The following is a 72,089-nucleotide window of genomic DNA, read 5'->3' on the forward strand; positions in this document are numbered from 1 at the left end:
TTCCTACCTTCCTCTTTAGTCAGGTAACGAGGACGTCTCTATGGACTTATACGGTGGATACGCTGCAGGTCAGTCGTTCCGGCGTCTGGATAGTGACTGCTGAGGTTCACTGTCTCCAGATCTCGCGGGATTACGGAAGCAGTGAGTGTCCTGGATAGCCCAAGGCGCTGTTTGATAGATTCTGTACTTGGCGTCCTAGACATCAATATTCTCCGATTTGGATTATGTTTGCATGGCCATGCATAGAGTGCGGAGGTGCGGAGGTGCACAGAAGCACCTCCGCACTCTATGCATGGCCATGCAAACATAATCCAAATCGGAGAATATTGATGTCTAGGACGCCAAGTACAGAATCTATCAAACAGCGCCTTGGGCTATCCAGGACACTCACTGCTTCCGTAATCCCGCGAGATCTGGAGACAGTGAACCTCAGCAGTCACTATCCAGACGCCGGAACGACTGACCTGCAGCGTATCCACCGTATAAGTCCATAGAGACGTCCTCGTTACCTGACTAAAGAGGAAGGTAGGAACATTACCGCTGTAGTTTGTATGCGACCCAGCATACTATTGAATGTGTACGGCTACCACACTGACTCATCGCTATTGAAGGACATCGATATCTGTGTCCATACGCTAGTAGCGAACGCTGGATTGAGCCGCTCCATTGCGCTACTACTATTGGAGCCTCATATAAAAGCCAGCATTACCTACCACTGTGATTGAAGGACATTGCTACTTATGCTCACACATTAGAAGCTATTGTTGGAGCTATATACATCAGATAGCACAGTTTACTACTGTTATTAAAGGACATTGTTACCTTTGCTCATTCATTAGAAGCAACTGTTGGATTCAGCCGCTTCATTACGTGACTAATACTGGAACCGCGGACTTAAGCCAGCACTAGCAATTGACGAATCTATCTACACAAGGGTCATTTGCCCATGTCAGTCTTCAATTGATTAGGCTGACCACTAACAGTTGCCCTATTACAAGTGTTAGATTCCATATAGCATTTGAAAAGTGACCGACACGATTCCTTTATCCCTACATGTGGTTTTTGTCATTACGTATTTTATTTTTATTTTTATTTTTATATTTTATTGAAATGTACACGTGTTTACAAATTGTGATTTAATAAATCTTTTAGCTTCATTCTATTGGTCCAGGTGTTGAGTGCTCGCCCTAATTTTGATTCTTTTCCATAAAAAAAAATAGAAATGTATTAAACATGAGTTTAGAGTGTGCAGAAGTTTCAATTATCAACATTGTGTTGCCAGTTTATGAACTACCAGCACCTCTCTAATAGACAGAGAGACATGATTGTCATGTTTTTAATTTATTTAATAAGTAAAAAATAGTTTAGCTACATAGCACATGGACCGAAATGTAAAGTTCATAAAGAAATAATATTAAAGTGCAATAAAATCTTTATGTGAACACATTGGTATAGACTGGTCTTCAGGATTAATAATCAACCAAAGTGCTAAAAAGGTAAAATGCAAAAATAAATAGAGGAACATAAGTCTTTGAATATGACATCCAAGGAGAGAAAATCTCCATACAAGACCATTCAAACATAACTGTGTAATAACCCGGTGTAGCATGGAGCTCTTATCCATGTGTATCACTAATAAAATGTGGAGCCTTGTCAGGGGATGTCAGCAGTGATAAGTATGGGGAAGCAGGTTACATATATTTATGTATTGGTAGCATACATTTTTTTATTTGCAAAGAAAATAAGGACCTTTTATCTTATAAATATGTTCTTCTTTCTCCAGGTGAGGACGGGATATGAGGCTACTGGACTTATCTTTTCTCTTCCTCTTAAAAAGTAGAAGATAATCAAGTACAACTTGTCAGTAATAGTACTGAACATAGACTGGGTGAAATGTCGACAAGATCTGAATATAGCAAACCTTTTGAAAAGAGAACTAAGAAACTTCATCAAGGTGAAAGGTTGCTTAAATGTCCAGAATGTGATAAATCATTTATTAGAAAAGATAATCTTGTTGAACATCTAAGAATTCACACAGGAGAGAAGCCATTTACATGTACAGAATGTTATAATTGTTTTAGTAAGAAGTCACATCTTGTTCAACATCAGAAAATTCACACTGGAGAGAAGCCATTTTCATGTCCTGAATGTGAGAAGTGTTTTAGTCAAAAATCAAGTCTTGTTAACCCCTTAAGGACATAAGACGTACCGGTACGCCCTATTTCCCGAGTCCTAAAGGACCAAGGACGTACCGGTACGTCCTGACTTAAAATCTGTATTCCGGCGCCCCAGGGGTTAATCGGAACGGGATTTCGGCTGAAATCATTCAGCCGGCATCCCGTAACAATGCAGGGGGGGGTCATTTGACCCCCCGTATCGGCGATCGCAGAAAACCGCAGGTCAATTCAGACCTGCGGTTTGCTGCGCTTTTTGCAGTTTCTGATCCCCGCGGTCCCTGACTGTGGGGATCAGAAACTTTAGAGTGGCTAAAATCAATATGTCGCAGGCGGTGGGGGCGTTGCGGGAGGCGGGCGGTGAGGCAGGCGGGATCGCGATCCCCCGCCCGCCTCCCCATGAACAATCGTTGGCTTGTAGTGGGTATACCAGGGTGCCAGCACATTGCTGGCACCCTGGTATAAACGGCTGACATCTGTGCCGTACGGACCGCTGTATGGAAAAAGTTAACTGTCATCGGTCAGGGAGCTCCCTCCCTCTCCATCGGGGGGCTGCTGTGCCTTTGCAGCCCCCCGATGGAGAGGGAGAGAGCCCCCCGACAGCCCCCCTCAGCCCTGTGCTTACCCTTCCCCGTCTGCGACGTTCTGAGCAGACGGGGAAGGTTCCCATGGCAACAGGACGCCTGCTCAGGCGTCCTGCTCTCCATGGTGCTGAACAGATCTGTGCTAAAAGCATAGATCTGTACAGTGTAAGTAAAATACAGTACAGAACAATATATATTGTACTGTACTGTATTATACAGACATCAGACCCACTGGATCTTCAAGAACCAAGTGGGTCTGGGTCACAAAAATGTAAAAAAAAGTGAAAAAAGTTAAGATAAAAAAAACAAACATTTATCACTGAATAAAAATTAAAAAAATAAAATACACTACACATATTAGGTATCGCCGCGTCCATAACCACCTGATCTATAAAACGGTCATGTTACTTTCCCCGCACGGTGAACGCCATAAAAATAAAAAAATAAAAACTATGAGAAAATTGAAATTTTGCCCACCTTACTTCCCAAAAAAGGTAATAAAAGTGATCAAAAAAGTTACATGTACGCCAAAATAGTACCAATCAAACCATCATCTCATCCCGCAAAAAATGAGACCCTACTCAAGATAATCGCCCAAAAACTGAAAAAACTATGGCTCTTAGACTATGGAAACACTAAAACATAATTTTTTTTGTTTCAAAAATGAAATCATTGTGTAAAACTAACATAAATAAAAAAAAAGTATACATATTGGGTATCGCCGCGTCCGTATCGACCGGCTCTATAAAAATATCACATGACCTAACCCCTCAGGTGACCACCGTAAAAAAATAAAAACAAAAAAGGTGTAAATAAAGCCATTTTTTGCCATCTTACATCACAAAAAGTGTAATAGCGAGCGATCAAAAAGTCATATGCACCCCAAATAGTGCCAATCAAACCGTCATCTCATCCCGCAAAAAATGAGACCCTACTCAAGATAATCGCCCAAAAACTGAAAAAACTATGGCTCTTAGACTATGGAGACACTAAAACATTTTTTTGGTTTTAAAAATGAAGTTATTGTATAAAACTTACATAAATAAAAAAAATAGTATACATATTAGGTATTGCCGCGTCCGTGACAACCTGCTCTATAAAATTACCACATTATAAAACCTGTCAGATGAATGTTGTAAATAACAAAAAAAAAAACGTGTCAAAAAAGCTATTTCTTGTTACCTTGCTGCACAAAAAGTGTAATATCGAGGAACCAAAAATCATATGTACCCTAAACTAGTACCAACAAAACTGCCACCCTATCCCGTAGTTTCTAAAATGGAGTCACTTTTTTGGAGTTTCTACTCTAGGGGTGCATCAGGGGGGCTTCAAATGGGACATGGTGTCAAAAAAACAGTCCAGCAAAATCTGCCTTCCAAAAACCGTATGGCATTCCTTTCCTTCTGCGCCCTGCCGTGTGCCCGTACAGCAGTTTACGACCACATATGGGGTGTTTCTGTAAACTACAGAATCAGGGCCATAAATAATGAGTTTTGTTTGGCTGTTAACCCTTGCTTTGTAACTGGAAAAAAAATATTAAAATGGAAAATCTGCCAAAAATGTGAAATTTTTAAATTGTGTCTCTATTTTCCATTAAATCTTGTGCAATACCTAAAGGGTGAACAAAGTTTGTAAAATCAGTTTTGAATAGCTTGAGGGGTGTATTTTATTAGATGGGGTCACTTTTATGGAATTTCTAATCTAGGGGTGCATCAGGGGGGCTTCAAATGGGACATGGTGTCAAAAAAACAGTCCAGCAAAACCTGCCTTCCAAAAACCAAACCGCGCACCTTTCACTCTACGCCCTACTGTGTGGCCGTACAGTAGTTTACGGCCACATATGGGGTGTTTCTGTAAACAGCAGAGTCAGGGCAATAAAGATACAGTCTTGTTTGGCTGTTAACCCTTGCTTTGTTAATGGAAAAAATGGGTTAAAATTGAAAATTAGGCAAAAAAATGAAATGCTCAAATTTCATCCCCATTTGCCAATAACTCTTGTACAACACCTAAAGGGTTAACGACGTATGTAAAATCAGTTTGAATACCTTGAGGGGTGTAGTTTCTTAGATGGGGTCACTTTTAGGGAGTTTCTCCTCTAGGGGTGCATCAGGGGGCTTCAAATGGGACATGGTGTCAAAAAACCAGTCCATAAAAATCAGCCTTACAAAAACCATACGGCGCACCTTTCACTCTACGCCCCGCTGTGTGGCCGTACAGTAGTTTACGGCCACATATTGGGTGTTTCTGTAAACGGCAGAGTCAGGGTAATAAAGATACAATCTTGTTTGGCTGTTAACCCTTGCTTTGTTAGTAGAAAAAATTGAAATTCTTAAATTTCCTCCCCATTTGCCAATAACTCTTGTGCAACACCTAAAGGGTTAATAATTTTTTGGACTTCATTTTACCAGTGTCATGAAGTACAATATGTGACGAAAAAACAATCTCAGAACGGCCTGGATAAGTCAAAGCGTTTTAAAGTTATGAGCACTTAAAGTGACACTGGTCAGATTTGCAAAAAAATGGCCTGGTCCTTAAGGTGAAAATGAGCCCGGTCCTTAAGGGGTTAAACATCAGAAAATTCACACAGGAGAAAAGCCATATTCTTATACTGAATTTATGAAATGTTTTAGTCAGAAATCAAATCTTGTTCAACATCATAAATCTCCCACAGAAGAGATGCCATATTCATGTACTGAATGTGAGAAGTGTTTTCGTTGGAAATCAAGTCTTGTTCAACATCTGAGAATTCACAGAAGAGAGAAGCCATTTTCTTGTCCTGAATGTGAGAAGTGCTATAGTCAAAATATATGTTTGACTATATATGGTGAAATTAAGACACCTGTAAAAATCTATCATATAGAGTCTGTTGACCAGCCATAAAAATAGTTAAAAGAAACTGATTCTCCAGCGCTTAATAAAATTACTTATTAGTTACATTCATAAAAATAATATAAGGCATTCTTTCCCGATTGCGAGTTTTAAGATCATGCAGAGTTTACATTTCACTTTTGAAACCAACTTAGACCTATCACCATACCAGCCTTACTGCACACATCCCCATCTTGCATCAGAGACATATTCAAAAGTTTGGTGGAATTCGAAGTGAGTGATACTATAATATGATTTAGGTCATAAATTAGATAAATCTGTGTTTCTTACTGATATCTGATGTACGTTCTGAAATTCTAGTTTTTAGTTTCCTGATTCTACATCATACATATAATTTATTGCAATCAGTACAATTAATTTTATAAACTGCTGGATTGTTGACACAACGGATAAATTCTTTAATGTCATACACCTTCTTTATTATAAGAAGCATTAAAGTTCCTCTTGTCTGAGCATAGGTGCTCACATTGCAACTTGAACCTCTATGGTTAGCCAGGTTTTTTGAGTTCTTGGCTACCTGAAAAAATTTGGTTTTAACAAATCGTCCAAAGTCGTCTCTTTTCTATCTACATATTTAACTCCCTTTTCAACAATTTTCAGTAAGATGACACCCTGATATAATATTGATAATATATTTGGAAATATGTTCTTAAGTTCATTTCATTTGCTATAAGCTGTTGACAATATAAGACTGATTGAGTCCTCTCAAGAAACTGAACATAAAGGAAATTATCAAGAGGAAAGAGGAGAAAATAAGATATCCATCCCAGAAGAAGAAGCAGTAGATCTGCAAGAAATGATGGATAGTGTTCTTGTATTAACATCTACAGTTCTAATTGTGGAGCAGATAAGGATCTTGGTAAAAGGGCTATGCTTTGTCCCAAGCTTGGACTTTAGACTGTTCCACACTTGATTGCTTGATTTAAACACAGTCACAAGAATTTTAACCATAAAAAGAGACATTTTGTTTGTTTCAGTGAAAACAGTCCAAAGTCTGCACAGAAATTTATCAAAATTTGGCCCTCTCTCCCTCTCCCTCTCTTTGCCCAAAACAAATAAGAAAGACTTCGGTTTCATCTGAATCAGAACTTTTTTAATTTTTGGAGCTGGCGCTCTAAACTTGAGCATGATATATTAAAAGACATGAGCCCCTTTTTTGCAGTTGTACTGAGCTGGAGGTGCGGCTGACTCCAGTTATTCTTGCACCCCTGACCAGCTTGTCTGCCCCATAGGCTGACTTTAATCAGTGTAATTATAAAGCTATAGCCTGCTCTCATTGCATTCATTGCAACCGGTCTGGCACCAGGAGAGGTATAAAGTGGGCTCAGCATGCATGTTGGTCCCTGCATCCCTGGATTTAATAGAGGCCATTATGGCACCAAAAATGGTAAAAAGCATATTGTAACTTGCACTCCCTGAAATTTATGGAGGCCATAATGGCAATTTGCAATTTTTTGTCACTTCAACTACCCAATCATTTTTTTATTAAAAGTGATCAAACACCTACTATGCATAAGTGACAGGGAATAAAATGTAATATATTATTCAGTAATTATTGTGCACCACATACTTTTATTCAATACTTAAACTTTGAAAATATTTCACACTTTTACGCTTTAATAATTTTTCCCATATTTCAACTCTATAATTTTAAATTTGAAAAAATGTATCCTTCCTTGGATGTAGTCTCTCTTTTTCACTCTCACTCTCTGGCCTGGAACCCTGATTCCCCGCCACCCGTGATCACCATGGTGGGCGCATAAAAGAACATCGAAAGTTGATAGAGCAGATATCAAATTGGATTGTGAACATCACGGGGACATGCGACATGGTGGGGCAGTAAGTGTGCACACGCCTACACGAACTGACTGACAGTGGTCAGCCACTGCAACTTCTGGGTCTTCAAATTGGGCACATGGCCTGAGCTTGCCCTTTACCCCTTGGAGGTGCTGGCCTGCCCTGCAGCCAGTGTATTGTCTGAACGTGTGTTTAGCATGACTGGAGGGGGTTATCACAGGTTATATTTCCCAATGTTTTGGGGTGTACCCTAATTTAAAAAAATTCAAATACATTTAAAATCAAAAAGAAGTGTTGGCTTCCTCCTCCTCCACCGCAACTTCCACCTACACCGCCACATCCAGCGCCTCCTCAACCTCCTACTCCATATGGACCTGGTCCTCCTAGAGCACGATTATTATTTTTTATTTTTACGTATTTTGTTATTTTAAGTCATTTCTCTATCTACATTTGTTTGCAGAACACTTGCCATGCTCTTAACCACATTTTGACGACATTTGCAGCCCTCTAGCCCTTTCCATGACATTTTTACAGCCATTTTAGTGCTCAAAAGTTTGGGTACCCATTGACTTCAATGGGGTTCGGGATCAAGTTTGGGTTCCGAACTCAAAATTTTTCTGAAGTTCAGCCGAACCAGTCGAACCCGAACATCCAGGTGTCCGCTCAACTCTACTAATCAGGACATTTATTGCTCTATTCTTATAAATACCTCACCTCAAATCCTCTGATTCTAAAAAAGAAAATATATTATTAAACAATGGTCTATTTACCATTTGTACCAAAGCAGGATGTCTTCTCCATAACTGTCCAAAGACAGGATACGTGAAAATAACCTTTGAAATATGGGAGTGACAACACCAACCCCAGCCCCCCCCCCCCCGAAAATGATTTATATAACAAAATTAAGGTAATGCTAGCCCTTTTCTGCCTCATATTAGATCGTTCATAAGCTTCTCGATAAGCTACTGGACTGACTTTCAAAATGTCCAAGAAAAGAGGCAAGATAATCAGTTTAATATGTGCTGTCCTGTCTGTTTTAAAAAAGGTAGTTTTGACTAAATGATGACTTTAGGACAAGTCATCATTAAATTTACCTGAATAACCCCTTTGATTTTTGATTTATCAGATTGCTTCTTAGTAAGTAAGTAACAGAAATATCTCTGATGAAGTAATGGTGTAACAAGCAGCATCCAGTTTGGATTTCTATTTTAGATTGTCATGTTTTTTCCTTCTTCTATATTCAATCTCAAAAAAAAACAGAGTTCAAAAAACAGCAATTAACATTCTTCTCTTAGCTGATCATTTGTTATGAAACCTAAACTACAGAGCATATGATGTAGAAATTGTGTCATATATCAAAAACTGATGTATCTGATCATGAAATGTGTGTGGTTGATTAAAGCTGACCCAGTAATGCATAATTAATAACTGAATCGTATCGGCCTGATATCTGAAAATAAAAAAAAATCCTATAACAAGTTGTCATAGAGGGTTTATAATGAAAGACTTATAATCTGTTCTACTGAATATAATATGGAGTATGTCATATATGTGAATTAAAAATGGAGAGTCATGTAGTTGTAGGTCTGGATGAAATGTATCTCATCAGGATGTAAAATGCTCATTGTTTACACTGATTCTCACATGAAAAGGTCTCGGAGTATCCCAGGGATCTCTTACAGATGCTAAATAGGAGTGTGAACAATAGGTCTCTACCCTGCAAATACAATGTGTAAATGAAGAACCATCTCAGGAGGCCAGAAAATGCTAAACTTGTTGATGAGAAGGTGGGGCCATTATTCTTCCATTGTATATTGTAATGAGGGAAGCCAGATCTGATGAACAAAGTTTCATGATTATGAAGGTGGGACTGGGCGCCTCCTGGGGGGAAGAGGAGGAGCAGATAGCTATAGCCACCAAAGAGGTATAAAAGACCCAAGCATGGCTAAGAAAGCTAGAATTCACCAAGGGAATTCACTTGGATCACTGACTTTCTGAGGAGAAGACACTGACTGGAGATCAAGTCCTGAGTGTGTAGAGGGTCCATGTCTAGTAAGTACTGACTGTAAGTGAAAGGAATTAGAAGATATTGTAATCTGTGAAGTGTATAAGGAAATGTGTCTTTGTCTGTAATGCAATTATACACAAAGTGTCCATACATGTCATAGTACATACCTTTTAAATGTGCAGGGAACAAGGACAATCACCGATCCTGACTGCCATCACTGGACCGTACCAATAAGTTTGTGAAAGAGTTTTACTCACAGGACAAATCTGTAATTAACTCACACATCATTTTCTCTATAGATACTGTTATATACTCCTCTAACACATAACACATATTGTAGACAGTACATAGTGTAGAGGATGGTGGATCACAAAACATTGCCTTTTCATGTTATTTTGTGCCGTCATGACTTCCATAAATGTTTTCTTAATGTCATGTCCTACTTGTGTGCAGTCTTCTAATGTGTACTCATATAATATGGAGGTAAAAGTTTGCCTTCTTATAGGGATTATTCAAAACTTTAATGGGATTTGGGGTCCATTTGCCAGTTTTTTTAAAGGATTTTTGCCTTGTCCATATGATGTAAATTCAAAACACACCACAGCATATCACAATAATCTTGAAAGCACATGGTGACTGATTTTGTCTTAGGTACATGTAGGATGCTATAAAGGTCAGGTTTAAGTTATATTTGTTCATACATTATAAGTACTGACTTTACAGGGAGCTTATAGCGAAGAATTTTAAAATTTGCAGACAATACTGTTCTCTATAAGGTAATTAATACAGTGGAGGGTAATTTATTATGACAGGGTGATTTGGACTCTTGGGATTAGAAATTTAAAGTAAAGTTTTTTGCGAATAAATGAAAAAATTAACAATTGGGTCAAGGAAACAAATTCTTCTATTATATATTATATAGCAAATACATTATAAGATTGTCACTGAACTGAACTTGGATATGTTGGTGGACAATAAATTTATCATTAGTGATCAATTCCAGGAGGCGGCTGCCAATGCTGCTCCCACTCTAGTGTACCCATGCTATCCATGTATTTCCTATATGCAGTTAATATCAATAGATAAATCAAGTAGACCACAATTCACTCTCCATGCTTTCCTAAAATCTTACTATCAGGTGACATGAAAAAGGTCTGTTGACTAGTGATGAGCGGACCAGTGGATGTTTGAGTTCAAATGGTTCGACCAAACTTTGATTCAAAGTTTGGTACCGGTTCCAAACTTGACTCCGAACAACAAATTCCATTGAAGTCAATGGGGACTCTATTTTTGGGGCTTAAAAATAGCTGTAAAAAAGTCATCAAAAGGGCAAAAGGGTTGCAATAGGATCCAAAATGGGTGTAAGAGCAGTACAATTGTCCTGCAAACAAATGTGGATAGAGAAATGACCTGAAATAACATAAAAATTTAAATCTTGAACCAGGGGGTGCAGTAGGAACTTGAGGAGCTGTGGATGTGGTGGTATAGGTGGAAGAGGCAGAAGAGGTGGAGGAAGAAGCCACCACTCTTTCTGTTTTCTCTCATCACTACTGTCGACTGAAAATGTTTGCCATCTATAAACTGATTAGCCTTTTAAATCATAAAAAAACAATAGAAATGTATTAAACATGAGTTTAGAGTGTGCAGAAGTTTCAATTATCAACATCGTGTTGCCAGTTTATGAACTACCAGCACCTCTCTAATAGACAGAGAGACATGATTGTCATGTTTTTAATTTATTTAATAAGTAAAAAATAGTTTAGCTACATAGCACATGGACCGAAGTGTAAAGTTCATAAAGAAATAATATTAAAGTGCAATAAAATCTTTATGTGAACACATTGGTATAGACTGGTCTGCAGGATTAATAATCAACCAAAGTGCGAAAAAGGTAAAATGCAAAAATAAATAGAGGAACATAAGTCTTTGTATATGACATCCAAGGAGAGAAAATCTCCATACAAGACCATTCAAACATAAGTGTGTAATAACCCGGTGTAGCAAGGAGCTCTTATCCATGTGTATCACTAATAAAATGTGGAGCCTTGTCAGGGGATGTCAGCAGTGATAAGTATGGGGAAGCAGGTTACATATATTTATGTATTGGTAGCATACATTTTTTTATTTGCAAAGAAAATAAGGACCTTTTATCTTATAAATATGTTCTTCTTTCTCCAGGTAAGGAAGGGATATGAGGCTACTGGATTTATCTTTTCTCTTCCTCTTAAAAAGTAGAAGATAATCAAGTACAACTTGTCAGTAATAGTACTGAACATAGACTGGGTGAAATGTCGACAAGATCTGAATATAGCAAACTTTTTGAAAAGAGAACTAAGAAAATTCATCAAGGTGAAAGGTTGCTTAAATGTCCAGAATGTGAGAAATCATTTATTAGAAAAGATGATCTTGTTGAACATCTAAGAATTCACACAGGAGAGAAGCCATTTACATGTACAGAATGTTATAATTGTTTTAGTAAGAAGTCACATCTTGTTCGACATCAGAAAATTCACACTGGAGAGAAGCCATTTTCATGTCCTGAATGTGAGAAGTGTTTTAGTAAAAAATCAAGTCTTGTTAAACATCTGAAAATTCACACAGGAGAAAAGCCATATTCTTGTACTGAATGTATGAAATGTTTTAGTCAGAAATCAAATCTTGTTCAACATCATAAATCTCACACAGAAGAGAAGCCATATTCATGTACTGAATGTGAGAAGTGTTTTCGTTGGAAATCAAGTCTTGTTCAACACCTGAGAATTCACAGAGGAGAGAAGCCATTTTCTTGTCCTGAATGTGAGAAGTGCTTTAGTAAAAAATCACATCTTGATACACATCAGAGAATTCACACAGGAGAGAAGCCATATTCTTGTACTGAATGTATGAAATGTTTTAGTCAGAAATCAGCTCTTGTTCAACATCATAAAACTCACACAGAAGAGAAGCCATATTCATGTACTGAATGTGAGAAGTGTTTTCGTTGGAAATCAAGTCTTGTTCAACATCTGAGAATTCACAGAGGAGAGAAGCCATTTTCTTGTCCTGAATGTGAGAAGTGCTTTAGTAAAAAATCACATCTTGATACACATCAGAGAATTCACACAGGAGAGAAGCCATATTCTTGTACTGAATGTATGAAATGTTTTAGTCAGAAATCAAATCTTGTTCAACATCATAAAACTCACACAGAAGAGAAGCCATATTCATGTACTGAATGTGAGAAGTGTTTTAGTCTGAAGTCAATTCTTGCTGAACATCAGAGAATCCACACAGGAGAGAAGCCATTTACATGTACAGATTGTGGGAAAGGATTAAGAAGAAAATCAAGCATTTTAAAACATTTAAAAATTCACAAGAAGAAGTAACCATGTATAGTATGAGGAAACAGTAGTATAAAATCAGGTCTTGTGGCAAATGATAAAGCTGACAAGTTAGAAGCCACTGTAATTTTTAGACTGTATGAAATGTGGAAGTTGTGGAGCTCCACTTCAGTACTTGCTACCGTATGATGTGTTCTTTTTTTTTTCTGCCAACTTGTTTTATGATAAATTTTACAATGAGTGAATACTGACCGAGTAATGTCTCTTTAAACTCAGAGAGTCTCCCCTTGGCTGTGATCTCCACAGAGAGCAATATAAAGCAACGACCGAATTTCTAAAGAGCTCTGTGGGAAACTCCATTTAACTGATTTACTTATAGTAAAACAATAGTAAGGCGTTTACAAGACAATGTAATATGAGATTATTCTCATCATTTTCATTGTAAGTTTAACTCTTTTAGTACTGGGTAATTTTCCATTTTTATATTTTTAGTTTTTTGCTTGTACTTTCTAATAGCACCATTTAATATTTCACACAAAGAGGGAAGCTGGAAAAAATATATGTTTGACTATATATGGTGAAATTAACCTGTTCTCCTTATTCTATAGGTGAGCATGGTTACAGAGTTACCAAATTTGTATACTTCCACTTCATTTTAAGACACCTGTAAAAATCTATCATATAGAGTCTGTTGACCAGCCATAAAAATAGTTAAAAGAAACAGATTCTCCAGCGCTTAATAAAATTACTTATTAGTAGAGTTGAGCGAACACCTGGATGTTCGGGTTCGAGAAGTTCGGCCGAACTTCCCGGAAATGTTCGGGTTCGGGAGCCGAACCCGACCCGAACCCTATTGAAGTCAATGGGGACCCGAACTTTTGGGCACTAAAAAGGCTGTAAAACAGCCCAGGAAAGAGCTAGAGGGCTGCAAAAGTCAGCAACATGTAGGTAAATCCCCTGCAAACAAATGTGGATAGGGAAATGAATTAAAATAAAAATAAAAAAAATAAAAATGAACCAATATCAATTGGACAGAGGTCCCATAGCAGAGAATCTGGCTTCACGTCAGCAGAGAATCAGTCTCTTTATGCCATAGCAAAGAATCTGGCTTCATGTCAGCAGAGAATCAGTCTCTTCATGCCATAGCAGAGAATCTGGCTTCATGTCAGCGCAGAATCAGTCTTCATGTCATAGCAGAGAATCAGGCTTCACGTCACCGACCACTGGAACAGGCCACTGTCACATATTTAGGCCCAGGCACCCAGGCAGAGGAGAGAGGTCCCGTAACAGAGAATCTGGCCTTATGTAAGCACAGAATCTGTCTTCATGTCATAGCAGAGAATCAGGCTTCACGTCACCCACCACTGGAACAGGCCACTGTCACATATTTAGGCCCAGGCACCCAGGCAGAGGAGAGAGGTCCCGTAACAGATAATCTGGCCTTATGTCAGCAGAGAATCAGTCTTCATGTCATAGCAGAGAATCAGGCTTCACGTCACCCACCACTGGAACAGGCCACTGTCACACATTTAGGCCCCGGCACCCAGGCAGAGGAGAGAGGTCCCGTAACAGAGAATCTGGCCTTATGTCAGCACAGAATATGTCTTCATGTCATAGCAGAGAATCAGGCTTCACGTCACCCACCACTGGAACAGGCCACTGTCACATATTTAGGCCCAGGCACCCAGGCAGAGGAGAGAGGTCCCGTAACAGAGAATCTGGCCTTATGTCAGCACAGAATCTGTCTTCATGTCATAGCAGAGAATCAGGCTTCACGTCACCCACCACTGGAACAGGCCACTGTCACATATTTAGGCCCAGGACCCAGGCAGAGGAGAGAGGTCCCGTAACAGAGAATCTGGCCTTATGTCAGCACAGAATCTGTCTTCATGTCATAGCAGAGAATCAGGCTTCACGTCACCCACCACTGGAACAGGCCACTGTCACACATTTAGGCCCCGGCACCCAGACAGAGGAGAGGTTCATTCAACTTTGGGTTGCCCCGCAATATAATGGTAAAATGAAATTAAAAATAGTATTGAATGAGGAAGTGCCCTGGAGTAGAATAATATATTGTTAAGGGGAGGTAGTTAATATCTAATCTGCACAAGGGATGGACAGGTCCTGTGGGATCCATGCCTGGTTCATTTTTATGAACGTCAGCTTGTCCACATTGGCTGTAGACAGGCGGCTGCGTTTGTCTGTAATGACGCCCCCTGCCGTGCTGAATACACGTTCAGACAAAACGCTGGCCGCCGGGCAGGCCAGCACCTCCAAGGCATAAAAGGCTAGCTCTGGCCACGTGGACAATTTGGAGACCCAGAAGTTGAATGGGGCCGAACCATCAGTCAGTACGTGGAGGGGTGTGCACAGGTACTGTTCCACCATGTTAGTTAAATGTTGCCTCCTGCTAACACGTTCCGTATCAGGTGGTGGTGCAGTTAGCTGTGGCATGGTGACAAAACTTTTCCACATCTCTGCCATGCTAACCCTGCCCTCAGAGGAGCTGGCCGTGACACAGCTGCGTTGGCGACCTCTTGCTCCTCCTCTGCCTTCGCCTTGGGCTTCCACTGGTTCCCCTGTGACATTTGGGAATGCTCTCAGTAGCGCGTCTACCAACGTGCGATTGTACTCGCGCATCTTCCTATCACGCTCCAGTGTAGGAAGTAAGGTGGGCACATTGTCTTTGTACCGGGGATCCAGCAGGGTGGCAACCCAGTAGTCCGCACACGTTAAAATGTGGGCAACTCTGCTGTCGTTGCGCAGGCACTGCAGCATGTAGTCGCTCATGTGTGCCAGGCTGCCCAGAGGTAAGGACAAGCTGTCCTCTGTGGGAGGCGTATCGTCATCGTCCTGTGTTTCCCCCCAGCCATGCACCAGTGATGGGCCTGAGCTGCTTTGGGTGCCACCCCGCTGTGAACATGCTTCATCCTCATCCTCCTCCTCCTCATCCTCGTCCTCCTCGTCCTCCAGTAGTGGGCCCTGTCTGGCCACATTTGTACCTGGCCTCTGGTGTTGCAAAAAACCTCCCTCTGAGTCACTTCGAAGAGACTGGCCTGAAAGTGCTAAAAATGACCCCTCTTCCTCCTCTTCCTCCTGTGCCACCTCCTCTTCCATCATCGCCCTAAGTGTTTTCTCAAGGAGACATAGAAGTGGTATTGTAACGCTGATAACGGCGTCATCGCCACTGGCCATGTTGGTGGAGTACTCAAAACAACGCAACAGGGCACACAGGTCTCGCATGGAGGCCCAGTCATTGGTGGTGAAGTGTGTCTGATCCGCAGTGCGACTGACCCGTGCGTGCTGCAGCTGAAACTCCACTATGGCCTGCTGCTGCTCGCACAGTCTGTCCAGCATAGCATATGCAAGGTGGAGTTCCACCTGGTGGGTACGTCGCATATGAGGCGGTGAGCGGGAAGGCCGAAGTTACGCTGTAGCGCAGACAGGCGAGCAGCGGCAGGGTGTGAACGCCGGAAGCGCGAACAGACGGTCCGCACTTTATGCAGCAGCTCTGACATGTCGGGGTAGTTGCGAATGAACTTTTGCACCACCAAATTCAGCACATGCGCCGAGTTTCAGAATGGCCTGCTGACGTTTACCCCGGGCTGTGCTGAAGTTGGTGGTGAAGGTGTGTGGCTGACTGGATGAGCAGGTGGAAGAAGAGGAGGAGGAAGCTGAGTAGGAGGAGGAGGAGACAGAAGGCAAAGAATGTTGCCCTGCGATCCTTGGCGGCGGAAGGACGTGCGCCAAACAGCTCTCCGCCTGGGGCCCAGCCGCCACTACATTTACCCAGTGTGCAGTTAGGGAGATATAGCGTCCCTGGCCGTGTTTATTGGTCCACGTATCTGTGGTTAGGTGGACCTTGCCACAGATGGCGTTGCGCAGTGCACTCTTTATTTTATCGGACACTTGTTTGTGCAGGGAAGGCACGGCTCTCTTGGAGAAGTAGTGGCGGCTGGGAACAACATACTGTGGGACAGCAAGTGACATGAGCTGTTTGAAGCTGTGTGTGTCCACCAGCCTACATGACAGCATTTCATAGGCCAGTAGTTTAGAAATGCTGGCATTCAGGGCCAGGGATCGAGGGTGGCTAGGTGGGAATTTACGCTTTCTCTCAAATGTTTGTCAGATGAAGAGCTGAACGCTGCCGTGTGACATGGTTGAGATGCTTGGTGACGCAGGAGGTGGTGTTGGTGTTACATCCCATGTTTACTGGGCGGCAGGTGCCAACGTTCCTCCAGAGGCAGAGGAAGAGGCCGAGGCGGCGGCAGCAGCAGCAGAAGAGGCCGAGGCGGCAGCAGCAGAAGAGTTAGCAGGGGGAGCCTGAGTGACTTCCTTATTTTTAAGGTGTTTACTCCACTGCAGTTCATGGTTTGCATGCAGGTGCCTGGTCATGCAGGTTGTGCTAAGGTTCAGAACGTTAATGCCTCGCTTCAGGCTCTGATGGCACAGCGTGCAAACCACTCGGGTCTTGTCGTCAGCACATTGTTTGAAGAAGTGCCATGCCAGGGAACTCCTTGAAGCTGCCTTTGGGGTGCTCGGTCCCAGATGGCGGCGGTCAGTAGCAGGCGGAGTCTCTTGGCGGCGGGTGTTCTGATTTTGCCCACTGCTCCCTCTTTTGCAACGCTGTTGGCTCGGTCTCACCACTGACTCTTCCTCCGAACTGTGAAAGTCAGTGGCACGACCTTCATTCCATGTGGGGACCTGCATCGTCTTCCACCCAGTCTTGATCCCTGACCTCCTGTTCAGTCTGCACACTGCAGAAAGACGCAGCAGTTGGCACCTGTGTTTCGTCATCATCAGAGACGTGCTGAGGTGGTATTCCCATGTCCTCATCATCAGGAAAAATAAGTGGTTGTGTGTTAGTGCATTCTATCTCTTCCACCCCTGGGGAAGGGCTAGGTGGATGCCCTTGGGAAACCCTGGCAGCAGAGTCTTCAAACAGCATAAGAGACTGCTGCATAACTTGAGGCTCAGACAGTTTCCCTGATATGCATGGGGGTGATGTGACAGACCGATGGGCTTGGTTTTCATGCGCCATCTGTGCGCTTTCTGCAGAAGACTGGGTGGGAGATAATGTGAACGTGCTGGATCCACTGTCGGCCACCCAATTGACTAATGCCTGTACCTGCTCAGGCCTTACCATCCTTAGAACGGCATTGGGCCCCACAAAATATCGCTGTAAATTCTGCTGGCTACTGGGACCTGAGGTAGTTGGTTCACTAGGACGTGTGGCTGTGGCAGTACGGCCACGTCCTCTCCCAGCACCAGAGGGTTTACTAACACCACCACGACCATGTCCACGTCCGCGTCCCTTATTAGATGTTTTCCTCATTGTTCCCGTTCACCACAATTTTGAGAATGGCAAATTTGGGAATAGTTTTTTACCCAGAACAAAAAGTGTGCTTTTACGGTCACTACAATTAACTTGACCAGCTAAAACAGTACAGATTTGGTTGAATTGAAATGTGAGGCCTGTTTTTTTTTGCGCTGTGTGACAGGTATAGGTTTAATCACAGAATTAGACTTCTATCTGCACGGTGGCGTGTGTCTTAGGTTTTTCTGAATGACACTATCAGCACCTTCAATGTAAGATATCCTTTTTGGGATAGATTTCAAGTAGGCCTCATATAGCAGAAACTAGTTATTTTGAGAATGGCAAATTTGGGAATAGTTTTTCAACCCAGAACAAAAACTGTCCTTTTACGGTCACTACAAATAACTTGACCAGCTAAAACAGTACAGATTTGGTTGAATAGAAATGTGAGGCCTGTTTTTTTTGCGCTGTGTGACAGGTATAGGTTTAATCACAGAATTAGACTTCTATCTACACGGTAGCGTGTGTCTTAGATTTTTCTGAATGACACTATCAGCACCTTCAATGTAAGATATCCTTTTTGGGATAGATTTCAAGTAGGCCTTATATAGCAGAAACTAGTTATTTTGAGAATGGCAAATTTGGGAATAGTTTTTCAACCCAGAACAAAAACTGTGCTTTTACGGTCACTACAAATAACTTGACCAGCTAAAACAGTACAGATTTGGTTGAATAGAAATGTGAGGCCTGTTTTTTTTTGCGCTTGTGACAGGTATAGGTTTAATCACAGAATTAGACTTCCATCTGCACGGTAGCGTGTGTCTTAGGTTTTTCTGAATGACACTATCAGTACCTTCAATGTAAGATATCCTTTTTGGGATAGATTTTAAGTAGGCCTCATATAGCAGAAACTAGTTATTTTGAGAATGGCAAATTTGGGAATAGTTTTTCAACCCAGAACAAAAAGTGTGCTTTTACGGTCACTACAAATAACTTGACCAGCTAAAACAGTACAGATTTGGTTGAATAGAAATGTGAGGCCTGTTTTTTTTTGCGCTGTGTGACAGGTATAGGTTTAATCACAGAATTAGACTTCTATCTGCACGGTAGCGTGTGTCTTAGGTTTTTCTGAATGACACTATCAGTACCTTCAATGTAAGATATCCTTTTTGGGATAGATTTCAAGTAGGCCTCATATAGCAGAAACTAGTTATTTTGAGAATGGCAAATTTGGGAATATTTTTTCAACCCAGAACAAAAAGTGTGCTTTTACGGTCACTACAAATAACTTGACCAGCTAAAACAGTACAGATTTGGTTGAATAGAAATGTGAGGCCTGTTTTTTTTTGCGCTGTGTGACAGGTATAGGTTTAATCACAGAATTAGACTTCTATCTGCACGGTAGCGTGTGTCTTAGGTTTTTCTGAATGACACTATCAGCACCTTCAATGTAAGATATCCTTTTTGGGATAGATTTCAAGTAGGCCTCATATAGCAGAAACTAGTTATTTTGAGAATGGCAAATTTGGGAATGGTTTTTAACCCAGAACAAAAAGTGTGCTTTTACGGTCACTACAAATAACTTGACCAGCTAAAACAGTACAAATTTGGTTGAATAGAAATGCCAGGTCTATTTTTTAGGCGCTGGGTGACAGGCTCAACTTGCCCCTGATGTAGTATATGGCCAAAAAATAACCACACTATTGATGGTTAAAAGCACTTGGGTGACACAGGTTCAGCCTGCACCAGATGTAGTATATGGCCAAAAAATAACCAGACTGTTGATGGTTAAATGCACTTCGGTGACACAGGCTCAGCCTGCAGCTGATGTAGTATATGGCCAAAAAATAACCAGACTGTTGATGGTTAAATGCACTTCAGTGACACAGGCTCAGTCTGCAGCTGATGTAGGATATAGCACAAAATAACCACACTATTGATGGTTAAATACACTTGGTGATAGCTTGTGCTGGCGCACCACAAGTCACAAAATGGCCGCCGATCACCCCAGAAAAAAGTGATCTAAAAACGCTCTGGGCAGCCTCAAAAAAGTGAGCAAGTCGATATTAGCACTTCAATGATCCACAGCTGCAGATCGATCACAGAATGAAGTCTTTTGGAGGAGTTAATCTGCCTAATCTCGCCCTAACGTCGCAGCTGCAACCTCTCCCTATGCTTGAATCAGCAGAGTGACGTGCAGCGCTACGTGACCCAAGCTTATATAGAGGCTGGGTCACATGCTGCACTGGCCAATCACAGCCATGCCAATAGTAGGCAAGGCTGTGATGGCCTTTTGGGGCAAGTAGTATGACGCTTGTTGATTGGCTGCTTTGCAGCCTTTCAAAAAGCGCCAAGAAAGCGCCGAACACCGAACCCGAACCCAGACTTTTACGAAAATGTTCGGGTTCGGGTCCGTGTCACGGACACCCCAAAATTCGGTACGAACCCGAACTATACAGTTCGGGTTCGCTCATTCCTACTTATTAGTTACATTACATTCAAAAAAAATATAATGTTTTTTTCCTCAAAGGTTTTAATTTTTTTTTCTGTATTAAAACGGAAGAAAAATTATATAAGTGTGGTATATTTGTAACCGTACTGACCTGGAGAATGAAGGTAACAGGTAAATTTTACCGCATTGTGTACAGTGTAAAAAATTCTTTAAAAAAAACTCTTTAACAGAATTGTTTATTTTCCAAATTCTACACTATTTGGAAGAAAATTTCCGCTTCCAACTACATGTTGGATCCTCGTTACAAGGACAACATACTGTCCTTAATTCCCTCACTGGAGTGTGATCGTAAGATACGCGAGTATAAGCGCACATTTGTAGACGCGCTGCTGGTGGCATTCCCACCTGACAGCGGGGGCACAGTGGAAGCACAAGGCGAAGGCAGAGGACGAGGAAGAGGTCAGCAACGCAGCTGTTGCACCACCAGCACCTCAGAAGGCAGGGTTAGCATGGCCGAAATGTGGAAAAGCTTTGTCAGCACGCCACAACAACCAACACCACCAGCTTATATGGAACGTGTTAGCATGAGGCAGCATTTCACCAACATGGTGGGGCAGTATGTGTGCACACGCCTACACGTACTGAATGACGGGTCTGCCCCCTTCAACTTCTGGGTCTCCAAATTGGGCACATGGCCTGAGCTTGCCCTTTACGCCTTGAAGGTGCTGGCCTGCCCTGCAGCCAGTGTATTATCTGAACGTGTGTTTAGCATGGCAGGGGGCGTCATCACAGACAAGCGCAGCCGCCTGTCCACATCCAATGTGGACAAGCTCACGTTTATTAAAATGAACCAGGCATGGATCCCTCAGGACTTTTCCGTACCTTGTCCATAATAGACATGTATACCGGCACTAACCACCCATTGTTATACTGCAATTGCTCATGTTTGTATTTTGGATATTTCACACTCTTTTGGAGTGTACCCTAATTTTAAATTTTTTTATTAAAACCAAAAACCTGTGTTTGCTACCATTTCCGCCTCCACCGCCGCTTCCACCTACACAGCTACGTCCACCGCCTCCTAAAACTCCTACTCCATATGGAACTCCACCTCATAAATCTATTTATTTATTTTTTTGTACATGTTTTATTTTATATAATTTCAGTACTTTGTCATTAACATTTTCGGGTGAAATTCACCAATTTTTGGGTGTATAGAACCACTGCTATACCTAGTAGGCCGGTTAAAAAACAAAAAAATTGTCATTAACATTTTCGGGTGAATTCACCAATTTTTCAGTGTATAGTACCACTGCTATACCTAGTAGGCCGGTTAAAAAAATAAATAAATTGTCATTAACATTTTCGGGTGAAATTAACCACCTCCCGTCTCGCTAACGCCGAAAGCCGTGATTGCGGCGGCTCTACCAGGTCACACTAATGCCGATCGGCGTCATCTCGCATGAGCCGAGATTTCCTGTGAACGCGCGCTCACAGGAGCGCGCGTTTACAGGATCGCGCAGTTCACAAGTTCATCTGCAGCCTGCCTCGGATTCAGAGATCATCTGGCCTGTCTCGGATTCATACGCCTGGCCGACTCCAAGTACGCCAGATTCTTATGGTCGGTAAAAACGGTGATAGGGTGCCTAGCCCCCTCCAACCAATGGCGCCATTCCTCGAAAGCCAACTTGATGGCCAACAACTCCCTATCTCCCACATCATAGTTTTTCTCTGCCGGGGAGAGTTTTTTTGAGAAAAAGGCACAGGGTCGCCATTTGGCAGGAGAAGGGCCCTGGGACAAAACCGCACCCACACCCACCTCGGAAGCATCCACCTCAACAATAAAAGGTAAGGAAACATCGGGATGCACCAAGACGGGAGCAGAGGCAAAACTCTCTTTAATCTTAGAAAAAGCTGCAAGCGCCTCCTCCGACCAAGAGGAAAAATCCGCCCCCTTTTTTGTCATGTCAGTGAGGGATTTGACAACAGAGGAATAATTCAAAATGAACTTTCTGTAATAGTTCGCAAAACCCAGAAAGCGCATCAATGCCTTCTGATTCTCAGGAAGCTCCCACTCCAGCACAGCACGGACCTTCTCCGGATCCATGCGAAAACCAGAAGCAGAGAGGAGAAAACCCAGAAATTGAATCTCCGATACCATAAAAACACATTTCTCCAGCTTGGCGTACAATTTATTTTCCCGCAGAATCCGCAGAACCTGAAAAAGATGATCCTGATGGGTCTGAACATCCGGGGGAAAAATCTAAATATCATCAAGATACACCAATACAGATTTCCCCATTAAATGGTAGAAAATACTGTTAACAAAATGCTGAAAGACGGCCGGAGCATTCATCAGTAGTGTTGAGCGCGAATATTCGAAAAGCGAATTTTTTTAACGAATATCGCAATTTCGAGATTTCGCGAATATTTCGAATATAGTGCTATATATTCGTAAAAACGAATATTCGTTTTTTTTTTTTAACAAAATTACAGTACACATATAATTGATTGTTTCCCAAAGGTCCAAAAGCTCAGAACTTAGTCACATTGCCGAGAAAGTGATAAAGTTGCGAATCTTCGTAAGGCGATTATATTAGCGCATAGGCGAATATCTGCACTTGTCCCCAGAACAGAAAGGCAAAGGCCTGTGCATTCATATAGTATAGCACCATATTCGCGAATATTTCGAACTTCGAAAATTTCGACTTACGAATATTCGTATTTTTTATTTTAGTTTCCACAGTACAGATTACATTCATCTGTACTCTGTCAACTACTTTCATCACCCCCCAGTGTATCTCGATTGTTTCCCAAAGGTCCAAAAGCTCAGAACTTAGTCACATTGCCGAGAAAGTGATAAAGTTGCGAATCTTCGTAAGGCGATTATATTAGCGCATAGGCGAATATCTGCACTTGTCCCAGAACAGAGGCAAAGGGCTTTGCATTCATATAGTATAGCACCATATTCGCGAATATTTAGAACTTCGAAAATTTCGACTTACGAATATTCGTATTTTTTATTTTAGTTTCCACAGTACAGATTACATTCATCTGTACTCTGTCAACTACTTTCATCACCCCCCAGTGTATCTCGATTGTTTCCCAAAGGTCCAAAAGCTCAGAACTTAGTCACATTGCCGAGAAAGTGATAAAGTTGCGAATCTTCGTAAGGCGATTATATTAGCGCATAGGCGAATATCTGCACTTGTCCCAGAACAGAGGCAAAGGGCTTTGCATTCATATAGTATAGCACCATATTCGCGAATATTTAGAACTTCGAAAATTTCGACTTACGAATATTCGTATTTTTTATTTTAGTTTCCACAGTACAGATTACATTCATCTGTACTCTGTCAACTACTTTCATCACCCCCCAGTGTATCTCGATTGTTTCCCAAAGGTCCAAAAGCTCAGAACTTAGTCACATTGCCGAGAAAGTGATAAAGTTGCGAATCTTCGTAAGGCGATTATATTAGCGCATAGGCGAATATCTGCACTTGTCCCAGAACAGAGGCAAAGGGCTTTGCATTCATATAGTATAGCACCATATTCGCGAATATTTAGAACTTCGAAATTTTCGACTTACGAATATTCGTATTTTTTATTTTAGTTTCCACAGTACAGATTACATTCATCTGTACTCTGTCAACTACTTTCATCACCCCCCACTGTATCTCGATTGTTTCCCAAAGGTCCAAAAGCTCAGATCTTAGTCACATTGCCGAGAAAGTGATTGAGGCGCGAATATTCGTAATGCGTAATTTTATTAGCGCACATGCGAATATCGGCTCTTCGTGAGGACATTAATCCCTCCCTCATTTTAGATTGTGGGCCAATGAGAAGGAGTCCAACAGGTTAGCAACATCCCTAGCAACCAATCATAAAGTTGCCCACCCCATTACTATATAAGATTTTGTCACGGCATCCATTTTGTGCAGTTTCATGTGGTGGTGATTGAGAGAGGAGCTTGGAACTGTGCAGTGCTTTGCTTTTTTAAAAGCAAATTACAAATCGAATTGTTTAATCTGATAGTGTTAGATAGGGTAGGTTAGTGTAGCTGATAGGTTAAAGATTAGGGTATAGAGTTAGGAGAAAAATAATAATTTATTTAGGTTAGTGAATAGATTAGTGTAGCTGATAGTTTCTAGTGCAGGCTGCAGTGTAGGGCCTAGTTAGGAGAAATATAATAATTTAGGTTAGTGAATAGTTAGCTGATAGTTTCTAGTGCAGAGTGCAGTGTAGGGCCTAGTTAGGAGAAATATAATAATTTAGGTTAGTGAATAGTTAGCTGATAGTTTCTAGTGCAGGGTGCAGTGTAGGGCCTAGTTAGGAGAAATATAATAATTTAGGTTAGTGAATATATTAGTTAGGTGATAGTTTCTAGTGAAGGGTGTAGGTTAGTTATAGTGTAGGCTTTAGTTTTCCTTTATTACTGTTTAGTTTGTGTCGTGTCAGTGTCTACGTCCTTTAGTGTAGTTTATTAGTTTTCCTTTATTACTGTTTAGTTTGTGTCGTGTCAGTGTCTACGTCCTTTAGTGTAGTTTATTAGTTTTCCTTTATTACTGTTTAGTTTGTGTCGTGTCAGTGTCTACGTCCTTTGTTAGTTAAAAAAAAAAAAAGACCAAAAAAAATTTATTCGTTTTAGTGTTTTTCTTTTACTTGTTATTCGGTGTATTGTCCGCGTTGTTTTCTTTATTGTACGACAGTCCCCATCCCAATAAACTTATTCCCAAAATCAAATTATATTATTTAATTTTTCTATAAATTAAAAAAATAAAAATAATGAGGTCTTCACGAACAAGCAGCAGGGGTAGGAGAGTAGTTGGTCCCAGTGCTGGACAGCTGCCAGCACGGGGCCGCTCCTCTACCCACCGAGGTGCGGACGCAGGTGTCAGGGGCGTCCGCCTTATTCGTGAATATTTTGGGACTGGCAGCAGGAGAATTACCTCACAGGATGCCGAGGAAGTTATGTCTCTCGTGGCACAAGGCAGTGCCACAGAGTCCTCTGCCCCGGCTCCGAGCAGCAGCTGCACTTCGTCTCCTGCAGGACCAACCCCCAGCCCCCAAGAATCGTCTCTGCTCCTGTTTGACAGCGACAGTGAAAGGGACATCTTGGGGGAGGTAATGCAGGAGGCTGATTTGCAGTTCAGTCCTGAGGGTCAGGACCTTATGGAAGGGATGGAGGAGGAGATGGAGGGGGTACCACCTGTATGTACCCCAGTGACATCCCTTCCAACAGGTGCGGGCGGTTTCAGCCAGCAAAACCCCACACCTAATCAGACCCAGGTGTCAGCGAGGGGACAGAGGAGCCAGATCAGGGGCCCCACGTCTGCTGTTCGCCTCAGTCCACCACTGGTTGGCCCGGTGTCTGACATATCGGGGGACGAAGAGGAGGGTGATCGAGAATGGGTGCCACCTCCCTTGTCAGGCATCAGCAGCAATGATGAGGAGGAAGGTAGGCACCAGAGGCAAATGGTGCGACAGGTTGCCAGTGAGCCCAGAGTCAGGGGCTCCACTGGTAATGGCAGTAGGAGGAGGCAGCAGCAGCCACCTCCACCTGTCCGCACCGAGCCCGAGCAGGCGCAAGTCAGCACCGCCCCATCTGACAGGAGGGTGGTGCGTAAGTCGCCTGTTTGGGCTTATTTCACCCTGGCACCAGATGATGCCACAATTGGCATTTGTAATCTGTGCCATGCCAGGGTGAGGAGAGGGAGGTCTGCAGCTCGGCTGGGTACCACTGCCCTAACCCAGCACCTGAGAGTCAACCACTGGCGGGAGTGGGAACAGATGCGGGGTGGTCACAGCAGTGGCGCCACCAGCAGTGCGCAGGGGACAGCAGCTCCTGCCACTGTTCTGCAGCCACCCCAACCACTTCCAACAAGGCGTTCCCACTCCCCCGCTCCCTCTCCTAGAGGTACTGGCATCCAGACCTCTGCCTCCACCGCACCCTCCTCTATGCCCTCCACTGCCGTCCAGCGCCAGCCCACGGTTGCTGACCTTTTTGAACGCACCGCGCCCTATGCCCCCGGGGACCGACGCGTGCGTTCACTCAATGGGCTCCTGGCAAGGGTTATCGCCCAACATCTGCTGCCCTTCAATCTTGTGGACAGCAATCCATTCCGGCAGATGTTGGAGCAGGCACAACCCAGATGGCGTGTCCCCAGCCGCCATTTCTTTGCCAGGACTGGCGTCCCTGCCCTACACCAGCACATTGTGCAGAATGTATCCCTGTCGCTGGATCATGCTGTCAGTGACAGGGTGCATCTGACAATGGATGCTTGGACCAGCAGGCATGGGCAGGGACGCTATATCAGTTTTACTGCCCATTGGGTTTCCCTCCGAGGCGCCGGGGAGGGAACGGCGGCATCAGACTTTGTGGTGCCGCCCCGGGGTGTCCAGGGGAGAACTGCTGCTCTCCCCTCACAAGCCACTGTCTCCACTGCTGCTGAGCCCCCCAGCAAGCGTCCCCGAAGCTACGCAAGTGTGGTGCACGTCCGCTGCCAGGCCGTGCTCCAGCTTGTGAGCTTAGGGGAACGGAGACACACTGGACCTGATGTTCTGGCCGCACTACAGGCTCAGGTCCAGAAGTGGCTGACACCCCGAAGGCTCCAGGCAGGTATGGTTGTCTGTGACAACGGCAGCAACCTCCTCGCCGCCCTCCATGCTGGCAGTCTTACCCACGTACCCTGCATGGCACATGTCCTCAACCTAGTTGTGCAGAAGTTCCTCAGAACATACGAAGGGTTGAGTGACATTGTGCTAAGGGTACGGAGGATTGCCAGCCACTTTAGACGCTCCCCAACTGCTGCCGCGTCCCTGTCCAGACTGCAGCGGGACAACAGCCTGCCACCTCACAGGCTGATTGTCGACAGCGTGACGCGGTGGAACTCCACCCTCCACATGCTGGAGAGGTTGTGGGAGCAGCGAAGGGCGGTGAGGGAATACCTGCTGGACCAAGGCACTCCAGGGCCAACCAACCCACTCCCCTACATCACCAATGCGGAGTGGGGGCAGATACAGCAGGTCTGCCACGTGTTGGCCCCATTTGAGCAGGCGACCAAGATGGTCAGCGGGGAGCATGTCGGCCTCAATGACGTGCTCCCCATAGTGTTCCTGCTGGACAGGACACTAGATCGCCTGCTCGAGGCTGGGGAGAGTGCCTTGGTGGAGCAAGAGGAGGCAATGCTTCACCAGGACGAGGAGGAGGAGGAGGACAATGATGATGTGGAAGTCCAGGAGTCTGGGCCTGGTCAGGAGGGAGAGACGGTGTTGGGGGCACCGTTAGTCCGGGGGTGGGGCAGCTCCGACCGGGAGCATCAGCAACAGCAGCAGGAGGACCAAGAGGTCATGGTCCTGGGCATCCATGAAGAGTCACAGCGGGCTGTCCTCTTCCCTATGGCTGCCCACATGCTGCGATGCCTCCGGAGGGACCCCCGGATCAAGAGAATCAAGGAGAGGGAAGATTATTGGTTGGCCACCCTTTTAGACCCTCGCTGCAAGGGGAAACTGGAGCAGTTCATTCCAGCCTGCCGTAGACAGGCCCGGATGGATCAACTGCGGGCCTGTCTGATCAAGCGGCTGGAGCAGGCCAACCCTCGGCCTCACGCTCCAGTTCTCCCCGCCCATCTCACCCAGCAGGTGGCTGGCCCCAGCAGCACCAGCCGAGCAGGTGACCTTATGGGTGAGATGCGGTCGTTCTACCAGTCTGCGCGACCCAGTAGCAGCAGCAGCAGCAGCAGTCACCACCAGCGGCTGGCCCGCATGGTGGCAGACTACATGGGGTCCGTTGGTGCTTCCGACAGCATGAGCACCGACGACCCCATGGAGTACTGGGTTGCCAGGCTGGACACCTGCCGCGAGCTCGCTCAGTATGCGCTGGAGTTACTATCTTGCCCCCCCTCCAGCGTACTGTCTGAGCGGACATTTAGCGCGGCAGGTGGGGTGGTCACGGACAAGCGGACCCGTCTGTCCACAGAGTCAGTGGACAGACTTACATTCATTAAAATGAACGAGTCCTGGATCGGCAGTGACTTCTTGTCCCCCGCTGTCGGTTCAGGCCGTTGAAGGGTCCCTTGTCCATCCCTCTCCTTGTCTCTCCCTCCAAAACTTTGTTTTTTTTAAATGATATATTGATATATTATTAGATTAATTAATTTTCATTATGTAATTTGACTTAAATTGATTGTTACCAATCCAAAAACTAAATTAAATAGACACGCCGCATGCATCGGTAGTCAACAATTTATTCTTTAAAGCATATTGAGTCAGTATCAGAACACTGCGGCTACACAGCCAGCCTAACCGTGTGATGATTCCTACACGCCAGATGTCTTATTTCATTTATGGGCTTACCATGGCCTGTTGATTTCCCATTAAGCAGTACACATTGCTGCTGCCAACTTTGAACCTGCTGCTGACTGACATGTCATATTTCATTTATGGGCTTACCACATGGCCTGTTGATTTCACATTCCGCAGTACACATTGCTGCTGCCAACTTTGAACCTGCTGCTGACTGACATGTCATATTTCATTTATGGGCTTACCATGGCCTGTTGATTTCCCATTCCGCAGTACACATTGCTGCTGCCAACTTTGAACGTGATGCTGTCTAAAATGTCTTATTTCATTTATGGGCTTACCATGGCCTGTTGATTCCACATTCCGCAGTACACATTGCTGCTGCCAACTTTGAACCTGCTGCTGACTGACATGTCATATTTCATTTATGGGCTTACCACATGGCCTGTTGATTTCCTATTCCGCAGTACACATTGCTGCTGACAACTTTGAACCTGCTGCTGACTGACATGTCATATTTCATTTATGGGCTTACCATGGCCTGTTCATTTCCCATTCCGCAGTACACATTGCTGCTGCCAACTTTGAACGTGATGCTGACTGACATGTCATATTTCATTTATGGGCTTACCACATGGCCTGTTGATTTCACATTCCGCAGTACACATTGCTGCTGCCAACTTTGAACCTGCTGCTGACTGACATGTCATATTTCATTTATGGGCTTACCATGGCCTGTTCATTTCCCATTCCGCAGTACACATTGCTGCTGCCAACTTTGAACGTGATGCTGTCTAAAATGTCTTATTTCATTTATGGGCTTACCATGGCCTGTTGATTTCCCATTAAGCAGTACACATTGCTGCTGCCAACTTTGAACCTGCTGCTGACTGACATGTCATATTTCATTTATGGGCTTACCATGGCCTGTTGATTTCCTATTCCGCAGTACACATTGCTGCTGACAACTTTGAACGTGATGCTGTCTAAAATGTCTTATTTCATTTATGGTCTTACCATGGCCTGTTGATTTCCCATTAAGCAGTACACATTGCTGCTGCCAACTTTGAACCTGCTGCTGACTGACATGTCATATTTCATTTATGGGCTTACCATGGCCTGTTCATTTCCCATTCCGCAGTACACATTGCTGCTGCCAACTTTGAACGTGATGCTGTCTAAAATGTCTTATTTCATTTATGGGCTTACCATGGCCTGTTGATTCCACATTCCGCAGTACACATTGCTGCTGCCAACTTTGAACCTGCTGCTGACTGACATGTCATATTTCATTTATGGGCTTACCATGGCCTGTTCATTTCCCATTCCGCAGTACACATTGCTGCTGCCAACTTTGAACGTGATGCTGTCTAAAATGTCTTATTTCATTTATGGGCTTACCATGGCCTGTTGATTTCCCATTAAGCAGTACACATTGCTGCTGCCAACTTTGAACCTGCTGCTGACTGACATGTCATATTTCATTTATGGGCTTACCATGGCCTGTTGATTTCCTATTCCGCAGTACACATTGCTGCTGCCAACTTTGAACGTGATGCTGTCTAAAATGTCTTATTTCATTTATGGGCTTACCATGGCCTGTTGATTCCACATTCCGCAGTACACATTGCTGCTGCCAACTTTGAACCTGCTGCTGACTGACATGTCATATTTCATTTATGGGCTTACCATTGCCTGTTCATTTCCCATTCCGCAGTACACATTGCTGCTGCCAACTTTGAACGTGATGCTGTCTAAAATGTCTTATTTCATTTATGGGCTTACCATGGCCTGTTGATTTCCCATTAAGCAGTACACATTGCTGCTGCCAACTTTGAACCTGCTGCTGACTGACATGTCATATTTCATTTATGGGCTTACCATGGCCTGTTGATTTCCTATTCCGCAGTACACATTGCTGCTGACAACTTTGAACGTGATGCTGTGTAAAATGTCTTATTTCATTTATGGTCTTACCATGGCCTGTTGATTTCCCATTAAGCAGTACACATTGCTGCTGCCAACTTTGAACCTGCTGCTGACTGACATGTCATATTTCATTTATGGGCTTACCATGGCCTGTTCATTTCCCATTCCGCAGTACACATTGCTGCTGCCAACTTTGAACGTGATGCTGTCTAAAATGTCTTATTTCATTTATGGGCTTACCATGGCCTGTTGATTCCCCATTCCGCAGTACACATTGCTGCTGCCAACTTTGAACCTGCTGCTGACTGACATGTCATATTTCATTTATGGGCTTACCATGGCCTGTTCATTTCCCATTCCGCAGTACACATTGCTGCTGCCAACTTTGAACGTGATGCTGTCTAAAATGTCTTATTTCATTTATGGGCTTACCATGGCCTGTTGATTCCACATTCCGCAGTACACATTGCTGCTGCCAACTTTGAACCTGCTGCTGACTGACATGTCATATTTCATTTATGGGCTTACCATGGCCTGTTCATTTCCCATTCCGCAGTACACATTGCTGCTGCCAACTTTGAACGTGATGCTGTCTAAAATGTCTTATTTCATTTATGGGCTTACCATGGCCTGTTGATTTCACATTCCGCAGTACACATTGCTGCTGCCAACTTTGAACCTGCTGCTGACTGACATGTCATATTTCATTTATGGGCTTACCATGGCCTGTTCATTTCCCATTCCGCAGTACACATTGCTGCTGCCAACTTTGAACGTGATGCTGACTGACATGTCATATTTCATTTATGGGCTTACCACATGGCCTGTTGATTTCACATTCCGCAGTACACATTGCTGCTGCCAACTTTGAACCTGCTGCTGACTGACATGTCATATTTCATTTATGGGCTTACCATGGCCTGTTCATTTCCCATTCCGCAGTACACATTGCTGCTGCCAACTTTGAACGTGATGCTGACTGACATGTCATATTTCATTTATGGTCTTACCATGGCCTGTTGATTTCCCATTAAGCAGTACACATTGCTGCTGCCAACTTTGAACCTGCTGCTGACTGACATGTCATATTTCATTTATGGGCTTACCATGGCCTGTTCATTTCCCATTCCGCAGTACACATTGCTGCTGCCAACTTTGAACGTGATGCTGTCTAAAATGTCTTATTTCATTTATGGGCTTACCATGGCCTGTTGATTCCACATTCCGCAGTACACATTGCTGCTGCCAACTTTGAACCTGCTGCTGACTGACATGTCATATTTCATTTATGGGCTTACCATGGCCTGTTCATTTCCCATTCCGCAGTACACATTGCTGCTGCCAACTTTGAACGTGATGCTGTCTAAAATGTCTTATTTCATTTATGGGCTTACCATGGCCTGTTGATTCCACATTCCGCAGTACACATTGCTGCTGCCAACTTTGAACCTGCTGCTGACTGACATGTCATATTTCATTTATGGGCTTACCATGGCCTGTTCATTTCCCATTCCGCAGTACACATTGCTGCTGCCAACTTTGAACGTGATGCTGTCTAAAATGTCTTATTTCATTTATGGGCTTACCATGGCCTGTTGATTCCACATTCCGCAGTACACATTGCTGCTGCCAACTTGGAACCTGCTGCTGACTGACATGTCATATTTCATTTATGGGCTTACCATGGCCTGTTCATTTCCCATTCCGCAGTACACATTGCTGCTGCCAACTTTGAACGTGATGCTGACTGACATGTCATATTTCATTTATGGGCTTACCACATGGCCTGTTGATTTCACATTCCGCAGTACACATTGCTGCTGCCAACTTTGAACCTGCTGCTGACTGACATGTCATATTTCATTTATGGGCTTACCATGGCCTGTTCATTTCCCATTCCGCAGTACACATTGCTGCTGCCAACTTTGAACGTGATGCTGACTGACATGTCATATTTCATTTATGGTCTTACCATGGCCTGTTGATTTCCCATTAAGCAGTACACATTGCTGCTGCCAACTTTGAACCTGCTGCTGACTGACATGTCATATTTCATTTATGGGCTTACCATGGCCTGTTCATTTCCCATTCCGCAGTACACATTGCTGCTGCCAACTTTGAACGTGATGCTGTCTAAAATGTCTTATTTCATTTATGGGCTTACCATGGCCTGTTGATTCCACATTCCGCAGTACACATTGCTGCTGCCAACTTTGAACCTGCTGCTGACTGACATGTCATATTTCATTTATGGGCTTACCATGGCCTGTTCATTTCCCATTCCGCAGTACACATTGCTGCTGCCAACTTTGAACGTGATGCTGACTGACATGTCATATTTCATTTATGGGCTTACCACATGGCCTGTTGATTTCACATTCCGCAGTACACATTGCTGCTGCCAACTTTGAACCTGCTGCTGACTGACATGTCATATTTCATTTATGGGCTTACCATGGCCTGTTCATTTCCCATTCCGCAGTACACATTGCTGCTGCCAACTTTGAACGTGATGCTGACTGACATGTCATATTTCATTTATGGTCTTACCATGGCCTGTTGATTTCCCATTAAGCAGTACACATTGCTGCTGCCAACTTTGAACCTGCTGCTGACTGACATGTCATATTTCATTTATGGGCTTACCATGGCCTGTTGATTTCCCATTCCTCAGTACACATTGCTGCTGCCAACTTTGAACGTGATGCTGTCTGTCCTGATAAGTTATTCAGAGCTATGTTTAGGCCTTTTACTAGACATTTTCCATCTTCCATCCTGTTGATGCTGCTATTGAATTTGCTGATCAGGCTGATTTTGGTTTAGTCATTACACTACATCATTATATTTAAATGTTGATTATGCATTTCCTACTGAGTTGTGCCAAGTTATGTTTAGACCTTATGCTCAACCATTTCAAACTTCCATCTTGTTGATGCTGCATCTGTCTATCCTGAACATGTAGTTATAATTACTCTTTATTCTTCAATTTTATCATTAAATTATGATGCTGCCTATCCTGCAGGATTAGGCGAAAATAATGTAGACCTTTTACTAGCCTACTACCAATTAAGCATATTAGGTGATGTGCATCTCTGTAATGAGAAGGGGTGTGGTCTAATGACATCAACACCCTATATCAGGTGTGCATAATTATTAGGCAATATCCTTTCGTTTGGCAAAATTGGTCAAAAGAAGGACTTGACAGGCTCAGAAAAGTCAAAAATTGTGAGATATCTTGCAGAGGGATGCAGCACTCTTAAAATTGCAAAGCTTCTGAAGCGTGATCATCGAACAATCAAGCGTTTCATTCAAAATAGTCAACAGGGTTGCAAGAAGCGTGTGGAAAAACCAAGGCGAAAAATAACTGCCCATGAACTGAGAAAAGTCAAGCGTGCAGCTGCCAAGATGCCACTTGCCACCAGTTTGGCCATATTTCAGAGCTGCAACATCATTGGAGTGCCCAAAAGCACAAGGTGTGCAATACTCAGAGACATGGCCAAGGTAAGAAAGGCTGAAAGACGACCACCACTGAACAAGACACACAAGCTGCAACGTCAAGAGTGGGCCAAGAAATATCTCAAGACTGATTTTTTGAAGGTTTTATGGACTGATGAAATGAGAGTGAGTCTTGATGGGCCAGATGGATGGGCCCGTGGCTGGATTGGTAAAGGGCAGAGAGCTCCAGTCCGACTCAGACGCCAGCAAGGTGGAGGTAGAGTACTGGTTTGGGCTGGTATCATCAAAGATGAGCTTGTGGGGCCTTTTCGGGTTGAGGATGGAGTCAAGCTCAACTCCCAGTCCTACTGCCAGTTTCTGGAAGACACCTTCTTCAAGCAGTGGTACAGGAAGAAGTCTGCATCCTTCAAGAAAAACATGATTTTCATGCAGGACAATGCTCCATCACACGCGTCCAAGTACTCCACAGTGTGGCTGGCAAGAAAGGGTATAAAAGAAGAAAATCTAATGACATGGCCTCCTTGTTCCCCTGATCTGAACCCTATTGAGAACCTGTGGTCCATCATCAAATGTGAGATTTACAAGGAGGGAAAACAGTACACCTCTCTGAACAGTGCCTGGGAGGCTGTGGTTGCTGCTGCACGCAATGTTGATGGTGAACAGATCAAAACACTGACAGAATCCATGGATGGCAGGCTTTTGAGTGTCCTTTCAAAGAAAGGTGGCTATATTGGTCACTGATTTGTTTTTGTTTTGTTTTTGAATGTCAGAAATGTATATTTGTGAATGTTGAGATGTTATATTGGTTTCACTGGTAAAACTAAATAATTGAAATGGGTATATATTTGTTTTTTGGTAAGTTGCCTAATAATTATGCACAGTAATAGTCACCTGCACACACAGATATCCCCCTAAAATAGCTAAAACTAAAAACAAACTAAAAACTACTTCCAAAAATATTCAGCTTTTGATATTAATGAGTTTTTGGGTTCATTGAGAACATGGTTGTTGTTCAATAATAAAATTAATCCTCCAAAATACAACTTGCCTAATAATTCTGCACTCCCTGTACAGTCATGATACATAGTGCGTCAGGTAATTATCGGGGACATTACCACAACTTGGCATCTGAGGTACTATATATTTACGTTCTAGTATTCAAACACCCAACGCAGTGGGGTCCTCCGACACAGAATGCAAATGCCTAGATTGTAAGGAATGAAGTGAAGAGCTCCACTCTCCCCACACTTTCTGAAATTTACTTGGGCACTTTCTATGAATATATACCACTTCCTCCATACTCATTGCATGATTCATCAAGGTCTTCCATTGGCCTACCGTGGGAAGTCTTTCCGCCATCCACCTCAGCGCCACCGCCTTCCTAGCTAAGAAAAGAGCCTCCCCCAAGAATATTCTCTGATGATGTGTCCACTGTTCCTCCTCTAATATCCCCAGGATACATATTTTAGGGCTGAATTCTATCGAAACAGGCAACATTGTGGAGAGAATTTCTACAATTTTACCCCAAAAAGCTTGTAGGTATCTGCATGCCAAAAATCAAATACCAGAAATCAGCACTCTCCTCTTGACATCTATGACACCTGCTGCTGTGCATTATCCCCATTTTATACAATCTAAGAGGTGACTAATAGCTCCTATGCAATATGAACAATTGTGTCAGTTTATTATTTACCGATGGGGAGACCTTAGTAGGTACCAACATAGCCTCCTCCCAGTCTTCAGCCTCAAGATTTGGAATATTAGCCTTCAATTTCGCTTCTACCTCCAATGGTTGAAGAATCATGCGATCGCCCAGTAAATGTGTATACAGTATTGAAATAATGCCCTTAGGTCCCTGTCATCTCAGCACCCCTATCAAAGGATATTTAGAAATACTTCGATTCGTCCACCTGAATTGAGCATTCAGGGCGTGCCGTAATTGAAGGTATCTATAAAAGAAAGAATGGGGAAGCTTTTTATCAATTTTATCAGAACCTATACAATCTTCCTCAACCCAGTCAATGTAGTCAGATCTTGAATTCTGCCATGAGCTCCTATTTGGATAAGTCAGGTTTACCGAAATAACCGAGTGAGGCCATTGAGAGTTTGAACAGTCCGTTTACAGCTGATGAGATTGGGGAGGCCCTGAAATCAATGCAACCTAGTAAGGCCCCAGGCCCAGATGGCCTACCAGCCTCATATTATAAGAGATTCCTTCACCTCCTGCATTCTCCCCTTACCAATGCCTTTAATAAATTAAGCTCAGGAGTGCCTCTCCCTAAAGACATGTCTCATGCACACATTACTGTTATCCATAAGGAGGGCAAGGACCCGACTGCTTGCGCCAGTTACCGGCCTATTTCTCTACTTAATGTGGACATTAAGCTCTTCTCAAAAGTTTTAGCCACCCGCCTGACCCCATACCTGACGGACCTTATTCACCTAGATCAGGTGGCTTTCATTCCCTCAAGGGAGGCGAGAGACAACACCACAAAGGTCTTGAACCTGGTACATCTAGCCAAAATTCAACGGTCCAATCTATGTCTCCTGTCCACAGATGCCGAAAAGGCTTTTGACAGGGTAGGTTGGCCTTGGCTATTTGCAGTATTAAACCATGTGGGTGTGGAGGGTTCCTTATTGACGTGGATCCGCTCCTTATACTCCTCTCCCTCGGCAGCCGCAAAGGTTAATGGTGTCCTCTCGCCTCCCTTTGAGATCAGGAATGGTACACGCCAGGCTTGCCCTTTATCTCCTTTAATTTTTATCCTTACCCTAGAACCACTCCTGAGGACTATAAGGAATAACCCGGACATTTCTGGTCTCATGGTAAAGGAAAAGGAGTTTAAGATAGCAGCCTATGCAGACGACTTGTTGTTCATGATAACCAATCCTCAAGTTGCCCTCCCTAACCTAATTGAGGAATTCAAAGTATTCCATAACTTGTCCAATCTTAAAATTAACTTCCAGAAATCGGAAGTGCTTAATGTCTCCATTCCACCGGCTCTAGAAGCCGAACTGGCGGGTTCCTTGCCTTTCCGTTGGGCGACAGGTGCCATTAAATATTCAGGCACAATGATTCCCAGGGATTTGCGTGAGCTTTTCTCCAGGAATTTTACTCCACTCTTGAATAGGATCAGAGATGACCTCAAGAGATGGTCCAAAGGCCTATATACGTGGTTTGGCAGGTGCGCCATTTTCAAAATGAACGTCCTCCCACGCTTAATGTATCTGTTTCAGACCCTTCCTATCCACATTCCGGCCAGTTTCATCTCTGTTGTACATCGGGATCTCTTTAGATTTCTGTGGGCAGGGAAAAATTCGAGACTATCTAGATCCTTATTACATGTGCCGAAGGAAAGGGGGGACCTGGGGATCCCTGATCTAAGAAAGTATTATGCAGCCTCTGTTTCAACGTGTGGTAGATTGGTCCCGACACACTCAGTTCAAGCAATGGATCTCAATTGAGCAATTCACATTACGAACTCCTTTGGCCCTCCTTCCATGGACGGATAGGAAGGTCCCTAGTGACCTTTCCTCTCACCCTCTCATAGGTCCTACCTTAGCTCAATTACGTAAGTACCAACAGATATCTACAATCTCCCCTGCACCATCTCCAATGTTCCCTATCCTAGGACATCCGGACTTCCCAGCGGGTTGCTCAGGGGTCCGTTCGCACAGTGGAGGTTGAGTGGTAGGTGTAGGGCACCATTCTTCAGAACTTCTGGCAGATGGCTCACTTACTCTGAACTATTAGGTCTGACAGACCCCTGTCCTCTAGGTCCATGGAGATCAAGGCAGCTACATCATTTCCTTTCTTCTATTCCATCCACTCATGGATATGATAGGGCACTCACTTCTTTTGAAAAAATATGTATAGGTTCCGGCCTATATCGGCACTCTCTCTCAGAATTATACAAGGCATTGGTAACGCCGGGTTCGGACTATCTCCCACCTTACTCAGCAACATGGGCTCAGGACTTGCACAGGGATATTTCCTCCGACCAGTGGCTTAGAATTTTCCAGTTTACTCATAAATCATCCATTGCAAGTAAATATCAGGAGGACAGTTACAAATTACTATCGAGGTGGTATTATGTTCCTACCCGTCTCCGTTGGCTTCTCCTCTATGTTGGAGATGTGACGCCGGCGTCGCCTACCAAGGTTCCCTCCTGCATATTTTCTGGCAATGTGACAAAGTTAAACCCTTCTGGGAGGCTGTCCAGAAGGCCCTGGCCTCCATTTTTCCCTTTTCAATCCCTAACACACCAGAGTTTTTCTTACTCTTTCTTTCGGACTTGCCGTTGATATTACTTCAACGATCTTGTCTACGATATCTGGTTATAGCAGCTAGAGCTTGTGTCCCTGCGAGGTGGAAGTCTAGTTCGCCTCCCTCCGTGGGAATGTGGATTCAGAAGGTTAAAGAGATTCGGAGAATGGAGGAACTCACAGCATCTCTGAAAGGTGGTAACAGAGCTTTTGTTGCTATGTGGTCTCCTTGGTTCACCTTTCAGGACTCCGCGGAGTATCGGAATTTGCTGTCTTGAGAGTCTAGACCGGACACTATTGTACACTTCATTTCTCCCCCCCCCCCTGCTCCCTTAAATCCTTTCCCCCTCAATTCCTCCTTTTGAATCATTTTCTTGTGGCCCCCCTCCTCATACATGTCATTGTCTGTCGAATTTTCTTTTATTTTCATGCCATGGCTACATCTTCCATGGTCTTTTTTTTTTACTTTTGCATGGTTTTTGTTGATGAATCGAGGTGCCTTATTGTCACCATAGGCTGAATATCAAACACAGACTTATGTGTTGTAATTGTATGTGAATTGTTGGATTATGCTTCATGATATCAGTCGGCATGGAACCGACTATTATTTTCTAAAGTATGTGATTCAACATGCAATAATGCTGTTATTTTTGCAAAATAAGAAATAAAGAATTAAAAAAAAAAAAAGAAAGAATGGGGAATCTGGAATTTCTCCTGTAGTTGCTGCAAAGTCCGCAATACACCCTCATCATATAACTCAGCCAGTGTCAGCACCCCGTATCTTTCCCATGATTCGGCACCCTCCAAGGCCATCAGATGCGGCAACATGAGATTATCCCAAAGCGGAGTTGCATCTGGTAAGTCTACATACGAATTGAATTTGGCTGCTTTCCATACTTGGTTAGCCAATCTATGAGCAGGAAGTAACCTCCTGGGGACTAAACTCGGAGACTCCAGCACAGGCCATAGAGTAGAAAGATTAAGATATTCCCTGAACCAATATTCCGATCCTGGTAGTTCTCCCGGTCTAACCCATGCAGCCACATACTTCAACAGACCTGCCAGATAATATACAAAAAAATCAGGTAAAGCCATTCCCCCCCCTTGTCTTAAACCTCTGTAGTACTTTCTGTGAAAGCTTACTCCTAGCTTTGCCCCACACAAAAGCCGTAACCAGGGAATGCAGCCTATCAAAAAAGGCCTTTGGTACCGGGGCGCATGCGTGCAACCGGAGATACAGACCCTTGGGAAGCAAAATCATTTTTACTAAATTCAGTCTCCCCATCACTGAAATCGGCAATGCCTTCCATGTTTTAAATTTATCAATGAATACGGATTCCATCGGTTCTATATTTCTCGCCACAGAGACGCAAGGGTCCTTTATGATCACAATACCAAGATATTTAAACTAGTCTACTACCGCTAAATTATGTATACACTTCGGCCATCCATGATCCCAAAGAGGCATAATATCTGATTTCGTCCAGTTTATGAGCAAGCCCGAGTATGTGCCAAATTTCTCTATTACCTCAATTGCACTGGGGAGGGTCTGCTCAGGCTCGTCCATAAACAGAAGGAGATCATCTGCGTACAGACCTATTTTCTCCTCTCTATCTCCCTTAGAAATCCCCTTGAAGGACCCATCCTGTCTGATCCGCAACGCTAAATGCTCAATTACCACCGCAAACAAGAGGGGGGAAAGGGGGCAGCCCTGTCTGGTGCCTCTATGCAAAGTAAATGAATCCAATAGGGTACCATTCACTAGTATATTTGCCTTAGGTCTATGTTACAGAATCTCTACCCACCGTATGAACCCCGGCCCAAACCCAAATTCCCTCAGGATCCGCAACAGGAAAGGCCACTCCACAGAGTCAAAGGCCTTGGCCGTGTCAAGTGACGCCAAAGCCCATTCACGACCCTCCGCTACTCCTACCTGAGCAATGACCTGGGCTCTCCTGATATTGTCAGAGGTGGTCCTCCCCGGCATGAACCCTGCCTGATCCTGATGAACTATGGACGTAATTACTTTATTTAAACGGGAAGCTAACAGCCTAGTCAGAATTTTGTAGTCTAAATTAAGCAATGAAATCGGCCTGTAAGAGCCACACGCCGTTGGATCCTTATCCGGCTTTAATATAACAACAATAGTTGCATCATACAAGGTCTCAGGTAGCTGATAGCCCCGATATGACGCAGAGTACAGCCTAAGGAGTTGGGGACTAAGAATTTCACTGTACCTGGAATAAACCTCAATCGGAATCCCATCCCGGCCCGGTGCCTTCCCAGTTGGTATATCATGAATGGCTAACTGGATTTCTTCCAGGCAGATTTTTCTATTTTAATGGTAGTTTCAGTAGTTATCCTTAATTGTTTGGCCCTTTGATTTGTAAGCCTTATACTGTTGCGTTACTATTTCACTGCTACTGTTTAGCCTAATGCAGCCAAGTAATGTGTCTGAAATATAGTAAATTATTCAAATTGAACTGTGGAATTTTTTTTTTCAAGATCATGCAAAGGAGAACCAGCATGGAGCACTTATTAGCCCTTGTAATATGACAAGTATTGAGTATTATTATTTTCATAAAATGGTGTTCATGTTTAATATTTGCGAATGTGCACTATTCATCGTATATTGTCAAGAATTTGATTGGAATATAGATAGAATAAAAACGTTTTTGTTTAATACATTCATGTGGTTTTACGCTTCATTCACCAAAATAATTTATTTTATTTTATTATAAAAATTTTAATTTTGCTTTAATTGGGTTGTTGGCGTCCATGTTGTGGTTCTTTCTTTAGCAAGGTGGGAACCGCATGTGGGCTTCCATTTTCAAAAGGTTTTGTGCACTTAACATTGTACAAGACTGATTGATAAACCTAATAAAAGTTTTTTGTTTTATTTATTATTTTAATACGGACTTAGGTTCTAACATGGTGTTGTCGGTTGTCCTGGAAAGGATGCCTGGCTTCCGTGTTGACCTCTCTACATGGTTGGGTGTTACTGGCGTTATACTCATCCGTGTGGTAATCCGGTTTTGTTAATGGAGCGTTATTGCCACATGTATATAGAGATATATACATTTATATGTAATCTTACTTCTTGACAATTATATAATGATTATTTTCACATGCAAGTGTAATATAATTCCAGAATGTAAACTTTCAAAATTAACTGCTGACAGTATAATAATCTTGAAGCCATGTCACCATTTTGTGAGTGATTCTACTCATTGCATCACATGTTGATGTCTTTATTGACGAAGCTATGCTCCGACATGTCCAGTTAAACAAACAGACACTATATCAGATTCATGATAGTTATTTCTTTGTTGACTCGTCAATTGTTTATTTTTATTTTTTTTCAGACACATTTGATCTTTACAATTATAAAAAATAATGGAACTAATATAACTTAAGACAATTTTACTATGCAATATTGTATTATTGAGGTTGATATTTGGATCACAGTATGGATAGTTGGATAATTTATTTTATAATAAGATACTTTTTTAAAAGTATCAATTTATTTTCTGTTAAAATTTGGTTGATACTCTATATATAATACATTTTGAATGTAGATTTGTATTTTGTAATCTAAAGCTTTGTTCAATAATACATTTGAAAGGTAATAGTGTGTTCACACAAAGGTTAATTAATGTGCGTTAAACAATAATTTTCTATTATAAATTACGTTGTTTTTTTAGATAAATGATTTATTGTACAATGTTATATTGGCCTTTTCAAGAACATTTAATAATAATGAACTGTTATAATTTTTTTGTTTTAAATATTTTATTTTTGTTGGACAACAGTGTATATATAAGCGATGAATACACATGCTATAGTTGGGTGTTCAATCTTTTTTTTTAATACTTTTATAATCGGTCTTCCACAGCCCCATCTGTTACAAAATTTTGTCTGCTGCAATATTATAACCTGACACTCTCTATTACTGCTTAGTTATGCCAAACTTTGTGTAGTAATTAGAATGCTACTTTAACTTACCAACTGCATGCTGATCTTGGCCTGATACTTCAGAGTACTATGTAGTCATTATACTCCACCGTTAGCAATGACTGCTTCTATTGTCCTGATCATTGAGAGTTATGTGTAGGCTGTATAATCCACTGTTAATATTTGCCTACTGCGGATTCTGATGCTGTCTGTTCTGATCACGGCGAGTTAGCATTCAGCCTTTTGAAAATCCACATTACCTGCTGCTGCCTGTCCTCCTGAGTTAGGATGAGATATGTTTATGTTTTATACTCGACTTTTAATATCTACCAGCTGCAGATGCTGTCTGTCATGATCATACAGAGTTATGTCAAGATAGTTGTTTGTCCTTTGGTAGCTATGTGAAGTCCTTATACAACACCGTCAGCTGTCCTGATAAAGTTGATTTTTCAATTTACTAATTAACCTAAAATGTTAACTTTACCTACTGCTGCTGTCCAGATGAAGCTGACTTGTATGCCTCAGAATATAACGTTAGCTCTACCTGTTGCTGCTGTCCTGATCAAGTTGATTTGTTATGTATATACCTCATGATACAACACTATAAATACCTGCTGCTGCTGTACATTTAAAGGTGACTTGTAGCCCTCCGAATACGTTAGCTCTACCTGCTGCTGCTGTCTTGATCAAGTTGATTTGTTATGTATATGCCTCATTATACAACACTACCTGTTGCTGCTGTCATGAAAATAATTATTTATGTGTAGGCCTTATACTACACTGTTAAGATGTACCTACTGCTGTTGTCTGTCCGAACCCTGCTGACTTTGAACGTGGACTAAAGGCTCCTTTACTGATAAGACTGCAGTTAAAATTATACAAAAACATAACCTTATAGAAAAATAAGTATGGAATCAATTATGTAGTGTACGGGGACTGTAATGCCCGTCACTACAAAAGTGTCACTTGGTGTGCTGTCGTCCCTCCTTATTTATGCAAAGTTGGTATATGTCAGTTTTATAAAATGTAATGTAATGCTATATATTTCCCTGTTACTGTGAAACTGCATGTACAGGCCTGCTAGGGGTGTCATTCCAGCTTCTAGTCATTAGAGGGAGCTAGAGAGCCCTAGTTTATATAAGGCCCAGTCAGGGAAGGGAAAGAGAGTCTAGAGTTGGAGTTGGAGTCTGTAGTCTAGTCTAACCAGAGATTAGACTATGTCAGAGACAAGTCCAGGCCTGAAGCCTGCAGACCAGGAGAGGGTATTGCAGTCCCTGTAACCGGGTTCCAAATCCAAGGAGAAGGTTCCCCTCCTGAATATATAGATATGCAGAAGCAGGAAGACCACTGTGCAGAAGTTTCTAGAACCTAAGGAAGCTGAGAGGGACAGAGGCAAAGTGCAGAGAAGTAAGAGGTATTCAAAATAACAGAGGAGGTACTCTCTAAAGCTACAACCAAGGATATAAAGCCAGAACTAGGTTATTGGGCCTTGGAGAAGATTTGCTATATTCCCGGATCAGTCAGAGATAGAGTGCAAGCTCCTGTACTGCAAGTCCTGTGTTTAACACTCTGTAATCACCTTGCTTAATCTGTATTGCCTTCATCAACCGTATTGAAAAATCGACTGTATGCTAAGGAACTGCGATTCCGTAAATGTCTCCATGAAACCTACCAAAGTTGGAGTTCTGTTTTAACCTCACGGTGTTCCTCATTTATTCCTGCTATCCGCAAACGGCGTGCCACCGTTTACTTGGCACTGGCGTCACGAACAATTTCTACCATCACCTGCCTATGCAGAGAGTCAGCCGTCTCAGGTTAGTGTTTATTGCAGTACTACACCCAGGAACACTATTACACACAACTTGAGTACGCTGCAATATAACTGAAGAAAACTTTTTTAATAAAAAAAAAAAAAAATTATAATAAGTTTAAGGGAAGTTTTGCAGTTCTTCCTGCAGGCCTGTAAGTTCCTTCAGGTCCTCTCCATATTGGTCATGGAATTCCTGAAGCATTTTCTGGGATTTCCGGATGTGGGCTCTGAATTCCATGACCGTTTTCTGATGCCTCTCTTTCATTTTTGCAATTTTTGTTGCAATTTTTTTGATTACTGTTATGAAACACAAAAAATAAATATATCAATTAACAATAAGAGTCATTTATTGAATTTTGTGTAGTATGTAGTTAAAGAGGACCTTTCACCGATTCTTACCCTATGAACTAACTATACAGACATGTAGAGCGGCACCCGGGGATCTCACTGCACTTACTATTATCCCCGGGCGCCGCTCCGTTATCTTGCTATGTCCTCCGGTATCTCCGTTCCCTAAGTTATGGTAGGCGGAGTCTGCCCTTGTTCTTCTGTAGCGCTGGCCAATCGTATTGCAGAGCTCACAGCCTGGGAGAAAATAACCTCCCAGGCTGTGAGCTCTGCGCTGCGATTGGCCAGCGCTAGAGCAGAACAAGGGCAGACTCCGCCTACCATAACTTAGGGACTGGTATCTCCGCCTACTATAACTTAGTGAGCAGAGATACCGGAGGACATAGCAGGAGAACGGAGCGGCGCCCGGGGATAATAGTAAGTGCAGTGAGATCCCCGGGCGCCGCTCTCCATGTCTGTATAGTTAGTTCATATTGTAATAATCGGTGAAAGGTCCTCTTTAAGTGCACATAATTTGAGTGTCATTTTTAAAGTATACCATAATAAATGTAGTTATATATTAGATTATTTAGTGACATTTTAGTATGTTTTAAATTAAATTTGTTGTGTTATATAATATTAGTTTATGTAGATTTTCTGTGGTGATTGGCGGCCATTTTGTGGCTTGCTTGTAAGCCAGCACAAGCTGCCACCAAGTACATTTAACCATCAATAGTGTGGTTATTTTTTGCTATATCCTACATCAGGGTAAAGCTGTCACCAAGTGCATTTAACCATCAATAGTGTGGTTATTTTTTGGCCATATACTACATCAGGGGCAAGTTGAGCCTGTCACCCAGCGCTTTAAAAAATAGGCCTCACATTTATATTAATCAAAATCTGTACTACTTTAGCTGGTAAAGTTATTTTTATTGACCGTAAAAGCACAGTTTTTGTTCTGGGTTGAAAAACAATTCCCAAATTTGCAATTATCAAAATTAGTGGTTTCTGCTGTATCAGGCCTACTTTAAATATATCCCTAAAAGGGTATATTAGATTCAAGGTGCTGATAGGGTCATTCTGAAAAACTTAAGGGTATACCTGTCACACAGCGCCTAAAAACTATATTCTGCTAAATATGTCATTACTGCTGTGCCTGTATTAGTGTAATACGGTACCTAAATAGATAGCCAGATAGTGTTAGGTGTCTGTAAAAAAAGGCCTGAATTTGAATTCAATACATTGGCCCGAATAATATTTTTCTTATTGTGGTGAACGGTAACAATGAGGAAAACATCTAGTAAGGGACGCGGACGTGGACATGGTCGTGGTGGTGTTAGTGGACCCTCTGGTGCTGGGAGAGGACGTGGCCGTTCTGCCACAGCCACACGTCCTAGTGTACCAACTACCTCAGGTCCCAGTAGCCAGCAGAATTTACAGGGATATTTGGTGGGGCCCAATGCCGTTCTAAGGATGGTAAGGCCTGAGCAGGTACAGGCATTAGTCAATTGGGTGGCCGACAGTGCATCCAGCACGTTCACATTATCTCCCACCCAGTCTTCTGCAGAAAGCGCACAGATGGCGCATGAAAACCAAGCCCATCAGTCTGTCACATCACCCCATGCATATCAGCCTGCTGTGCGACCAAAGTTAAGGGTTTTGTGCACAACTGTTTGTAAATATACATATTCTGTGTAATAGGTTTAAGATTTTTTTAAGATTTAAACACTACAATGTTTTCAAATAAAATAGTTTGTAATTTATAATTTGTTCAAATTATTTTGATTTTTTTAACATTTTAATAGATTAGCGTTGGACCATTAAATCGTTAACAGACTTTATAGAATAAATTTTGATTAAATAGAGGGTGTGTGGTTTCTGAAATGGGGTTATTTATTTGTCGCTGACACTATGTAGGCGACAAAAAGTGACTGCATAACCAAACTGTTATTGAATTATATTTCAGTTAATAAATTATCTAAACATGATATATGCATATGGCGATTGTAAACTTATACATTTATTTAATCTCTATTAATCTATATTGTAGCATCAAGTGATATTTTTATTTTGATTATATAATTTTATTTCTAATATTTTTTTAGATTAGTTACTTTTTGAACAAAGATGCCATTAAAATTTGGACTAAATTTTACCACTGTCATGAAGTAAAATGTGTAATGATAAGATAGAACTATGCCCGTGAAAAGTAAACTCTTTTTAAAGTTATTAGCACAAAAATAGATACCTTTTAATATTTAAGAAAATTTTTTAATTAGCGTTAAAGTAAAAATGGGCATGGGGTACTGAGGGTTAATGTTTCTAAATATGTGATGTATACATAATTACAATGATGTGTGCACATATTTACCCTCCTGGTGCGGGGTGGTGACCAACGCCTGGTCGTCTTCCTCAGGAGCTGGGGTGGGTTCGGCAGATGCCACCTCCACAACATTCCCCACATCAGGTGGGTTGGTGGCACCACCTCTAAAACTGTGGGAGGGGCCAGCCTGCTCATCCTCCTCCTCCTCCTCCCCTGCGGAGACCTCCACCAGATGTAAATCCGCCGTGGTTACACGGCGGCGGGCCTTTGGAACTGGAAGACCTGTAATCACACAACATTTGGATTTAGGCTCAATTTAAACGTCCGTAATGTGTTTTTCTTATCCACCCACACAAAAAAAAAAAAAAGAAAACCGGCAATGTGCGTGACGCATTTTGAAGACCGCACGTCAATGGCAATAATATAATATGACTATTCTTGGCCTCAATTTAGGACAATAATACAAGGATTATTAATATATATCATCCAAAATACAGGAAAAAGTATTTGTTAAAAGGTGTAAATATTATATTTAATGTTCACGTTATAAGATCGGATTGTATTGCGATTGTGGGTGGGGTCTGATCAATCGCACATTGGCCAGTTGAGCTGATATGTACCTGTCTAGTGAAGTGACGGTACGGTATGGGGTGTACAGCTGGTTCGCCTCCCCGTGGTGCACCCTGGGTAACGCTAAATGAACCAGCAAATAATGGCAGGAAGAACTTTTTAGTTTTTCTCCAGACCAATAAGACATAAACTCGAATAAATAGACTATGTGTTTGTATGTGGTATACAGTGTGTGGTAGGAAAATGTATATGCAATGTGCATGTGCTTGATATTTCTTTGCTGCCCATACATACATACATACTTGCTAAATAAAAAGTGCTGTGATGGCAAAACATTACTTATTACAACAATGATGAATATCTAATCAGACATCATAAAAGATGAAGTTATATTTAGTGCAAAAATATATTCGTTCATTTTTTTTAAAGAACTGAAATGTGGACCCAGAAGTGCGGGTCCGCTTTTCTGGAGACGGGACGCACATCGTGCGGCACCCTTAGAGATGAATGGGTCCTCAAGTCAGTTCAGAAAAATAAATTATGAAATTGAGCACTTGTGAATGGGCCCTTAGAGAAACAACTCAGAACTAATAAGAAATGCTAAGTAAGGCTATTTTCACAATAGCAGCAGAGAGCTCTGGAACCTCGGATCCGTCCTGCCGCTAGTTTACGTGTGGCTCAGGAATACCGCTCCGGACCCATTGACTGTAGTGGGAACGGGGCGTCATACCAAGGATACAACGATAAACCATGCTGAGAGGTGCACAGAATAAAACTAGAACATGTCGGCATGGTTTGCAGATGTTCATGCCCAGGAATAACGCCACAATCCCTTGAAAGTCAATGGTGATGGAGCTGTAGTATGGGGCCACACGTACACTAGCGGCAGGACGGATCCGACAAGCTGTTCACATGAGGGAACAGCCTGGCGACGTCCATGCCGCTATTGTGAAACTAACCTAAGTGGGGGATGTATGTAATGTAATGATGGATGGGGACTTTTATTGTAAGGCTCCTTTCACATGAGCAAGTTTTCCGCGCGGGTGCAATGCGTTACGTGAAAGAATAGCACCCACACTGTATCCTGACCCATTCATTTCAATGGATCTGTGTACATGAGCGTTGTTTTTGACGTATCAGTTCTGCGTTGCATGAAAATCCCAGCATTTTCTATATTCTGCGTTTTTCAAGCAGCCCTGGCCCCATAGAAGTGAATGGGGCTGCGTGAAAAACGCATTGCATCCGCAAGCAAGTGGGGGTGTGATCCGTTTTTCAGTGATGGTTGCTAAGAGATGTTGTGTCTAAACCTGCAGTTTTTTATCACGCGCATGAAAAACGCATCAAAACACATTGCACCCGCGTGTAAAAAAACTGAATGCAATCGCAGATTAAACTGAGTCAACTTTATTGCAAAATAGTGCGAGTTTCACTGAACACACCCTGGACGTATCTGGACCTAATCCGTCCGTGTGAAAGGGGCCTAAGGGCTGTTTCACACGAGCGGATGACGTGCGTGACATCCGCTGCGTGAATGACAGCCAAGACCCGATGCGGACAGCAGAAGCACGGAGCAGTAACATGACTGATAATGCTCCGTGCCTCTCTGTGACCTCTTTACTACGAAATCACAGTGAGATAAAGTTGTCACTGTGATTTTGTAGTATAGAGATCACAGAGAGGCACGGAGCATTATCAATCATGTTAATGCTTCATGCCTCTGCAGTCTGCATCGGGTCTTGGCTGTCATTCACGGAGCGGATGTCACGCACGGAATCTGCTCGTGTGAAACAGCCCTAATACAGATTGATGATTGCTGTTTATCTAGATATACACACACACATATATTTATTATTATGTGTGTGTGCAAAGTACAAAATCAGCCGGTTACATCATACATCACTACCGCGCTGTGTGGATAAATATATATATACACTCACAGCGAGGGAGAGATGTATGAGGTAAAGGGATGATTTGCTATGTTTCACAACAGGTAAAAAGAAGTAATAATTTGTAACGGGTGATTAAAAAATAAGTACCAGGGCAGACTCTCTCACTGAGCTCTTTGACCCAGTCCGGGTGCCTCCTCTTCAGATCCGACCACTTTTTAACAATTTGCAACTCGTCGTGGGTCCGTCCAAATTTTTTTTTCAAATCCTTGACGACCCCCTCGACGATTGCCCTCTTCTCCGCCTGCTTCCGGGTCCTGTCATATCCCTTCTTCAACATGCGCTGCAGGATAAAGATGCAAACATGTATTACAAAATTTATGAAATACAAGGATTATTAATAAATATCATCCAAAACACAGCAAAAAGTATTTGTTAGAAGGTGGAAATATTATATTTAATGTTAACGTTATAAGATCTGATTGTATTGCGATTGTATGTGGGTGGGGTCTGAGCAATCGGATATTGGCCGGCTGAGCTGATATGTACCTGTCTAATAAGTGACGGTACGATATGGGGTGTACAGCTGGTTCGCCTCCCCGTGGTGCACCCTGGGTAACGCTAAATGAACCAGCAAATAATGGCAGGAAGAAATTTTCAATTCTTCTCCAGACCAATAAGACATGGGGCCAGATTTATCATTAGCTCAAGTCAGAATAATGGAGTGAAAAAGTTGCAAGAAAATGCGCAAACGCTAAAACTGCGCAGTGGGCATGTTTTCTTATGTAGATAAATCTCTAGACAGATTTACTATTGGGACTATTAAAAAAGTTGCTAAAAAAATGCGCTAGTTCACTTCAGTGAGGACCATGCTTATCTTATGAGAGTCTTTAACCACTTTCCGTCCGCCCATAGGATATAAACGTCCTATAGGTGGACCTCTATTTCTGAAACCACGTTTTAAAACGTCCGTTCAGAAAGTGCAGCTGCTGATCGGGTTGCCCGCTGTCAGTGACAGCAGGGCAACCCAGAGATAAGGCAGGGACAGTGCCCAGGTGTCCTTGCCTTCCAGATCGCTGCAGACACAGCGCTCACTAAGCGCTGTGTCTGCAGAGAAGGAAGCGCTGTGCGCTTCCTGTTCCGGCCCAGCGGTCATGTGACCGCCGTGACCGGAGAGTGCAGGAGCTGTGTGAGGTCAGCCCTGCTGTGAGGCTGTACAGCGCAGGATTGCTGCTGTACAGCCTCTATAGGGGTGCATTTCCACTGTAACTGGGGCTACTATGTCAGCCCCAGTTACAGGAGAAATCAACAGTGAAAAAAAAGTTAAGTAAATGTCCCCCAGAGCTCTTGTATGACCTTATGGGGGACGAAAAGTGTAAAATTAAAAATAAATAAATAAAGGGTTGAAAAAATAAAATAAAAAAAAGTTTCACATGTAAAAAAAAAAAAAAAAAGGCCCCAAATAAGGAATACATTTTTTTCTCTAAAAATAGAAAAAATAAAATAAAATAGACATATTTGGTATTGCCGCGTCCGTAAAAACCAGCTCTATAAAAATATCACATGACCTAACCCCTCGGGTGAACACAGTGAAAAAATAAAAAAAAACTGTGTCAAAAATAAATATATTTGTCAACTTGCATCACAAAAGGTGCAACACCAAGTGATCAAAAACGCGTATGTCCCACAAAATGGTACCAATAAAACAGTCACCTTATACCGCAAAAAATGAGCCCCTACATAAGAAAATCTCTCAAAAAATAAAAAAACTATAGCTCTTAGAACATGGAGACACTAAAACATAATTTTTAGGGTTTCAAAAATGCTATTATTGTGTTAAAGTGAAACAAATAAAAAAAAAGTATACATATTAGGTATTGCCGCGTCCGTAAAAACCAGCTCTATAAAAATATCACATGAGCTAACCCCTCAGATGAACACCGTAAAAAAAAAAAAAAAATGTGTCAAAAAAAAATAATTTGCATCACAAAAGGTGCAACACCAAGTGATCAAAAACGCGTATGTCCCAAAAAATGGTACCAATAAAACCGTCACCTCATCCCGCAAAAAATGAGCCCCTACATAAGAAAATCTCTCTCAAAAAAAAAAATATATAGCTCTTAGAACATGGAAACAATAAAACATCATTTTTGCTGTCCATACATACATACATACATACATACATACATCTTACAAAGTGCTGTGATGTCAAAACAATACTTATTACAACAATGATGATTATCTAATCAGACATGATTAAAAATAAAGTTAGATTTAGTGCGCATATATAGCCGCATGTTTAATACTATATTCGCGCATGCGCATTTATGCGGATATAATAAACGGATATAATAAACATACTATTGCTTATTACTTAATAATTACAATACTATACAAATATGGTGCGAACATGCGTTCAAAATGTTATGACATGAAGTTTTGTACTTACGGTTAGCAGGAGTTCATCCTCTTCGTCATGAAATTTTGTGCCCACCATTATCTCTTCTCAGGAAGAATCACTCTTAAAATGGAGCTGACGTACTTGCGATAAACCACGCCTATAATGAGCGCGCGCGCGCACGTGCGCATGTGCGCACGCACGTGCGCATGTGCGCAAGCACAATCACAACACACTAACAGGTGGTGTATGTAGCGAATAAGCGACTATATCGAATAGGCAAATTATCTAACAGGCAGCGGTTAGGCGAATATTAGAATATTTGAAAAATGCTATTGACCCTGACGTACTTACGATAAACCACGCCTATAATGCGCGCACGTGCGCGCGAACAATAGCATCACATTATTTTAAGTGGTTAGGTAGCGAATAAAAGAATATAGCGAATAAGCGAATTATCCAGCGAGCTAATAGGCGAATTTTTGAAAAATGCTATTAACCTTGCCGCATTAGTTAAAATATACCATCGGAACTGAGTTTTCACGAACGTATGGAAAAATTTGATCCGATGGTATATTCTAACAACACAGTGAAGTGACGCCTGTAGGATTAGTTAAATGTATCGCATAATATGTATTATCGAATTATCGCATATGCGAAATAATAACGAATTCGAATATTCGCGAATATTTTTCGAATATTATTTCGAATATTCGCGAAATATCGCGAATTCGAATATGGGACATGCCGCTCAACACTATTCATCAGGCCGAAAGGCATAACGAGATTCTCGAAATGCCCGTTAGGGGTAATAAAGGCCGTTTTCCATTCATCCCCCTCTCTGACCCTGACCAGGTTGTACGCGCCTCTCAAATCCAATTTGGAAAAAACCTTGGCCCCAACAATTTGGTTGAAGAGGTCCGGGATCAGAGGAAGGGGATAGGGATCGCGAATCGTGATACGGTTCAGCTCCCTAAAATCTAGGCAAGGTCTCAGAGAGCCATCTTTTTTTTTAACAAAAAAAAAAACAGCGGCAACAGGTGATTTTAAAGGGACGAATATGCCCCTTATCGAGACTCTCAGAGATATAGGTTCGCATTGCGATTCTTTCCGGTTGTGAGAGATTGTAGAGGCGTGCTTTTGGCAGCTTGGCGCCGGGAATGAGGTTAATGGGACAGTCAAACTCCCGGTGAGGAGGTAGCTCCTGAACACCGCTCTCGGAAAACACGTCCGAGAAATCAGAGAGAAATGATGGCACAGTTTTAGTAGACACCTCTGCAAAAGTCCTGTGAGACAATTCTCTCTACAAAACTCACTCCACTCATTTATTTGCCTTCCTTGCCAATCAATAGTGGGGTTATGTCTAGTGAGCCAGGGTAACCCCAAAACTAGAGGAGAAGGCAATCCATTAAGGACAAAACAAGATATATCCTCCACATGAGTGTCACCTACCGCTAACCGGATATTGTGAACAATGCCCTTCAGGGATCTCTGTGAGAGTTGAGCAGAGTCAATAGCAAAAACAGGTATATCCTTTTCTAATGTGAAAACCTGAAAACCATGCATGGCTACAAATTGAGTGTCAATAAGATTGACGGCCGCTCCACTATCGACAAAAATCTCACAAGAAATGACTTTGCTCTCTTGCGCCACCCTGGCAGAAAGGAGAAAACGGGAACTGCAGGTCAGAGGAAAAGCATCAATTCCTACATCAACTTTGCCCAAAGTAGCAGATGAAGCAGAGTTTGATGATTTACCTTTTGAGGTTTTTCTCTTATTATCACTCTTAGTACAGTTCATGAATCTCCTAGACGGACAAACATTTGCCAAATGACCTATGCCCCCACAACAAAAACACACCATTCTTTGAGGACTAAATCCTCTTTTATCAGGGGCAAGTCGACCTATCTGCATGGGCTCCTCCTCAGAGGGAACCGAGACAGGATGAGGCCCCTGCACACTGAATGAGTCCGCTCCACTGCCCCAAGACTGACAATGGCTGGACAGAGAGGTCTCGTTTCTTTCTCTTAGACGCCTGTCAAGGCGTACAGCCAATGACATGGCAGACTCTAAGGACGTTGGTCTCTCATGGAAAGCAAACGCATCTTTCAATCTCTCTGAGAGACCATGAGAGAACTGACTCCGGAGTGCAGCATTATTCCAACCTGAATCAGCTGCCCATCTCCGAAATTCAGAACAATAAAGCTCCGCAGACAGTTTGTTCTGGCATAAAAAACGTAAGTTAGCTTCGGCCAGAGCAACACGATCTGGGTCATCATATATCTGCCCCAGGGCCACAAAAAATCTTTCCACGGATTGAAGGGAGGGATCCCCCGATGGCAGCGAAAAAGCCCAAGTCTGAGCATTACCCCTGAGCAGGGAGATGACAATCCTCACCCTCTGCTCCTCATTACCAGAGGAATGGGGACACAAGCAAAAATGGAGTTTGCATGCCTCTCTGAAGCGAACAAAATTCTCACTGCCCCCGGAGAACGTTTCCGGAAGTGAGACCTTTGGCTCGCAACAGACTCCATGGGCCGGAGCAGAGCCCAATGCTTGAAGCTGAGTCATAGATTGACGGAGATCCGCTACCTCCAAAGAAAGACCCTGCATGCGGTCAACCAGGTCAGAAAGCGGATCCATGTCAAAATGGACGGTTTTGGTGGATTATAATGTCACGGCTGTATGTGAGCAACAAGAGCATACACAGTGAAATAGCTACTGACAGGACCCAAACTAGGGAGGATAAAGGGTGACCCCTGTTGGACCCTAGACACTCTCCCTATGCTGCTAAGCACATGTCCAGATCCAAATGGTGGATCGAGACATGCCCGCGTACCTAAGGCTGATGACCCCTGTAACCCCTACAATAGTGGAAGGGGCACGGCCACCGGTGCCCTGCTCAGTATATGAGCGGAACCAGGGCCGCCTCGGATCCAGTCAGAAAACAAACAGAAACACACAATGTCTGCACACATAACTGAAGGAGCTGCAGCAGCAGTGAAAACAGATCCAAAGTCAGCAGACAATATCCGAAGTACTTGCTTCAGCAGAACACAGGTCCAGTGCAAAGATATCACACAAGTGAAGATACTCAAGCGAGAGATACAGCTCAAATGAAAACTATAATCCACACCCTACAAAGGAGGAGGGGTGATTTAAAGGCAGGGAAATAAAACACAGGAGGGACAGCTGGGAGGAAGGAAACAGAAAGTAAAGACCTCATCACAGGGGCGGAGAAAGAGAGCAGAGAGGAATCCTCCAAGCTCTAGTAGTGACATCATCACAGGGGTGGAGAAACAGAACTGTGAGAACGTCTCAAAGCTCTGGTAGTGACACCCGCTGAATCCAGTGGTTCAGAATATGAACCTGTAGACAGCAGTGGCACTCTAACCGCTAGCGTAGATGATGAGGTTGAGGTCCCTGCTACAGTCAGGCGTACCCGTTCCCATGTCAGGGTTCTGCATACCCCGCATGATGAGCCTCATTTGCATCAGAGTGGTGCTAGCGCTGATCTTGTTTATGGTGCGGCATACACCAGCAGCGCAGTACATCCTGAACCTTCTACCAGCACTGCCGTATTCCCTGGTGAAGTGGCGAGCACCAGAAGGGCAGTTCAAGCTGGTACGGTGGCACGTGCAGTAACTCCCCTGTCGCAGCCACCACGTTCACAGGCCCGTAGAACCCTTTGTCTCCCAGAGGTGCTGGCAAATCCTAATTGGCCCTCCCCTGCTTCCACCGCACCCGTATTGCCCCCTTTCACCGCCCAGTCTGGAGTTCGCGTGGAGACAGCTCATTTAGGCTCGGCCCTTCAGTTTTTTGAGCTGTTCTTCACTGCGGATCTCTATGACCTAGTTGTGGCAGAAACCAACCGCTACGCCACACAGTTTATTACAGCCAATCTGGAAAGCTTCTATGCCCAGCCTTACCGGTGGAAACCAGTCACAGTTTCTGAGTTAAAAAAATTTTTGGGCCTTATCCTCAGCATGGGTCTAACTAAAAAGAATGTATTGCGGTCATATTGGTCTAAAGACCCAATACATTACATGCCCATGTTCTCTGCTGCAATGTCCAGGGCACATTTTGAGGTCATCATGTGCTTTATGCATTTCGCTGACAATAACACCTGTCATCCAAGAGGCCACCCTGCTTATGACCGGCTCCACAAAATTCGGCCCCTCATAGACCATTTGTCATCCAGATTTGCAGATGCGTATACCCCTGATCAAAACATCTGCATAGAAGAGTCCCTAGTACATTTTACCGGGCGCCGTGGCATCAAACAGTACATCCTCAACAAGTGCGCCCGGTATGGGGTGAAACTGTATAAGCCTGTGGCCCACAGGCTATACATATAGTTTTAGGGTCTATGAGGGAAAAGACTCAAAACTGGAGACGGTCGGATGTCCTAATTACCTGGGGAAAAAAAAAACGAACCAGCACCTCCATAATAAGTGAATATGAGAACGCAGGTGCACGCTACCTTGGCCTACTGAGGAAGGGGTGTGAGACCCCGAAACGCGTCTGGCGGTTGTTAGAGTGAGCGTTGATCCACCTAAAGCCAAAGAAAAGAAACAAAGCCGGCAAGGAAGTAAAGTGAAGCAGATAAAGCAGCGCTGTTTTGAAAGCGGTCACACAATACCTACGTCACAAGAGCAAGCATCCGGTCCCCTTGGTTACTAGGTCACGTGGGACGCCACGTACAGGCAGAAGCACACCACGTGGGACGCTGCGGGTGAGCGGCCTCCTAGACCAACGCTGCAGGACAAGCAGTGAAGACGAGTAAGACCGCGCTCAGTTTGGAGCGTGAATATCACTGGTACGGTACTGTGTGTGTCAGCGGTATTGAGCCCACAACTTCAGGCTATACCTTACAAGTGTACTGGACTGAATTGGGCCCCGTATTTCATGACTGTTATCAACAGTTTGGTGGGCCATTGAATAAGAACTGTATAGTACTACTATATCCACTATATCTGCTTAACATAATCGATCTCAGCATTACAATATCTGGACACTTGCTGAAAAACATAGATTGTGGACAGCCTCATTGATTGTGGACAACATTATAGGATTGGAACCATTAGCCATCACGCGGTTCCACTGCGGTTTATTGTTACTGAGTGTGCATTATATTGATTTGTACATGAATCATATTTTATTTACGTTTTAGGGGTGTGTTCTTAAATATTTTAACACATTAAAGTGTATAATCACTATACTGCCTGGTGTTTCCTCTTGAAGTGTGCCCCCCCATACCTGTTGTTTATACGTATTTTCTCACTTGGTCCTGAGGGTGGGACCTGGGGGAGAGCACCTTTTCCATATAGAGAGGGGGTGAGCCGCTGTATCTTTTCTACACTTGGATTAGTAGAACTACAGGTAACAGCACTCTGCTAGTCAATTGCACAAAGATATAAGCAAACACTGAAAAAATAAATGCTTGGAGGTCATACTTACTGCAAATGCAGCTAGAAGCTCTTTGCGAATATAATTGATCAAAAATATTTCGGGCCCATCTACCAGTCGACAAGGTAGCTTCTAATCAGATGGGTCCTACTCTAACATGCCTCTCCTGGGCTTACAGCCTACAATCTGGGCAAAGTAGTACCAAGCTGTATCCTATGCATGCCTCTCCCAGGCTGTGAGCCTGCAGTATGGGCTGAGTAGAATACAGCTGTACAAGCTATCTAATTAAAAGCACATGGTAAATGGGCTGGTGGTGCACGGTTCAATCTCACCACCAGGGGGAGATTACCTCAGGAGCAGTGGCAAGATTGTCTGGGACTTTGTGTTACCCTTACTCTACAAGGGGTACCACTTATACGTGGACAATTTTTACTCAGGCCTCTTTTGGCACTTACATCTAGTCGGAATTCAATGCTGTGGCACCGCGCGACCTAGTCGCCGGGGCTTCCCCCAACGGCTCGTTAGTACCCGACTTGCACAGGGGGAGAGGGCTGCCTTGAGTGACCAAGAACTGCTCGCAGTGAAATGAGGGACAAGAGGGATGTTTCCTTCTGTCCACCATTCACGCAGACACGACTGTCCAAATTCAAAGGGCAACTGGAGTCATTGTGAAACCCCTCTCTGTTCACGACTATAACCTTCACATGGGAGGGGTGGACTTCAATGACCAGATGTTGGCTTCCTATTTAGTTTCCTGCTGCACCAGATGCTGGTATAAGAAGGTGTCTGTATATTTAATTCAATTGGCTGTATATAATAGTTTTGTTCTCTACAGTAAGGCTGGGAGAACAGGATCCTTCCTAAAATTCCAGGAAGAGATAATTTCGGAAATCCTGTATCCAGGAGGGTCCGTGCCCCAAGTCCCTGATGTAGTGAGCCGGCTACATGGCAGACACTTCCCCAGTGTCTATCCTGGTACCCCAACTCAACGTTCCCCAAGAAAAAGATGTTGTGTCTGTAGCAGGGGTGGAATAAGGCGTGACACCACCTTTTTTTGTCCTGACTGTCCTGACCAGCCTGCCCTATGCATAGGGGAGTGTTTCTGCAAGTTCCACACACAGGTACACTATTAGTGTAGGGATCGCGTGACACAGGACAGGCACACAGGGGTCTTAGGGCCCTTTCACACAGAGCTGCCACAAACCTCTCCTTTCACCTGGGACAAAGTGCATAATGTACAGTCGTGGCCAAAAGTTTTGAGAATTACATAAATATTGGAAATTGGAAAAGTTGCTGCTTAAGTTTTTATAACAGCAATTTGCATATACTCCAGAATGTTATGAAAAGTGATCATATGAATTGCATAGTCCTTCTTTGCCATGAAAATTAACTTAATCCTCAAAAAAACTTTCCACTGCATTTCATTGCTGTCATTAAAGGACCTGCTGAGATTATTTCAGTAATCGTCTTGTTAACTCAGGTGAGAATGTTGACGAGCACAAGACTGGAGATCATTATGTCAGGCTGATTGGGTTAAAATGGCAGACTTGACATGTTAAAAGGAGGGTGATGCTTGAAATCATTGTTCTTCCATTGTTAACCATGGTGACCTGCAAAGAAACGCGTGCAGCCATCACTGCGTTGCATAAAAATGGCTTCACAGGCAAGGATATTGTGGCTACTAAGATTGCACCTCAATCAACAATTTATAGGATCATCAAGAACTTCAAGGAAAGAGGTTGAATTCTTGTTAAGAAGGCTTCAGGGCGTCCAAGAAAGTCCAGCAAGCGCCAGGATCGTCTCCTAAAGAGGATTCAGCTGCGGGATCGGAGTGCCACCAGTGCAGAGCTTGCTCAGGAATGGCAGCAGGCAGGTGTGAGCGCATCTGCACGCACAGTGGGGCAAAGTCATATTCTCCGATGAAGCCTCTTTCCGATTGTTTAGGGCATCTGGAAAAAGGCTTGTCCGGAGAAGAAAAGGTGAGCGCTACCATCAGTCCTGTGTCATGCCAACAGTAAAGCATCCTGAGACCATTCATGTTTGGGGTTGCTTCTCATCCAAAAGAGTGGGCTCACTTACAATTTTGCCCAAAAACAGAGCCATGAATAAAGAATGGTACCAAAACACCCTCCAACAGCAACTTCTTCCAACAATCCAACAACAGTTTGGTGAAGAACAATGCATTTTCCAGCACGATGGAGCACCGTGCCATAAGGCAAAAGTGATAACTAAGTGGCTCGGGGACCAAAACGTTGACATTTTGGGTCCATGGCCTGGAAACTCCCCAGATCTTAATCCCATTGAGAACTTATGGTCAATCCTCAAGAGGCAGGTGGATAAACAAAAACCCACTAATTCTGACAAACTCCAAGAAGTGATTATGAAAGAATGGGTTGCTATCAGTCAGGAATTGGACCAGAAGTTGATTGAGAGCATGCCCAGTCGAATTGCAGAGGTCCTGAAAAAGAAGGGCCAACACTGCAAATACTGACTCTTTGCATAAATGTCATGTAATTGTCGATAAAAGCCTTTGAAACGTATGAAGTGCGTGTAATTATATTTCACTACATCACAGAAACAACTGAAACAAAGATCTAAAAGAAGTTTAGCAGCAAACTTTGTGAAAACTAATATTTGTGTCATTCTCAAAACTTTTGGCCACGACTGTACTTCACCACATCTCTGAGCGATTTGCACTTTGCACATTGTCCCATGGGGAAGGAGAGGTTTGTCCTCTAAAGGTAAAAAAATAAATGAAATAAAAATCACAGGTAAGCAAAAAAGTTAATGTTCTGTTTCAAAAGTTCAATAAAGTCTATAAAAGTTAATGTTCTGTTCAAATGTTATATAAAATTAATGTTAATAAATTTATTGCATTACGGCCTGTTTTGTTTTTTTATATTTTTTTTACCTTCTAGGTGGACCAAGCGATCAAGCAGCTGCAGCACTGATGTGTATTCTGATAGATGCATTGTGCTGCTGTCAGATTACACAAAAGTCGGTGTATGCGGCGCTGCAAGACGAGATTTCTCCTCTGCAGTAAAAAAGATACGTTTGCCGAGGCTTATGAGCTGAGGGGCGGTGTTCATATGCTTCGACAAACACTTTTTTTTTGCACATTTTTTGGCTGAGATTTTTTCATCCACATTGATCGATGTGAATGAAGAAATCTGTGTCGTTCATTTTTTCTTTCAGCCCAGAGGCTGAACAAAAAAAAAAAATCTCATTACCCGTATGCTCAATATAAGAAGAATAGCAGAAACTCCTAATGCTGGCCATACATGTAATGATTGCGGAGACCCTCAAATGCCAGGGCAGTACAAACACCCCACAAATGACCCCATTTTGGAAAGAAGACACCCCAAGGTATTCGCTGAGGGGCATATTGAGTCTATGAAAGATTGAACTTTTTGTCCCAAGTTAGCGGAAAGGGAGACTTTGTGAGAAAAAAACAAAAAAACAAAGCTAACTTGTGCCAAAAAAATTAATCTTCTATGAACTCGCCATGCCCCTCACAGAATACCTTGGGGTGTCTTCTTTCCAAAATGGGGTTACATGTGGGGTATTTATACTGCCCTGGCATTTTAGGGGCCCTAAAGCGTGAGAAGAAGTCTGGAATTCAAATGTCTAAAAATGCCCTCCTAAAAGGTACTCATTGGAATTTGGGCCCGTTTCCGCACCTAGGCTGCAAAAAAATGTCACACATGTGATATCGCCGTACTCAGGAGAAGTTGGGCAATGTGTTTTGGGGTGTTTTTTTTACATATACCCATGCTGGGTGAGAGAAATATCTCTATAAAATGACAACTTTGTATAAAAAAAATGGGAAAAGTTGTCTTTTACAGAGATATTTCTCTCACCCAGCATGGGTATATGTAAAAATACACCCCAAAACACATTGCCCTACTTCTTCTGAGTACGGCGATACCACATGTGTGACACTTTTTTGCAGCCTAGGTGCGCAAAGGGGCCCAAATTCTAAAGAGCACCTTTAGGATTTCACAGGGCATTTTTTACGCATTTGGATTCCAAACTACTTCTCACGCTTTTGGTCCCCTAAAATGCCAGGGCAGTATAAATGCCCCACAAGTGACCCCATTTTGGAAATAAGACACCCCAAGGTATTCTGTGAGGGGCATGGCGAGTTTAGCGGAAAATGATTTAAATTATTAATTTTTTTTTTTTCTTACAATCAATTTCCGCTAAACTTGTGCCAAAAATAAATAAATTCTAGGAACTCACCATGCCCCTCACAGAATACCTTGGGGTGTCTTATTTCCAAAATGGGGTCACTTGTGGGGTATTTATACTGCCCTGGCATTTTAGGGGACATAAAGCGTGAGAAGTAGTTTGGATATGCTGTGAAGATACGAGATGTGCAGCACCTGAAACTACGGATACTGGAAGCCTGTGCTAGCATTTCTCCTGCGGTGTTGCTATCAGTGTGTGAAGAGTGGGAGAAGAGGGTTGCATTGACAATCCAACACAATGGGCAGCACATTAAACACATTTTATAAGTGGTCAGAAACTTGTAAAAAACTCATGAAAGAATAAAGTTACGTTAAAACCAAGCACACCATTGTTTTTTTTGTGAAATTCCCAATAAGTTTGATGTTTCACATGACCCTCTTCCTATTGAAAAAACAAAAGTTGGATTCAAAATGGCCGACTTCAAAATTGCCGCCATGGTCACCACCCATCTTGAAAAGTTTCCTCAATGCAATGTGTTTTGGGGTGTATTTTTACATACTAATGTGCCACAAACAGGAAGTTAATATCACCAACCATTCCCATTTTATTAAGGTGTATCCATATAAATGGCCCACCCTGTACATATTTCTTAGAATCTGACCACATTTTTGCTGTCTGCAGTTTAATCTGTTAATCTCAGTGCTCTGCATTTGAACATCGTCTGTGGTTGTTAGGGCCATATATTGGGAAAAAGTGTAAAAAAAAAATAATACATATTTCCCAGAATCTGAACACATTTTTGCTGTCTGCGGTTTAATCCGTTAATCTCAGTGCTCTGCATTTGAATACCGTCAGTGGTTGTTAAGGAGAAAAAGAAGTCCAGCTCGATTAAAATGTTACCTTTATTTTTCAGTGCAGATTGAAAACGAGTTACACTCCAGTCAACATGTTTCGGATCAAGGACAATAGCGATCCTTCCTCATGACATACACATACTGAGGAGGAGGTTGAATATATAGCGCCTCCACCTAGAAACAGGTGGACACACTAACTACAAGCTCCTCCTAAAATGAAATTGACAACACATGCTGAAAGGCATGGTGAACAAAAACAAAAGAACACACATGGATTATGGACAGTGGCGTCTCTAGCTTTCAAATTATGGGGGGGCACACTGGGGGCCAGGACAAAAGTAGGGGGGGGGGCAGCTATAACAACGATACATTTACACCAGTATGCTTAGAAATGCTGCAATACTTTACCCAATACCTAAAACCGCAACAGGGAAGAAAAGTCCAGCTGTCTGTGGATGACACTTTTATAGAGAGGGGGATCTGTGGATGACACTGCTATGGGGGGGATCTGTGGATGCCACGTACCGTATATAGCATCTTATACTATATGTGTCATCCACAGATCCACCCCATGACAGTGTCATCCCCATTTCCCCCTCCATAACAGCGTCATCCACAGATCTCCCTCCCTATAACAGTGTCATCCACAGATCTCCCTCCCCGCCTCTCACAGGAGTGTACATATATAAAATAAACATATTTCACATGAACACTTACAGTTACTTGGCTTGGCCCTTGGGGATCTCGGACACCACTTCAACACTTTGGCCGGGGGCTCGGTGGAGCTGATGTGTTTTATTCTAATGAGAAAGATTTCATAATAAGGATTTGGAGAAGGGGCAGAGGGATAGCAGAGCAGAGAGAGGCTGGTGCTGCTACTAGGGGGTCATACCATGGGGGAGTAATAAAACCCACCATAATGCCCCCCAGTAGAAATAATTCTCCTTATAATGTGCAAAACATACCCCCTTATGCCCCCAGTTGAGCTAATGTCCCCCATAATGTGCCAGTATAAAAAAAAACTATATAGTGCCCCAGTAAATGCCTCCATAGTGCTCCTCTCCCCCCTTCCTGCTAGTGCCCCCCATAATGTACCAGTATAAAATGCCCCATATATCGTGCCCCAGTAGATGCCCTCAGTGTCCCCCATAATTTTCAAGTATAAAATACCCCTTCTTAATGCCCCCCGTAGATGACTCCATAGTACTCCTGTCTCCCCTTCTCCATAGTACCCACCATAATGCGTTTCAGTATAAAATGCTACTGTACAGAGCCCCCATATAAAACACCCCTTCTTTGTGGCCTCAGTAGATGCCGCTATAGTGCCCACCAATAATGTGCCAGTAATAAGTGCCCTCAATAACGTGCCACTGCCAGTAACAAGAGACCCCCAATGTGCCAGTAATAAGCCCCCATCACATGCAAGTAACAAGAGCCCCCATCACGTGCCAGTAATAAGCCCCCATCACGTGCCAGTAATAAGCCCCCCATCACGTGCCAGTAATAAGCCCCCCATTACGTGCCAGTAATAAGCCCCCCAATGTGCCAGTAATAAGCCCCCCATTACGTGCTAGTAATAAGCCCCCCCATTACGTGCCAGTAATAAGCCCGCCCCATTACGTGCCAGTATTAAGCCCCCCCATCATGTGCCAGTATTAAGCCCCCCCATGTTCCAGTATTAAGCCCCCCATCATGTGCCAGTATTAAGCCCCCCATCGTGCCAGTATTAAGCCCCCCCATCATGTGCCAGTATTAAGTCCCCCCCATCATGTGCCAGTATTAAGTCCCCCCATCATCATGTGCCAGTATTAAGTCCCCCCATCATCATGTGCCAGTATTAAGTCCCCCCCATCATGTGCCAGTATTAAGTCCCCCCCATCATGTGCCAGTATTAAGTCCCCCCCATCATGTGCCAGTATTAAGTCCCCCCATCATCATGTGCCAGTATTAAGTCCCCCCCCATCATCATATGCCAGTATTAAGTACCCCCATCATCATGTGCCAGTATTAAGTCCCCCCCCATCATCATGTGCCAGTATTAAGTCCCCCCCATCATCATGTGCCAGTATTAAGTCCCCCCCATCATCATGTGCCAGTATTAAGTCCCCCCTATCATCATGTGCCAGTATTAAGTCCCCCCCATCATCATGTGCCAGTTTTAAGTCCCCCCCATCATGTGCCAGTATTAAGTCCCCCCCCCATTGTAATAAGCCCCCATAATGTGCCAGTAACACTATTGTAAAAATACAAAGAAAAAAAAAACACTTATACTTACCTCAGTGTCAGCGATGCGATGCAGACTCTTTCTGTGTCCCGCGCTGTAAGGCTCAGGCGGCGCGATGACATCATCGTGCCGCCTGCGCCGGCCTCTCACAGGCTGCCGGCCTAGTGCCTGCAGCCTATCAGAGGAAGGGGAAGGGACACGCCTCTCCCTCCCCCAGGCACGCCCCTTTTAACAGATACTGTAGTAGATCACCTGCAGTCCTAACACAGGGATAACTCTCTGAGTACAGATAATGTAGTAGATGGGTGTAAGCCCCCAGAATTCAGAACACACACAGTGTGACCTGAAGTCTGGGGCCAAATGCGGCAGGGTCGGCCATATTCTCAATCTCCTCCCCCAACCCTACTGTGAAACAGATATGTGCATGGACATTATTATTACAGTAGAATTCTGCCCCATACCTGTTACATACAGTGACGTCTCCTGTGATGTAGACTCTCCTCGACGTCTTCATTCAGAGATAAGACCGCCATGATACTTTCTTTCAGCCGCTTCTCGTCTCTGCAGAGTTTCACAGATTTTTTTTTAGGTTCCTCACTTTACTTTCATCCTCTCCTTCCTGGTGTCTCAACACTGTCATCCTGCTGCCCCCCAATACTGGGCTAGAGCCATACAGATAGTCCCCCATTCCTCATAATATTATTTCCCCTGTATATTATAATGCCCCCCTCTTTGTTAATAATACAATAGCCCCCTCTTTGTTATTAATATAATGTCCCCGCTTTGTTATTAATATAATGTCCCCGCTTTGTTATTAATATAATGTCCCCGCTTTATTATTAATATAATGTCCCCCTCTTTGTTATTAATATATTGTCCCCCTCTTTGTTATTAATATAATTGTTATATTGTTATTAAAGAGGGGGCCATTACATTAATAATAAAGAGGGGGCCATTATATTAATAATAAAGAGGGGGCCATTATATTAATAATAAAGAGGGGGCCATTACATTAATAATAAAGAGGGGGCCATTACATTAATAATAAAAAAGGGGCCATTATATTAATAATAAAGAGGGGGACATTACATTAATACTAATGTATTGGCCCCCTATTTATTATTTATATAATGTCCCCCTCTTTGTTATTAATATAATGGCAGCCTCTCCCCTCCTCTCACCTAATTACACAGGGTGGGGCTCTGCACTCAGGGACTGTCACTCACTCTGGGTCGCTTGAATCACTCTCTGCCTGGAGTCTGGACTGACTTCAGTTCTTCATCTTCTTTCTTGCTCCGGCTACTGGCTCTGCACTCACTGCCTTTCCTGCCTGGAAGGTGGGCGGAGCCTATCAGGAACTGCCGTGCATGCCCCGCCCCCTCTCCCCTCCTCACTCTGCTCTGCAGCCGGACTCTGTGTGAAGACGCTGGCGGCTCACTTCACTTGGGGAGGGGGGGGCATTTTAGTTGGGGGGGGGCACATGGATGGGCACAGCATGATGTAGGGGGGGCCGTGGCCCCCTCTGGCCCCCCCCCTGGCGACGCCACTGCTTATGGATCAAAAAATCAATAATGTAGCATCAAATTGTGTTTCCGATTAAGTCCACTCGGTATGGTGGACCCCATTTTAAAGATCCAGAACGACTCACGGTTCAAAAGCTTCTTTTTATGATTACCACCCCTTGATGGTGGAGTAACCCTCTCCAAGCCCTGCACAATTAAACCCTCTGTGTCACCACCATGCACCGCTGAAAAATGCAGGCTGACTGCAGATACATTTCTGGCATGTGAATGAGGGATGTCAGAGATGTGCCTGCACAGTCTAACCTTAAGGCCATTGGTGGTGCAGCCAATGTACTGGAGGGAACAGAGAGTGCATGAAATACAATACACCACATGAGTGGTGTTACAGTTAATGTATTGTTTGATGGAAAAACATTGATTCATGGCATAGGAAAAAACTTCCTTGCCAGGTCGCATATAGGAGCAACACGTACGGATCTTATGCCCGCATTTATAACTGCCGAGAAACCGCAACCAAACTGGAGAGGCTCGTGCCCCCTCAGTGAATAAAGAGGGGCAGAGTCTATAACCCAGCGTGGGCGCTCTGCGTCTGAGCACAAAATGCCACCTTTCAAGATGCTACACCATTGGTCATCCGTTGACAATATGGTTAAGTGCTTTCTATGTTACAAATCTGCGAGTATTGTGTACTATAGGCAGTGACAAAAACAGGCAAACGAGAATGCCGTGACCGGTTTGTATTTTCAGGGCGACGTGTGCGATTGTGGTGAGTAAATAATAATGTCTGTCTGGGTATGGACAGAGCCTGCTTCTGGGCGTGTTCCAAACCATGCTGGGAATATTGTCTGATGGAGAGGCGAGAGGCCGCAGAGCGCATCTCCATGCGGCATGTTGCGTCCTGAGTGCAGTTACGTCTAATGCGAATAAACTCACCCTTAGGAATATTTTTAGCAACATGAGGAGGATGGCAAGATGCCGCATGGAGAATTGTATTGCCCGCAGTTTCCTTGCGAAAGTTGCGGGTATAAATTAAATTGGTGCGCGCATCACCCTCAAGAGACAAATCCAGGAAGGAAATACAAGTGGTATGGAAATGTAAAGTGAATTTCAAATTGCATGTGTTGCAATTCAAAAACTCCCCAAAGACTGGTATGGCCGCCACATCGCCCGACCATACGAATAGCAGGTCGTCGATGTAACGGCCATAGCACTCCAGAGAGGATGCCCAGGGATTGGTCGGAGAGAACAAAAATGCCTGTTCCCACCAGGCCATATACACGTTGGCCAGGGAAGGGGAGAATTTAGCTCCCATAGAAACTCCCAATAATTGCAGGAAAAACCTATCATTAAACATAAAAAAATTGTGTTTTAAGAGAAAAAAAACCACATCGCACACGTAGCCCTGAAAGGGAATAGAAAAATCTGAATACACAGCAAGAAACCAACTTAATGCCTTGATGGCCAAATCATGTGGAATAACGGTGTAGAGGGAGGTCACGTCTGCAGAAATCCATGCAAAACGTAACTCCCACTTCAGGCTATGAAAGGCCTGCAGAACACTCCTTGTGTCCTGCAGGAAACCGGGTATATCCTGCACCAGAGGCTGGAGCAGAGAATCAACCCAGGCTGAGAGATGTTCTGAAAACGAGCCAATGCCCAACACAATAGGACGCATTGAAGGAGGAAAACCTCCCTTGTGTATCTTGGGAAGGGGGTGGAAAATGGGGATCACTGGAAATTGGACAAAAATAAAGTCCCTTTGACTTTGATTCAAATAACCACTCTCCAAACCCTTCTCCGAGAGGCATTGTATTTGTTGCTGAAAGAGGGGAGTGGGGTCACCTGGAAGCTCCTCATATACCGAGTAATCCTGTAACATTAGTATATTTTGTGATTTATAGATAGCTTTATCCAGGATGACCACCGCTCCCCCTTGTCAGCCGATTTGATAGAAATGTCGGGCATTGACTCGAGTTCGGACAAGGCCTGTCGCTCAGTATATGACAAATTGTTAAAAACTGTTGCCCTAGGCGATTGCATGTCTGCTTGTAGAGCAAATAGATCCCGTATAACTGATTCCTGATAATGGTCCATGGCAGGAGTGCGTGAATGGATGGGATAAAACCCAGGATTATGAATACTGAACTTATGTGCAAAATCATTGCCCGGATCAGAATCAGGAATAGTGCGGGATTGCTGTAAAAAAGATAGATTAGACAATTCTGAAAAGGAAAAAGAGGACGCAAATGAATGGCATGGTTCATCAGAAACATCAACACCAACAGGCAAGGAGGACTCATTGGAGAGGGCTGGGGTGGAATCCTGAAAATCCACAAAGTGTTTTTTCACAGTCAAGCCCCGTACAAATCTATTTAGATCTATGATGGTGCGGTAAATATCCGCCTGACAATATGGAGAAAATGAAAGGCCCCTAGTGGTTGTTAGGGCCATATATTGGGAAAAAGTGAAAGAAAAATATATACATATTTCTCATTATCTGACCACATTTTTGCTGTCTGCGGTTTAATCAAGTAATATCAGTGCTCTGCATTTGAACACCGTCTGTGGTTTTCAGGGCCATATATTGGGAAAAAGTGAAAAAAAAATAATACATATTTCCCAGAATCTGAACAAATTTTTGCTGGCTGCGGTTTAATCCGTTAATCTCAGTTCTCTGTATTTGAACACCGTCTGTGGTTTTCAGGACCCTTTCTTGGGAAAAAGTGAAAAAAAAATACATATTTCACAGAATCTGACCACATTTTTGTTGTCTGCGGTTTAATCTGTTAATCTCAGTGCTCTGCATTTGAACACCGTCTGTGGTTTTCAGGGCCATATATTGGGAAAAAGTGAAAAAAAATATACATACATATTTCCAAGAATCTGAACACATTTTTGCTGTCTGCTGTTTAATCCGTTAATCTCAGTGCTCTGCATTTGAACACCGTTAGTGGTTGTTAGGGCCATATATTGGGAAAAAGTGAAAAAAATATATATATATATACAAACCGGATTCCAAAAAAGTTGGGACACTATACAAATCGTGAATAAAAACTGAATGCAATGATGTGGAGGTGCCAACTTCTAATATTTTATTCAGAATAGAACATAAATCACGGAACAAAAGTTTAAACTGAGAAAATGTACCATTTTAAGGGAAAAATATGTTGAATCAGAATTTCATGGTGTCAACAAATCCCCAAAAAGTTCGGACAAGGCCTGTCGCTCAGTATATGACAAATTGTTGAAAACTGTTGCCCTAGGCGATTGCGTGTCCGCTTGTAGAGCAAATAGATCCCGTATAACTGATTCCTGATAATGGTCCATGGCAGGAGTGCGTGAATGGATGGGATAAAACCCAGGATTATAAGTGCTAAATTTATGTGCAAAATCATTGCCCGGATCAGAGTCAGGAATAGTACGGGATTGCTGTAAAAAAGATAAATTAGACAATTCTGAAAAGGAAAAAGAGGACGCAAATGAATGGCATGGAACATCAGAAACATCAACACCAACAGGCAAGGAGGACTCATTGGAGAGGGCTGGGGTGGAATCCTGACAATCCGCAAAGTGTTTTTTCACAGTCAAGCCCCGTACAAATCTATTTAGATCTATGATGGTGCGGTAAATATCCGCCTGACAATATGGAGAAAATGAAAGACCCCTAGTGGTTGTTAGGGCCATATATTGGGAAAAAGTGAAAAAAATATATATACTTTTTTCCCAGAATCTGACCACATTTTTGCTGTCTGCAGTTAAATCCGTTAATCTCAGTGCTCTGCATTTGAACACCATCTGTGGTTTTCAGGGCCATATATTGGGAAAAAGTGAAAGAAAAATATATACATATTTCTCATTATCTGACCACATTTTTGCTGTCTGCGGTTTAATCCATTAATCTCAGTGCTTTGCATTTGAATACCGTCAGTGGTTGTTAGGGCCATATATTGGGAAAAAGTGAAAAAAATAATAATACATATTTCCCAGAATCTGAACAAATTTTTGCTGTCTGCGGTTTAATCCGTTAATCTCAGTGCTCTGTATTTGACCACCGTCTGTGGTTTTCAGGACCCTTTCTTGGGAAAAAGTGAAAAAAAATACATATTTCACAGAATCTGACCACATTTTTGTTGTCTGCGGTTTAATCTGTTAATCTCAGTGCTCTGCATTTGAACACCGTCTGTGGTTTTCAGGGCCATATATTGGGAAAAAGTGAAAAAAAATATACATACATATTTCCAAGAATCTGAACACATTTTTGCTGTCTGCTGTTTAATCCGTTAATCTCAGTGCTCCGCATTTGAACACCGTTAGTGGTTGTTAGGGCCATATATTGGTGAAAAGTGAAAAAATATATATATACACAACCTGGATTCCAAAAAAGTTGGGACACTATACAAATCGTGAATAAAAACTGAATGCAATGATGTGGAGGTGCCAACTTCTAATATTTTATTCAGAATAGAACATAAATCACGGAACAAAAGTTTAAACTGAGAAAATGTACCATTTTAAGGGAAAAATATGTTGAATCAGAATTTCATGTTGTCAACAAATCCCCAAAAAGTTGGGACAAGGCCATTTTCACCACTGTGTGGCATCTCCCCTTCTTCTTACAACACTCAACAGACGTCTGGGGACCGAGGAGACCAGTTTTTCAAGTTTAGAAATAGGAATGCTCTCCCATTCTTGTCTAATACAGGCCTCTAACTGTTCAATCGTCTTGGGCCTTCTTTGTTGCACCTTCCTCTTTATGATGCGCCAAATGTTCTCTATAGGTGAAAGGTCTGGACTGCAGACTGGCCATTTCAGTACCCGGATCCTTCTCCTACGCAGCCATGATGTTGGGATTGATGCAGAATGTGGTCTGGCATTATCTTGTTGAAAAATGCAGGGTCTTCCCTGAAAGAGATGACGTCTGGATCAGAGCATATGTTGTTCTAGAACCTGAATCTATTTTTCTGCATTGATGGTGCCTTTCCAGACATGCAAGCTGCCCATGCCACACTCACTCATGCAACCCCATACCATCAGAGATGCAGGCTTCTGAACTGAGCGTTGATAACAACTTGGGTTGTCCTTGTCCTCTTTGGTCCGGATGACATGGCGTCCCAGATTTCCAAAAAGAACTTCGAATCGTGACTCGTCTGACCACAGAACAGTCTTCCATTTTGCCACACTCCATTTTAAATGATCCCTGGCCCAGTGAAAACGCCTGAGGATCTTGCTTAGAAATGGCTTCTTCTTTGCACTGTAGAGTTTCAGCTGGCAACGGTGGATGGCACGGTGGATTGTGTTCACTGACAAAGGTTTCTGGAAGTATTCCTGAGCCCATTCTGTGATTTCCTTTACAGTAGCATTCCTGTTTGTGGTGCAGTGTCGTTTAAGGGCCCAGAGATCACGGGCATCCAGTATGGTTTTACGGCCTTGACCCTTACACACAGAGATTGTTCCAGATTCTCTGAATCTTCGGATGATGTTATGCACAGTTGATGATGATAGATGCAAAGTCTTTGCAATTTTTCGCTGGGTAACACCTTTCTGATATTGCTCCACTATCTTTCTGCGCAACATTGTGGGAATTGGTGATCCTCTACCCATCTTGGCTTCTGAGAGACACTGCCACTCTGAGAAGCTCTTTTTATACCCAATCATGTTGCCAATTGACCTAATTAGTGTTAATTGGTCTTCCAGCTCTTCATTATGCTCAAATTTACTTTTTCCAGCCTCTTATTGCTACTTGTCCCAACTTTTTGGGGATTTGCTGACACCGTGAAAATTGGAATCAACGTATTTTTCCTTTAAAATTATACATTTACTCGGATTAAACGTTTGATCTGTCATCTACGTTCTATTACAAATAAAATATTGACATTTGCCATCTCCACATCATTGCATTCAGTTTTTATTCACAATTTGTTTAGTGTCCCAATTTTTTTGGAATACGGTTTGTATACATATTTACCAGAATCTGTTCTCAGTGCTCTGCATTTGAACACCATCTGTGGTTTTCAGGGCCATATATTGGGAAAAAGTGAAAGAAAAATATATACATATTTCCCAGTATCCAACCACATTTTTGGATATATATTGGGAAAAAGTGAAAGAAAAATATATACATATT

General features: G+C 43.0%; 1 protein-coding gene across 1 annotated transcript; it reads left to right on the forward strand.

Moving 5' to 3' along the window:
• The first annotated feature begins 11,740 nt into the window (after positions 1-11,740).
• Positions 11,741-38,774, forward strand: LOC120993553 (zinc finger protein 501-like). Its single transcript, XM_040422032.1, has 3 exons — positions 11,741-12,599; positions 37,007-37,279; positions 38,575-38,774. The coding sequence occupies exons 1-3, from the start codon at positions 11,741-11,743 to the stop codon at positions 38,772-38,774; spliced, it is 1,332 nt and encodes a 443-aa protein (XP_040277966.1).
• Positions 38,775-72,089: the final 33,315 nt, after the last annotated feature.

This window comes from Bufo bufo, chromosome 3, assembly GCF_905171765.1.
Source record: "Bufo bufo chromosome 3, aBufBuf1.1, whole genome shotgun sequence".
Classification (NCBI taxonomy): domain Eukaryota; kingdom Metazoa; phylum Chordata; class Amphibia; order Anura; family Bufonidae; genus Bufo; species Bufo bufo.

What these genes read in the sequence shown, in the direction of transcription:
- LOC120993553 (XM_040422032.1), top strand. Translation starts at nt 11,741, where the DNA reads ATGTCGACAAGATCTGAATATAGCAAACTTTTTGAAAAGAGAACTAAG. An exon ending in TGAATGTATGAAATGTTTTA is followed by an intron (nt 12,600 to 37,006) that starts GTCAGAAATCAA and finishes TCCTTACCCTAG; the next exon opens with AACCACTCCTGAGGACTATA. An exon ending in GCCTTTCCGTTGGGCGACAG is followed by an intron (nt 37,280 to 38,574) that starts GTGCCATTAAAT and finishes ATCTGGTTATAG; the next exon opens with CAGCTAGAGCTTGTGTCCCT.